The following is a 59,048-nucleotide window of genomic DNA, read 5'->3' as shown; positions in this document are numbered from 1 at the left end:
CTAGGTTGGGCAAAACTAAACATGGCGGTGTTCGCCTTAGCAATCTCACTGGAATAAAGACCTCCTACATTCCTGTCATTATTGAAAGAGGTTGTGATATCTCACATCTCAAAATAGGGCTACTTAATGTTAGATCCCTCACTTCCAAGGCAGTTATAGTCAGTGAACTAATCACTGATCATAATGTTGATGTGATTGGCCTGACTGACACATGGCTTAAGCCTGATGAATTTACTGTGTTAAATGAGGCCTCTAATCCTAGTTACACTAGTGACTATATCCCCTGCACATCCTGCAAAGGCGGAGGTTTTGCTAACATTTACGATACCAAATTTAAATTTACCCCCCAAAAATGACTGTGTTTTCTTCTTCTCACTGAGTTCCCTGAATTCCTATTGGAACTTATAGTCATGGCAGATAATATTCCATTTTTTGGTGACTTTAATATTCACATGGAAAAGTCCACAGACCCACTCCAAAAGATTTTCGGAGCCATCATCGACTCAGTGGGTTTTGTCCAACATGTCTCCGGACCTACTCACTGCCACAGTCATACTCTGGACCTAGTTTTGTCCTGTGGAATAAATATTGTGGATCTTAATGTTTTTCCTCATAATCCTGGACTATCGCACCACTATTTTATTGCGTTTGCAATCGCAACAAATTATCTGCTCAGACCCCAACCAAGGATCATCAAAAGCTGTGCAATAAATTCTAGGACAACCCAAAGATTCCTAGATGCCCTTCCAGACTCCCTTCACCTATCCAAGGACGTCAGATTACAACGATCGGTTAACCACCTAACTGAGGAACTTAATTTAACCTTGCGTAATATTGGAACGGAATTGGCGCTACACCAAACTGGAAGTCTTCCGACTAGCTTGGAAAGACAGTACCGTGCGGTATCGAAGAGCCCTCACTGCTGCTGATCATCCTATTTTTCTGAGGAGAATAAGAACAATCCAAAATGTCTTATTGATACTGTTGAAAAGCTAACTAAAAAGCAGCATTCCCCAAGAGAGGATGGCTTTCACTTCAGCAGTGATACATTCATGAACTTCTTTGATGAAAAGATCATGATCATTAGAAAGCAAATTACAGACTCCTCTTTAAATCTGCGTATTTCTCCAAGGCTCAGTTGTCCTGAGTCTGCATAACACTGCCAGGACCTAGGATCAAGGGAGACACTCAAGTTTTTAAATTCTATATCTCTTGATGAAAATAGTCATGGCCTCTAAACCTTCAAGCTGCATACTGGACCGTATTCCAACTAAACTACTGAAAGAGCTGCTTCCTGTGCTTGACCCTCCTATGTTGAACACAATAAATGACTCCCTATCCACTGCATGTGTACCAAACTCACTAAACGTGGCAGTAATAAAGCCTCTCTTGAAAAAGCAAAACCTTGACCCAGAAAATATAAAAAACTATCAGCCTATATCAAATCTCCCATTCCTCTCAACAAAAAAAGATGTTGTGCAGCAACTCACTGCCTTCCTGAAGACTAACAATGTATACGAAACGCTTCAGTCTGGTTTTAGACCCCATCATAGCCGCGTGAAGGTGGTAAATTACATTTTAATGGTGCCAGACCAAGGCTCTGCATCTGTCTTCGTGCTCCTAGACCTTAGTGCTGCTTTTGATACCATCAATCACCACATTCTGTTGGTGAGATTGGGACCCAAATTGGTCTACACGGACAAGTTATGGCCTGGTTTAGATCTTATCTGTCTGAAAAATATATCAGTTTGTCTCTGCGGATGGTTTGTCCTCTGACAAATAACTGTACATTTCGGTGATCCCCAAGGTTCCGTTTTGGGACCTCTATTGTTTTCACTATAAATTTTACCTCTTGGTGATGTCATTCTTAAACATAATGTTAACTTTCACTGCTATGCTGACAATTCACAGCTGTACATTTTGATGAAACATGGTGAAGCTCCAAAATTGCCCTCGCTGGAAGCCTGAGTTTCAGACATAAGGAAGTGGATGGCAGCAAATGTTTTACTTTTAAACTCGGACAAAACAGAAATGCTAGTTCTAGGTACCAAGAAACAAAGAGATCTTCTGTTGGATCTGACAATTAATCTTGATGGTTGTACAGGTGTCTCAAATAAAAATGTGAAGGACCTTGGCGTTACTCTGGACCCTGATCTCTCTGTTGACGAAAATATCAAGACTGTTTCAAGTACAGCTTTTTTCCAACTACATAACATTGCAAAATTCATAAACTTTCTGTCCAAAAATGATGCAAAAAAATGTATCCATGCTTTTGTCACTTTTAGATTAGACTACCGCAATGTTCTACTTTCCGACTATCTGGATAAAGCACTAAATAAACTTCAGTTAGTGCTCAACACGGCTGCTAGAATCTTGACTAGAACCATTTTTTAAAATCATATTACTCCCATGCTAGCCTCTCTACACTGGCTTCCTGTTTTTTTTTTAAATGTATTTATTATTTCACATTTATTTAACCAGGTAGGCCAGTTGAGAACAAGTTCTCATTTACAACTACGACCTGGCCAAGATAAAGCAAAGCAGTGTGACAAAAACAACAACACAGAGTTACACATAAACAAATGTACAGTCAATAACACAATAGAAAAATCTATGTACAGTGTGTGCAAATGTAGAAGATAAGGGAGGTAAGGCAATAAATAGGCCATAGAGGCGAAATAATTACAATTTAGCATTAACACTGGAGTGATAGATGTGCAGATGATAATGTGCAAGTAGAGATACTGGGGTGCAAAAGAGCAAAAAGATAAATAACAATACGGGGATGAGGTAGTTGGGTGTGGTATTTACAGATTGGCTGTGTACAGGTACAGTGATCGGTAAGCTGCTCTGACAGCTGATGCTTAAAGTTAGAGAGGGAGATATAAGTCTCCAGATTCAGTGATTTTTTAAAATTCGTTCCAGTCATTTGGCAGCAGAGAACTGGAAGGAAAGGCGGTCAAAGGAAGTGTTGGCTTTGGAGATGACCAGTGAAATATACCTGCTGGAGCGCGTGCTACAAGTGGGTGTTGCTATGGTGACCAGTGAGCTGAGATAAGGCGGGGCTTTACCTAGCAAAGACTTATAGATGACTTGGAGCCAGTGGGTTTGGCGACGATATGTAGCGAGGGCCAGCCAACAAGAGCATACAGGTAGCAGTGGTGGGTAGTATATGGGGCTTTGGTGACAAAATAGATGGCACTGCCGTCCTTAAGAGGGGTGCGTCATTTGAGTGGGTTGAGTCACTGACGTGGTCTTCCTGTCTGGGTTGGCGCCCCCCCTTGGGTTGTGCTGTGGCAGAGATCTTTGTGGGCTATACTCGGCCTTGTCTCAGGATGGTAAGTTGGTGGTTGAAGATATCCCTCTAGTGGTGTGGGGGCTGTGTTTGGCAAAGTGGGTGGGGTTATATCCTGCCCGTTTGGCCCTGTCCGGGGGTATCATCGGATGGGGCCACAGTGTCTCCTGACCCCTCCTGTCTCAGCCTCCAGTATATATGCTGCAGTAGTGTCGGGGGGCCAGGGTCAGTCTGTTATATCTGGAGTATTTCTCCTGTCTTAACCGGTGTCCTGTGTGAATTTAAGTATGCTCTCTCTAATTCTCTCTTTCTCTCTGTCTCTCTCTCGGAGGACCTGATCCCTAGGACCATGCCTCAGGACTACCTGGCATGATGACTCCCCAGTCCACCTGGCCGTGCTGCTGCTCCAGTTTCAACTGTTCTGCCTGCGGCTATGGAACCCTGACCTGTTCACCGGACGTGCTACCTGTCCCAGACCTGCTGTTTTCAACTCTCTAGAGACAGCAGGAGCGGTAGAGATTCTCTCAATGATCGGCTATGAAAAGCCAACTGACATTTACTCTTGAGGTGCTGATTTGTTGCACCCTCGACAACTACTGTGATTATTATTATTTGACCATGCTGGTCATTTATGAACATTTGAACATCTTGGCCATGTTCTGTTATAAACTCCACCTGGCACAGCCAGAAGAGGACTGGCCACCCCTCATCACCTGGTTCCTCTCTAGGTTTCTTCCTAGGTTTTGGCCTTTCTAGGGAGTTTTTCCTAGCCACCGTGCTTCTACACCTGCCTTACTTGCTGTTTGGGGTTTTAGGCTGGGTTTCTGTACAGCACTTTGAGATATCAGCTGATGTAAGATGGGCTATATAAATACATTTGATTTGATTTGATTTGGTAGACTACATCCAGTTTGCTGAGTACAGTGTTGAAGACTATTTTGTAAATGACATCGCCGAAGTCAAGGATTGATAGGATGGTCAGTTTTACGAGGGTATGTTTGGCAGCATGAGTGAAGGAGGCTTTGTTGCGAAATAGGAAGCAGATTCTAGATTTAATTTTGGATTGGATATGCTTAATGTGAGTCTTGGAGGAGAGTTTACAGTCTAACCAGACACCTAGGTATTTGTAGTTGTCCACATATTCTAGGTCAGAACCGTCCAGAGTAGTGATGCTAGTCGAACGGGCGGGTACGGGCAGCGATCGGTTGAAGAGCATGCATTTAGTTTTACTAGCATTTAAAAGCAGTTGCAGGCCACTGAAGGAGTGTTGTATGGCATTGAAGCTCATTTGGAGGTTTGTTAATACAGTGTCCAAAGAAGGACCAGATGTATACAGAATGGTGTCGTCTGCATAGAGGTGGATCAGAGAATCACCAGCTGCATGAGCGACATCATTGATACAGAGAAAAGAGGTCTGGACAACAGGCCCTCCAATTTCACACACTGAACTCTATCTGAGAAGTAGTTGGTGAACCAGGCGAGGCAGTCATTTGACAAACCAAGGCTGTTGAGTCTGCCGATAAGAATGTGGTGATTGACATTGTAGAAAGCCTTGGCAAGGTCTATGAAGATGGCTGCACAATACTGTCTTTTATCGATGGCGGTTAGGATATCGTTTTGGACCTTGAACGTGCCTGAGGTGCACCCATGACCAGCTCGGAAACCAGATTGCATCGTGGAGAAGGTACGGTGGGATTCAAAATGGTCGGTAATCTGTTTGTTAACTTGGCTTTCGAAGATTTTAGAAAGGCAGGGCAGGATGGATATAGGTCTATAACAGTTTGGGTCTAGAGTGTCACCCCCTTTGAAGAGGATCACTGCGGTAGCTTTCCAATCTTTGGGGATCTCAGACGATACAAAAGAGATGTTGAATAGGCTAGTAATAGGGTTTGCAACAATTACGGCGGATCATTTTAGAAAGAGAGGGTCCAGATTGTCGAGCCAGCTGATTTGTAAGGATTCAGATTTTGCAGCTCTTTCAGAACATCAGCTGTCTGGATTTGGGTGAAGGAGGAGCAGATCACTATCAGTCACTCAGTGTGTTTGTGTAATATGTGCTTATGTTTGCTCTGTGAGCACTGTCCACCTCTCTCCTGCGCTGCTTTCACAATCTCCTGCTCCCTCTGGTGTCTCTGTCCCACAGCTACAATCTCTGCCACCAGCCTCTGAACCTCAGCCTCCCGCTCCTGACCACAACCGGTCACAAGGGGGAAGCAGTGGCAACACATTTTGTTTCTCTGTTTGAATCCAAACTATTTAATTATGCAAGAATATAATTGTTCGATTCAGTTAATTTAATCCTTCTGGCCTAACCTCTACTGTCCTCTCACGCTGCTTTTTCAGATCTGACACTATCTTACAGAGGATAATTAAAAGCTGAAAAGCAGAGTGTTACCATTTAATTTTATTCCAACCTTTTCAAAACAGCTTAGAATTAGACAATAGATAAAGTACTGTATCTAATTGAGGAGACTATTCCCTCTGAGCTCACACTGCTGCTGTTGTCCCCTCAGTCTCATCTCTCTCTGCAGGACGACATCTTCAGGTGGACTGATGTTACATTATAGTACCACCAGAGGGAGACACAGACTTTAAATATAGTTTTTAAAATAGCGTTTATCATTGAGGCCTATTTACCTTTGAGAAGGACAGCTCCAATACAAGTTCATGTTTGATTGGAACTGGACTTTAGTAAAAGTTCAAGTACTAATGTAAGTACCAACATTCCTAGTATTGGTCACTTTGTTGGCTATTCACACCAGACCAAAGAGCTATCATTTCAATTCAATTCAATTCAAGGGGCTTTATTGGCAAAGGAAACATATGTTAACATTGCCAAAGCAAATGAAGTAGATAATTAACAAAAGTGAAATAAACTATGAAAATGAACAGTAAACAGTAAATATGGGTTGTATTTAAAATGGGTGTTTGTTCTTTGCTGCTTGCCCTTTTCTTGTGGCAACAGGTCACAAATCTTGCTGCTGTGATGGCACACTGTGGTATTTCACCCAGTAGATAAGGGAGTTTTTCAAAATTGGGTTTGTTTTCGAATTCTTTGTGGATCTGTGTAATCTGAGGGAACTATGTGTCTCTAATATGGTCATACATTTGGCAGGAGGTTAGGAAATGCAGCTCAGTTTCCACCATTTTGTGGGCAGTGTGCACACAGCCTGTCTTCTCTTGAGAGCCAGGGCTGCCTACGGCGGCCTTTCTCAATAGCAAGGCTATGCTCACTGAGTCTGTACATAGTCAAAGCTTTCTTTAAGTTTGGGTGAGTCACCGTGGTCAGGTATTCTGCCACTGTGTACTCTCTGTTTAGGGCCAAATAACATTCTAGGTTGCTCTGTTTTTGATAATTCTTTCCAATGTGTCAAGTAATTATATTTTTGTTTTCTTATGTTTTCTTTGGTTGTGTCTAATTGTGTTGCTGTCCTGGGGCTCTGTGGGGTCTGTACATGTTTGTGAACAGAGCCCCAGGACCAGTAAGTGATGGCTTTGTTGTGGAAGGTTTGGGAATCGCTTCCTTTTAAGTGGTTGTATAATTTAATGGCTCTTTTCTAGATTTGGATAATTAAAAGGTGTCGGCCTAATTCTGCTCTGCATGCATTATTTGGTGTTTTACGTTGTACACTGAGGATTTTTTTGCAGAATTCTGCATTTAATGGCTCTGATGCAGAGTCTCAATTTGGTATTTGTCCCATTTTGTGAATTCTTGGTTGGTGAGCGGACCCCAGACCTCACAATCATAAAGGTCAATGGGTTCTATAACTGATTCAAGTATTTTTAGCCAGATCCTTATTGGTATGTCGAATGTTATGTTCCTTTTGATGGCATAGAAGGCCCTTTTTGCCTTGTCTCTCAGATCGTTCACAGCTTTGTGGAAGTTACATGTGGCGCTGATGTTTAGGTCAAGGTATGTATCATTTTTTTGTGCTCTAGGGCAATGGTGTCTAGATATAGTTTGTATTTGTGGTCTGGCGACTGGACCTTTTTTGGAACACCATAATTTTGGTCTTACTGAGATTTACTGTCAGCGCCCAGGTCTGGCAGAATCTGTGCAGAAGATCTAGGTGCTGCTGTAGGCCCTCATTGGTTGGTGACAGAAGAACCAGATCATCAGCAAACAGTAGACATTAGACATCAGATTCTAGTAGGGTGAGGCCGGGGGCTGCAGACTGTTCTAGTGCCCTCGCCAATTCGTTTATATATATGTTGAAGAGGGTGTGGCTTAAGCTGCATCCCTGTCTCACCCCACAGCCCTCTGAAAATAAATTTAACCGCAGACTTGTTGTTTGTGGACATGGATTTTATAATGTCGTATGTTTTTCCCCCAACACCACTTTCCATCAATTTGTATAGCAGGCCCGCATGCCAAATTGTGTTGAAGACTTTTTGAAATCAACAAAGCATGAGAAGACTTTGCCTTTGTTTTGGTTTGTTTGTTTGTCAATTAGGGTGTGCAGGTGAATATGAGGTGTCGTACGATAATTTGGTAAAAAGCCAATTTGACATTTGCTCAGTACATTGTTTTCACTGAGGAAATGTACAAGTGTGCTGTTAATGATAATGCAGAGGATTTGTCCAAGATTGCTGTAGATGCATATGTAACCGATGTGAAATGGCTAGTTAGTTAGCGGTGGTGCGCACTAATAGCGTTTCAATCGGGTAACGTCACTCGCTCTGAGACCTGAGATAGTTCCCCTTGCTCTGCAAGGGCCGCGGCTTTTGTGGAGCAATGGGTAACGATGCTTTGAGGGTGGCTGTTGTCAATGTGTGCAGAGGGTCCCTGGTTCAAGCCCAGGTTGGGGTGAGGAGAGGGACGGAAGCAATTCTGTTACACATTTCCCACGGTAGTTATTTGGGTCAAATTTGTCTCCACTTTTGTGGATTGGGGTGATCAGTCCTTGGTTCCAAATATTGGGGAAGATGCCAGATCTAAGGACGATGTTAAAGAGGTTAAGTATAGCCAATTGGAATTTGTTGTCTGTATATTTTATAATTTCATTGAGGATACCATCAACACCACAGGCATTTATGGGTTGGAGGGTTTTTATTTTGTCCTGTAGTTCATTCAAGGTAATTTGAGAATCCAGTGGATTCTGGTAGTCTTTAATAGTTGGTTCAAAGATTTGTATTTGATCATGTACATGTTTTTGCTGTTTGTTTATTTGTTATAGAGCCAAAAATATTGGAGAAGTGGTTTACCCATACATCTCCATTTTGGATAGATAACGCTTCATGTTGTTGTTTGTTTAGTGTTTTCCAATTTTCCCAGAAGTGTTTAAAGTCTATGGATTCTTCAATTACATTGAGCTGATTTCTGACATGCTGTTCCTTCTTTTCCCATAGTGTATTTCTGTATTGTTTTAGTAATTCACCATAGTGAAGGCGAAGACTCTGGGTCTCTATGTTTTTGGTTGGACAGGTATCTTCATTTCTTTCTTATGTTTTTGCATTTTTCCTGAAACAATTTGTCATTGTTGTTAATTTTCTTCGGTTTTCTGTTTGAATTTTTTTGATTTGATAGGGAAGCTGAGAGGTCAAATATACTGTTTAGATTTTCTAATTCCAAGTTTAAACCTTCACTATTACAGTGGAAAGATTTGTCCAGGAAGTTGTCTAAAAGGGATTGAATTTGTTGTTGCCTAATTGTTTTTTTGGTAGGTTTCCACACTACATTCCTTCCATCTATAGCATTTCTTAATATTACTCAGTTCCTTTAGCTTTGATGCCACATAATTGAGTATTGCTCTGTTCAAGTAGATTGTGATTTTGCTGTGATCTAATAGGGGTGTCAGTGGGCTGACTATGAACGCTCTGAGAGACTCTGGGTTGAGGTCAGTGATAAAGTAGTCTACAGTACTACTGCCAAGAGATGAGCTATAGGTGTACCTACCATAGGAGTCCCCTCGAAGCCTACCATGAACTATTTACAGTTGAAGTCGGAAGTTTACATACACCTTAGCCAAATACATTTAAACTCAGTTTTTCACAATTCCTAATCCTAGTAAAAATGCCCTGTCTTAGGTCAGTTAGGATCACCACTTTATTTGAAGATTGTGAAATGTCAGAATAATAGAGAATGATTTATTTCAACTTTTATTTAATTCATCACATTCCCAGTGGGTCAGAAGTTTACATACACTCAATTAGTATTTGGTAGCATTGCCTTTAAATTCTTTAACTTGGGTCAAACGTTTCAGGTAGCCTTCCACAAGCTTCCCACAATAAGTTGGATGAATTTTGGCCCATTCCTCCTGACAGAGCTGGTGTAACTGAGTCAGGTTTGTAGGCCTCCTTGCTCGCACATGCTTTTTCAGTTCTGCCCACAGATTTTCTATAGGATTGAGGTCAGGCCTTTGTGATGGCCACTCCAATACCCTGACTTTGTTGTCCTTAAGCCATTTTGTTACAACTTTTGAGGTATGCTTGGGGTCATTGTCCATTTGGAAGAATCCATTTGCAACTAAGCTTTAACTTCCTGACTGATGTCTTGAGATGTTGCTTCAATATATCCACATAATCTTCCTACCTCATGATGCTGCCACCCCCGTGCTTCACGGTTAGGATGGTGTTCTTCGGCTTGCAAGCATCCCCCTTTTTTCTCCAAACATAATGATGGTCATTATGCCAAACAGTTCTATTTTTGTTTCATCAGACCAGAGGACATTTTTCCAAAAAGTACGATCTTTGTCCCCATGTGCAGTTGCAAACTGTAGTCTGTCTTTTTTATGGCGGTTTTGGAGCAGTGGCTTCTTCCTTGCTGAGCGGCCTTTCAGGTTATGTCGATATAGGACTCGTTTTACTGTGGATATAGATACTTTTGTACCCGTTTCCTCCAGTACAAAAAAAATGAAATGAAATGTATGCATTAACTACTGTAAGTCGCTCTGGATAAGAGCATCTGCTAAATGACTAAAATGTAAAATGTAAGATCCTTTGCTGTTGTTCTGGGATTGATTTGCACTTTTCGCACCAAAGTACGCTCATCTCTATGAGACAGAACGCGTCTCCTTACTGAGTGGTTTGACGGCTGTGTGGTTCCATGGTGTGTATACTTGCATACTATTATTTGTACAGATGAACGAGGTACATTCAGGCATTTGGAAATTGCTCCCAAGGATGAACAAGACTTGTGGAGGTCTACAATTTTTATTTATTTTGATTTTCCCATGATGTCAAGCAAAGAGGCACTGAGTTTGAAGGGAGGCCTTGAAATACATCCACAGGTACACCTCCTATCAGAAGCTTCTAAAGCCATGACATCATTTTCTGGAATCTTCCAAGCTGTTTAAAGGCACAGTCAACTTAGTGTAACTTCTGACTCACTGGAATTGTGATACAGTGAATTGTAAGTGAAATAATCTGTCTGTAAACAATTGTTGGAAAAAGGTCTTGTGTCATGCACAAAGTAGATGTCCTAACTGACCTGCCAAAACTATAGTTTGTTAACAAGAAATTTGTGGAGTGGTTGAAAAACGAGTTTTAATGACTCCAACCTAAGTGTATGTAAACTTCCGAATTCAACTGTACATGCCATGCCCAGTGTGCGACAGAGCTGCAGGAGTTGTCACCCATTTTTGTTGGTTATGTTGTCATAGTTGTGCCTAGGGGGGCATATGGGGGAGGGAATGCTGTCACCTCCAGGCAGGTGTTTGTCCCCCTTATACTGAGGGTGTCAGTTTCTTGTCCGGTTCTGGCATTTAGGTCGCCACAGACTTGTACATGTCCCTGGGCCTGGAAATGACTGATTTCCCCCTCCAGGATGGAGAAACTGTCTTCATTAAAGTATGGGGATTCTTGTGGGGGGATATAGGTATCACACAAGTGGACACTTTTCTCTGTAAAGATTATTTCCTTTTGAATTTCTAGCCAAATGTAAAATGTTCCTGTTTTGATTAATTTAATACTGTGAGTTAGGTCTGCTCTATAACAAATTAGCATACTCCCTGAGTCCCTTCCCTGTTTCACACCTGGTAGTTTTGTGGATGGGACTACCAGCCCTCTGTACCCTAGAGGGCAACCTGTGGGTCCATCTCCTCTATACCATGTTTCCTGTAGAATGACAATGTCTGTATTTCCAATTTCTTTGGTGAAGTCCAGGTTCCTGCACTTTAGGCCAAAGGGAGATGACCTCAGGCCTTGGATATTCCAGGATGAGATAGTGAAGGCTTTGTCTTCCATAAAGTGTCCAATGTTAACCGCCATCGATAAAAGACAGTACTGTGCAGCCGTCTTCATCGACCTGGCCAAGGCTTTCGACTCTGTCAATCACTGTATTCTTATCGGCAGACACAATAGCCTTGATTTTTCTAATGACTGCCGCGCCTGGTTCACCAACCACTTTGCAGACAGAGTTCAGTGTGTCAAATCGGAGGGCATATTGTCCGGACCTCTGGTAGTCTCTATGGGGGTACCACAGGGTTCAATTCTCGGGCTGACTATTTTCTCTGTATATATCAATGTCGCTCTTGCTGCGGGCGATTCCCAGATCCACCTCAACGCAGACGACACCATTCTGTATACTTCTGGCCCTTCCTTCGACACTGTGCTAACAAACCTCCAAACAAGCTTCAATGCCATACAACACTCCTTCCATGGCCTCCAACTGCTCTTAAACGCTAGTAAAACCAAATGCATGCTTTTCAACCGTTCGCTGCCCGCACCCGCCCGCCCGACTAGCATCACCACCCTGGACGGTTCTGACTTAGAATATGTGGACAACTATAAATACCTAGGTGTCTGGCTAGACTGTAAACTCTCCTTCCAGACTCATATTAAACATCTCCATTCCAAAATCAAATCTAGAATCGGCTTTCTATTTCGCAACAAAGCCTCCTTCACTCACGCCGCCAAACTTACCCTAGTAAAACTGACTATCCTACCGATCCTCGACTTCGGCGATGTCATCTACAAAATAGCTTCCATTACTCTACTCAGCAAACTGGATGCAGTCTATCACAGTGCCATCCGTTTTGTTACCAAATCACCTTATACCACCCACCACTGCGACCTGTAGGCTCTAGTCGGCTGGCCCTCGCTACATATTCGTCGCCAAACCCATTTGCTCCAGGTCATCTATAAGTCTATGCTAGGTAAAGCTCTGCCTTATCTCAGTTCACTGGTCACGATAACAACACCCACCCGTAGCACACGTTCCAGCAGGTATATCTCACTGATAATCCCCAAAGCCAACACCTCATTTTGCCGCCTTTCCTTCAAGTTCTCTGCTGCCAGTGACTGGAACGAATTGCAAAAATCGCTGAAGTTGGAGACTTTTATTTCCCTCACTAACTTTAAACATCAGCTACCTGAGCTGCTAACCGATCGCTGAAGCTGTACATAGTCCATCTGTAAATTGCCCACCCAATCTACCTACCTCATCCCCATACTGTTTTTATTTTATTTACTTTTCTGCTCTTTTGCACACCAGTATTTCTACTTGCGCATCATCATATGCTCATTTATCACTCCAGTGTTAATCTGCTAAATTGAAATGATTCACTCCTATGGCCAATTTATTGCCTACCTCCTCATGCCTTTTGCACACATTGTATATAGACTTTATTTTTTTCTACTGTGTCATTGACTTGTTTATTGTGTTATTGGCTTGTTTATTGTTTACTCCATGTGTAACTCTGTGTTGTTGTCTGTGTCACACTGCTTTGCTTTATCTTGGCCAGGTCGCAGTTGTAAATGACAACTTGTTCTCAACTAGCCTACCTGGTTAAATAAAGGTGAAATAAAAAAATAATAAAAAAATAATAAATGTTGTTGGTCATGTGGTTTGGCCTCAGGCCAATAAGTCAGAGCAGAGCCTGCTGAGCATCTGGTACATGCCATTGGCTTGGGCTAGTGTAAGAGTGGGGCTTGGTCCTGTTTGCCTTCTCACGGTCTAGGCATATGTGTGACTTCCATGTTGACGCCCTCTTTGCGGGAGTGGAGGGGCATAGGTCTGATCTGAGGGGGCCTAAATGAGGTGTGGGCATGGTTGACTTGGGGGGGGGGGGTGTTGATTGATTGGGGTGGGGGTGTGGATGTGGCTGGTGGTGTTGTGGTCTGGATGTAGGTCCTCTCGGCATGGGTCCTCTATGTGTAGGTCCTCTCGGCGTGGGTCCTCTATGTGTAGGTCCTCTATGCGTGGGTCCTCTATGTGTAGGTCCTCTCGGCGTGGGTCCTCTATGTGTAGGTCCTCTCGGCATGGGTCCTCTATGTGTAGGTCCTCTCGACGTGGGTCCTCTATGTCTAGGTCCTCTCGGCGTGGGTCCTCTATGTGTAGGTCCGGGGGCCTACACATAGGCGGGGTGTCTATTGTTTTGTTGCTCCTGTGTGAAGTGTTGGGGCTGCATTTGAGAGCGATATCCTTAAAGCATCCGGGCGAAGGTGGGCACTGCTGCCTTGTATAAGTGGACCTGGTCATAAAGTCTGTTCAAGTCCAGAGTTGAGTGGTGGGCCTGGTAAACATTTGGTTTTGAAGCACAGTCACGGGAAATACTTGCGTTTACCTGCTGTATGGTAGCAGGGTGGAAGCATTTTTGTGGTAGCAAGGTGGAGATAACCACTTGTGTGTTGGAGAAAGTAGAAGAAGCTTTTTCAATCACTTCCTTGAGTGCTGTGCCCACCCTTTCCTGCTGTGCTCTCAGGTCGTTTGTGCCTGTGTGTATTATTATGTGGCTGGGTGACCCTAGTTGGTCCTCAAACAGCAGGTCTAGGGCGCGCTGGGTGTTTGGACACCAAAGTTTAGACACTGTGTTTGGTAAAAAGTTTTTTTCTTGTATATATTTTCTGTTTGAGTCCATAAGGAGCACAATCTGTGTCTTGTGTATGTTGTCAATGGGTGTGGGGGGGTGGTCAGGAGGGCTATCAGGGTGGCTGATTGGGGGGGGGGGTGGGGTGGACTGTTCTGCTGTGCTGTCGAGACTTTTGTCGGGAGCTGAGGTGGGCTGTTCTGCTGGCTTCTTTGCAGGGGTGGCCACCTCTCTAATGGGTTGTTCTCTGTCACACGCCATCCCCCTCTCCCTCTCCTCCAGCACTCTGATCCTTTCCTCCATCCCCCTCTCCCTCTCCTCCAGCAGTCTGATCCTTTCCTCCATCCCCCTCACCCTCTCCTCCAGCAGTCTGATCCTTTCCTCTAGTGCTCTGTTATTCCCCTGCTCCTGCTCTTTCTCCTGCAGATGTTGTCTCACTACAGTCCAGAGTGCAGACATGTCCTCTCCACCTCTAGCTCTCCAGGTCTAGTTAAGGGGGTGTTGTTGTGCTGAACTGTTGTCTGGGTCTGTGCTGACTGGAGTGTAATCACCTGCTGTTCCAGCTCCACCTGCCTTACCTCCAGCTGGGTGAATTTATCCCTCATTTCAATGAGGGAGTAGTACTCTGTGCTGGGAGGTTGACTTTCTGCTTGGGGTTGCTCATCTGTGGGGGTTATGTAATGAAGTTGTCTGGTCTGACCCGCTCGGGGTGGGGGTATCTTTCTCAAGGGAGAGCTATTTCCTTGATTAGGTGAAAGTCCAGCTGAAACTGTTTGTGGTTGCCCTGTACTAATACTATTCCAGACTTATAGAGATTCATATTAGCAGACTCAGAGTCCTCGTTGTCTAGTATCCTGAGTTTCCACCCATCGGTAACAACCCCCCCCCCTCTTAACACAGGGGTAGTGTGTTAATATAGCACTGTGCCATGCCAGGGGATGGTCTGTGTGAAAGATAAAGTTGCTTATGTTCCCATTTTTATAATAGTCAGCAAAAAGTATATTTGTATTATTCTTTACATACAGAGGGTACTGTATTTGAATTACCTCTGAACAGCAGGAGGGTGCTTCCAAGACCTCTCCATTTGGTTGGGGCTCTCCTGCCATTGTTGGGCTCAAGGGCTTTGACACCTCTCGTTTCAAACGTCAGTGCTAATTGAAGTTGTATCTCTTTTTCCTAGCAAGCTTGGTAGCCTTAGCATTCAGTCCTTATAAAGTAAAATATATCATTGTAATGTATGTTTCTTCTGGCTTTTGAAAGTAAAAAATAGCTTCAGACTAAGCATTACTTACTCAGTTCCAGGTTGGATGGTGTTTTCAGGTTTCTGTTTGTTTGACACAGCATTTGCTGTATAGTTTGGGAATAATAATCCTTGGGTGTAGGAAGCATTCCAGGTAATTCCATCCAAAATCAGGTTGTAGGTTTGGAGTTTTGTTTAGAGTAGCATCTTGTATATGTCCCTGCCAAAAAATCCAAGTTTGTCTAACTCTAGATCATTTTTTTAAAACATGCTGAGAAAATGTGGGAGCTCATCTGCTCATGACCCGTCTCTCTCCCTCTATCACTAAAGATAACACAATCCTGATAGGTGGCTACTTTAAAATCCATTTAAATGCTACAGATCATAGATTCAAAAGTTTGAAGGCGAGTTCAACATAGCCTACTATGACCAGGATATCTTAACAGTTAACGTTAGTTAGCTAATGTTAGCTAGCTTAACGTTAGTATACTGGCTAGCTAATAGCTAGCTAAGTTAATTGATGAACTAGCTATGTCCTCCTGCTTCATGTTAAAGTTACCGGTTCCAGAAAGTTGCAATTATCAATAAACTTGTTCAGTCTTACTGCTGTAAACTTCATCTCTAGTTTCAAAATGGGGCAGTTCAGAAAAGAGAGAAACAGTATTTTATTCTCCAATATGTTAAGTTACCTATCAAGTTTATACATCAGTTTTAAGCAATGGTTGGAAATCTTGTCTGTGCATGCCATGGGGTCAGTGTTGCAGGTGAGTGCAATCAGAAGATGTTCACCAAGCGATCGGTATTTGTTGACGCTGTGAAATCAAATGGAGCCTAGTCCAACGCGACAACTCAAAGCATCAGTACTACATCAAATGAATGGAATCAGTACAGTTTAAATGTGAAAGATGTTTATTTATAACATTATAGCTGTAGAGTAAAGATCCATTACCATTTACTGCTCCCCAGAAGGATCATCTGACAATCATTTGATAGTCCCCTTTTTGTAAGCGAACATCATAGTAAGCAGAAAAAATATATAATTTTTGATAAAACACATTTGTGTATTTATGGAAAAACAGACAATGACCTACTCATAGATTGGTCGAGAAGCCACAGTCAATCAGCAGAACACAGATGGTGTATTCCCACTTGTTCACCAAATGTTTCCCCTTTGACCCTATTCCGATCTGTAAATACTTTTCAGTTGTAAGAACCAATAATTGGGATTATTGTAAACAACATTATCAACAATACCACTTAAGTTAACTATCTGTATCTTGTGCTGGCAATTCAAGTCACTTATAGATAATGTTCTTCAAAAATATTAGTAATGTGTTAAGATATTTCATACGGCCAGCTCCTATGAGAGACCATAATCCCTTCTTGTCCTTCTATATCCTTTGTTTTCTCAGTTAAGGTGTTAGCAGACAGGTGTGGCACATCAGTTCAGACCTTGAAGAACAGACCCCTCCCCTGACCTCCCCATCCTTCTTACCAAACCTCAAAATGTCTGTAGCTGTCATGTTGGGAGAAGGAAGGATAAGAGGTGGGACAGGCAGGGGACCCCCCTCATTTTTGAAGGTATAATATTTGGCACCCTACTCTTTGATTTATAGTCACTGAATTCCAATGCCACCTCTGATCTGTGTGCAATAGCATAGTCTCTACACCTCTGAGTTATGGTGTAATATTGCCCAGTAGGTCAGGGGTCAGGTACCCCTCTGGTGTAGGAAGGGGCAGCTTGATTAAGACTGGCTGGGGTGCAGGTGGGGGGCTGGGCTTCAGAATTAGGCTGTTCTGCCTGTCTACTTCCTCCACCATGGTGTAGACAGAGACAGGGGGCAGTGGGGAGATGGGAGAGGCAGGTGGGATGGGGGGCATTTCAGCCTCAAAGTACAGGCTCTGGTACTCCCCAAAGGGCTGTCCCTGCGCAAGCCTACTATCCTCTGTTCGAGCAGGCTGGTTGCCTCTCCCAGTGGGGAGTTTAGCACTCATCTTCTCAGCATCTAACTCTGTGGTGTAACCTCCCCCGTCAGCATTCACCACCAGCAGCTGAAACTCCTTCCTCGGCTTCTCTTTCTCCTTTCCCTCAGCCTTCTTCTCTGCATCCTTCTCAACCTTGCTCTCCTCCTCAGGCATCAGCAGCACTTCGCCAGTGGGTCTCACCTCACTCACCTGGGTATAGAGGTCCTCCCTGCCAGGGACAGCCCAGAGATTCTTCCCTGTGGTGGGGGTCTGGACTGGGGAGCTGGCCTCAGTGCTGGCACCAGAGGGCTCCAGGCTGGTGTTGGAGAGGAGGGGATGGAAGGGGAAGGCCTCTGGTTCAGGCAGATCAGGGTCACAGCAGCTGGCCCGGCCAGAGTCGTCATCTCCGAAGCCAATGGTGAGAGGGGGACAGTCTGAGGAGGGCGAGCGGTCCATCAAGCACTGTGTGTCCAGCTCAGTCAGCCTGTCGTTGGGCTCCTCCATGTCCAGCTCGATGAACTCCACCCAGGGGTCTTCACAGTACAGCTCTGGCCTCAGGTCAGGGTGGCCGCCCAGGATGGAGGTCAGCTCAGCCAACTTACCTTTCTATGGACAACGACAGATAATACCTCAGAGTTAGTTTAAAGGGGAAACATACATTTATTACAACCTCGCTGGCACTTCATATTGTCTCCCCGCTTTTTTTAATTGTGTCAAATTAATACCTTGAAGAGCTCAGGGTCGATTCCTTTGATTTTGGGACCAGGAATTGGAGGCAGGAGAATCATCATCAACCTTGAAGAAAGATAGAGGAATAGTTATTAACAGGCACACATGTTGCATAAGACTTTATATTTATCTGAAGAGGTTGAACATATTATTTTAAGACAGAGTAACAGGCAAAAGTAAATCTTACTTCTGTTGCTGGGAATAGATGACCAGTATTAGGATGACTGCTAACCCCAAGGCAGCAAAGACAAGCAGGACAGGAACTGGAAATCGGGACTCTGAGCACACATATATAGAAGGCAATAAATATGATTCAAAACAGAGACATCATATATGTTATAACATGTTACATTTATATGACAGTATATAAAAACTATACATGTCAGTACCTTTAGTGGGGATGTGTATGACTATGGAGTCGCTGAATTCCCCAAAGTTACGAGATGCCAGTGTCTTGCACCTCACCCTGACCTCGTGATCTGTGTTGGTGCGCAGCCCGTACAGCGATCGCTGCATCCCCTTCTCAAGGTCCACCTGGGGGGTGCAGTCAAAACAGAGGTTTCACACCAGTAAGTTGGTGAATAGCACCCACACAGCAGGCGAGACAAACTTACACCTGCAGGTTTCATCCATATAAGGACCTGAATCAACAAAAGCAGTAGAGCCTTGGTATGTCACTTTGGTAGATTACCCCCAAGATTAGACTCATGTTCCCTTGCATGGAGGGAGATAACATGAAAGAGGGAGAATGAGAGGACAGAGTGGGAAAGAGGCAGTCTGTTCTAAATTACAACGTGGGAGGAGGCATAAGACTTTTGATTATTAGGCACTTATAAAATAATGCCGTAAAACTTGGTCATGTCAAAATTACATGGACAGCAGTCTTAGCAGGTCTGTCCAGATGAAGGTGTATATGAGCACTGAAAACTACATTTAGGAATCTATTCAATCTGTGTCGCTGAAGCGTTGCAGATTGCGTGATAGAAATGGTAAGGTCAAGGTTAGCTGACAATATACACCGTTTACACCGTAAATGCAGTCTCCGCTAACGCGGGAATTTAAACCATGCTGTAATGCTGAACTTCCTCGATACGGATTGAATAGAGCCCTATGTAAAGATTCTGAAATGACAAAATGGTGGGATCTGCAACAGTTTGACCAAACGAGTCAGAGTCCTCATGGAAGGGTAATCAAATCAAAGTTAATTGGTTGCATACACATATTTGCAGGTCTTCTGGCAGGTGCAGTGAAATGCTTGTGTTACTTTATCCATAAGTGCAGTAGAATGTCTCGCAAATGTATCATGCATAATAGCCACCACTAGTCAGCTAACTGCTAGGGTGTAGACTCACCATCCTCCACAGTGTTGAATTGACCTCACGGTACTGCACCTCGTATTGTAGCGTCATCCAGCCCATCGGCACGTCTGCAGAGTGTGGCGGCTCCCAGCTCACCATGATGTCAAAGTGGCTCCCGGTTAGACCCACATTCAGCAGGGTCCAGTTCAGCGCTATTGGAGGGTCTGGTTCCACTGGAAAACATTCGTAGGTTCATCACTTGAAATGCAGAATGGCACATACAAAATTCAATATATATATACACACACACACACACGCACGCACGCACACACACACACACACACACACACACACACACACACACACACACACACACACACACACACACACACACACACACACACACACACACACACACACACACACACACACACACACACACACACACACAACTAGGCAATATACTGTACACACACACACACAAAAGTATGTGAACACCAGCTTGTCGAACATCTCATTCCAAAATCATGGGCATTAATATGGATTTGGTCCCCACTTTACAGCTATAACAGCCTCCACTCTTCTGGGAAGGCTTTCCACTAGATGTTGGAACATTGCTGCAGGGACTTGCTTCTATTCAGCCACAAGAGCATTAGTGAGGTCGGACGATTAGGCCTGGCTCGCAGTCGGCATTCCAATTCATCCGAAAGGTGTTTGATGGGGTTGAGGTCAGGGCTCTGTGCAGGCCAGTAAAGTTCTTTCACACCGATCTTGACAAACCATTCCTGTATGGACCTCGCTTTGTGCACTGGGGCATTAACATGCTAAAACAGGAAAGGGCCTACCCCAAACTGTTGCCACATATTTGGAAGCACAGAATCATCTAGAATGTACTTTTCACAATAACAGCACAGCACTTACGGTTGACTGGGGCAGCTCTAGCAGGGCAGAAATTTGATGAATTGACTTGTTGGAAAAGTGGCATCCTAGGACGGTGCCACGCTGAAAGTCAAGAGTTCTTCAGTAAGGCCAATTTACTGCCAATGTTTGTCTTTGGAGATTGCATGGCTGTGTGCTCGATTTCATACACCTGTCAGCAACGGGTGTGTCTGAAATAGCCTTTTATTTGAAGGGGTGTCCACATACTTTTGTATAAATAGTGTGTACACACACACACACACACACACACACACTCACACTCACACACACACACACACACACACACACACACACACACACACACACACACACACACAAATCATTAAGAACACCTGCACAATGATCCCTCATTGATGTCACTTGTTAAATCTGCTTCAATTAGCGTAGATCAGTAGTCATCAACCTTTTCTGAGTCAAGATCACTTTGAGTCAAAATGCAAGCCAAGATCTTATGATTGACGCCAGAGGGGATGGCTGCCGTTTTACGGGCTCCTAACCAACTGTGCTATTTTGTTTGTTTTTTTGCGTTGTTTGTAACCTATTTTGTACATAATGTTGCTGCTACCGTCTCTTATGACTGAAAATAACTTCTGGACATCAGAACAGCGATTACTCACCTCGAACCGGACAAAGATATTTTCTTTAACGAGTCCGACGCAAAGGATATACTGCTTTCTTGGGAACAGGCCCAAATCCCTGTCATTTGCATGAAGAAAAGACGGCGAAAAAGGTTGGGCTGCCTTCTGAGAATTCGTAGGCGAGTGAGTAAACCTCCACTACCATCCGTTCTATTGGCCAACGTGCAATCATTGGAAAAAAATGGATGATTTACGAGCAAGCCTATCCTACCAAGGGGACATTAATAACTGTAATATCTTATGTTTCACAGAATCGTGGCTGAACGACGACACATAATATAGAGCTGGCGGCATTTTCCATGCATCGGCAGGACAGAGAAGCTACGTCTGGTAAGACGAGGGCCAGGGGTGTCTGTCTATTTGTCAATAACAGCCGTTGCGCAATGTCTACTATTAAAGAAGTCTTGAGGTGTAGCTAGCCTGAGGTAGAGTACCTTATGATAAGCTGTAGACCACACTATGTAACAAGAGTTCTCATCTATATTATTCATAGCCGTCCATTTTCCACCACAAACCGATGCTGGCACTAAGATCGCACTCAACCAGCTCTAAAAGGCCATAAGCAAACAAGAAAGTGCTCATCCAGAAGCGGCTCTCCGGGAACTTTAATGCAGGCAATCTTCAATCGCTTTTCCCTAATTTCTACCAGCATGTCACGAGTGCAACAGGAGGGGGGGGGACACTAGACCACCTTTTCTCTACACACAGAGACGCATACAAAGCTCTCCCTCGCCCTCCATTTGGCAAATCTGACCATAATTCTATCCTCGTGATTCCTGCTTACACGCAAAAAGTAAGTGACTCGCTCAATACAGAAGTGGTCAGATGTCATGGATGCTACGCTACAGGACTGTTTTATTAGCCTGGAATACTGGAATATGTTCCGGGATTCATCCAAGGACATTGAGATGTATACCACCTCAATCATTGGCTTCATCAATAAGTGCATCGACGTTGTCCCCACAGTGACTGTACGTACTGTACATATCCCAACCAGAAGCCATGGATTACAGATAACATCCGCATCAAGCTACAGGTTAGAGCTGCCACTTTCAAGAAGCGGGACACTAATCCAGACGCTTATAAGAAATTCCGCAACGCCCTCAGACGAACCATCAAACATGCAAAGCTTCAATACAGGATTAAGACTGAATCCTACTACACTGGCTCTGACTCTCGTCGGATGTGGCAAGGTTTAAAAACTATTACGGACTACAAAGGGAAACCCAGCCACGCGCTGCCCAGTGAGCCTACCAGACGAGCTAAATGCATTTTATGCTTGCTTCGAAGCAAGCAACACTGAAGCATGCATTAGAGCACCAGCTGTTCAGACGACTGTGATAACGCTCTCGGTAGCCAATGTGAGCAAGACCTTTAAAACAGGTCAACAATCACAAAGCCGTGGGGCCAGACGGATTACCAGGACGTGTACTCAAAGCATGCGTGGACCAACTGGCAAGTGTCTTAACTGACATTTTCAACCTCTCCCTGACCGAGTATAATACCTACATGTTTCAAGCAGACCACCATGGTCCCTGTGCCCAAGGAAGCGAGGTAACCTGCCTAAATTACCGCCATGGAACACTCACGTCGGTAGCCATGAAGTGCTTGAAAGGCTGGTCTTGGCTCACATCAACAGCATCATCCCGGATACCCTAGACCCACTCCAATTCGCATACTGCCGCAACAGATCCACAGATGACGCAATCTCAATCGCACTCCACACTGCCCTTTCCCACCTGGACAAAAGGAACACCCATGTGAGAATGCTGTTCATTGACTACAGCTCAGTGTTCAACACCATCATGCCCACAAAGCTCATCATTAATGACCCTGGGACTGAACACCTCCCTCTGCAACTGGATCCTGGACTTCTTGACGGGCTGCCACCAGGTGGTAAGAGTGGTTAACACGTCTGCCACACTGATCCTCAACACTGGGGCCCCTCAGGGGTGCGTGCTTAGTCCCCTCCTGTACTCCCTGTTCACCCATGACGATTGGCCCAACACCATCATTAAGTTGCTGAAGACAACAATGGTAGGCCTGATTACCAACAAGAATGAGACAGCCTATAGGGAGGAGGTCAGACCTGGCAGTATACCAGGACAACAACCTCTCCCTCAATGTGAGCAAGACAAAGGAGCTGATCGTGGACTATGGGAAAAGGTGGGCCAAACAGGCCCCCATTAACATCGACGGGGCTGTAGTAGAGCGATTCTAGAGTTTCTTGGTGTCCACATCACCAACAAACTATCATGGTCCAGACACATCAAGACAGTCGTGAAATGGGCACGACAACACTTTTTCCCCTCAGGAGACTGAAAAGATTTGGAATGGGTCCCCAGATCCTCAAAAAAATTCTACAGCTGCACCATTGAAAGTGTCCTGACCGGTTGCATCACTGCCTGGTATGGCAACTGCTCGGCATCCGTAAGGCACTACAGAGGGCAGTGTGTACGGCCCAGTACATCACTGGGGCCAAGCTTCCTGCCATCTAGGACCTATATACTAGGCGGTGTCAGAGGAAGGCCCAAAAAAGTAATAAAGACTCCTGTCACCCAAGTCATAGACTGTTCTCTCTACCGCACAGCAAGCGGTACCGGAGCGCCAAGTCTAGGACCAAACGGCTCCTTAACAGCTTCTACCCCCAAGCCATAAGACTGCTGAACAATTAATCAAAATGGCCACCCGGACTATTTACATTGACACCCACCACCATTTGTTTTTACACTGCTGCTACTTACAGTTTATTATCTATGCATAGTCACTTTACCCATACCTAACCTGTACCCTGCACATTGACTCAGTACCGGTACACACTGTATATAGCCTCGTTATTGTTATTTTACTGTGTTACTTTTTAGTTTATTTGGTAATTATTTTCTTAACTCTTTCTTGAACTGCATTGTTGGTTAAGGGCTTGTAAGTAAGCATTTCATGGTAAGGTCTACACCTGTTTTATTCGGCGCATGTAACAAATAAAGTTTGATTTGATCTACTGCTTAGATTTTTTAAACATGACTTAAATTCATTTAGCCTATGCAACATTAACCAATTAAAAACAGTAACTAGCGGTACTTTAGAAACTAAATACATTACAACGGAACGATTTGATTAGTGTAACGTTAGCTAGCTACATAGTTGTCTTTGTATCAAAGATAAAGGTAAACGCAGCCACTGCTAGCTAGCCAACTCTACCAGCTAGCAGTACTGTATCATTTTTAGTCAATAAGATTTTTGCAACGTAAGCTTTCGAGTTGTGTAGTCCACTTGTGTAGCTAGCAGGACTGACTTTGTTAGCTAGCCAACATTTAATTACTTCTGCATTATGAAAGGAACTAGACACGGACACGAATGATCCATTGGTAGTTTGTTGTAACCAAGTATTGGTGCTAACCATGTGTTATTGGATGCTAGTTAGCTACGGCGTCATAGGACACGGTGCACTGGGTGGGTTTCATGGAAGAATACTGTACCAAGTTATCTAGCTGAATAAACTAAGTTTGAGCCTATTCCTGGAAACATTGAACCACTGTAGTTTACATCAATTATCATTTCTAAGTGGAAGTTGGAATAGTTATATTTGAGTGTTTCAGCGAATGGTTAGTGAGGGAGGCCCTGCTCTCTCGCTTCCCCAGTTGTTTAGTTAATTTTCTTTCCAATCTCCTTTGCATTAGCGTAGCCTCTCCTGTAGCCTGTCAACTATGTGTCTGTCTATCCCTGTTCTCTCCTCTCTGCACAGGCCACACAAACGCTTCACACCGCATGGCCGCTGCCACTCTAACCTGGTGGTCCCAGCGCGCACAACCCACGTGGAGTTCCAGGTCTCCGGCAGCCTCTGGAACTGCCGGTCTGCGGCCAACAAGGCAGAGTTCATCTCAGCCTATGCTACCCTCCAGTCCCTCGACTTCTTGGCACTGACGGAAACATGGATTACCACAGAAAACACTGCTACTCCTACTGCTCTCTCCTCGTCTGACCACGTGTTCTCGCATACCCCGAGAGCAAGTGGACATTCTCTCTTTCTCCCCTGACCCATCTGTCTATCTCCTCCTTTGAATTCCATGCTGTCACAATCACTAGCCCATTCAATCTTAACATCCTTATCATTTATCGCCCTCCAGGTTCCCTTGGAGAGTTCATCAATGAGCTTGACGCCTTGATAAGTTCCTTTCCTGAGGATGGCTCACCCCTCAAAATTCTGGGTGACTTTAACATCCCTATGTCTACCTTTGACTCATTTCTCTCTTCCTCCTTCTTTCCACTCCTCTCCTCTTTTGGCCTCACCCTCTCACCGTCCCCCCCTACTCACAAGGCAGGCAATACGCTTGACCTCATCTTTACTAGATGCTGTTCTTCTACCAATCTCACTGCAACTCCCCTCCAAGTCTCCGACCACTACCTTGTATCCTTTTCCCTCTCGCTCTCCTCCAACACTATTCACTCTGCCCCTACTCAGATGGTATTGCGCCGTCGCAACCTTCGCTCTCTCTCTCCTGCTACTCTCTCCTCTTCCATCCTATTATCTCTTCCCTCTGCTCAATCCTTCTCCAACCAATCTCCTGATTCTGCCTCCTCAACCCTCCTCTCCTCCCTTTCTGCATCCTTTGACCCTCTATGTCCCCTATCCTCCCGGCCGGCTCGGTCCTCCCCTCCTGCCCCGTGGCTTGACGACTCATTGCAAGCTCACAAAACAGGGCTCCGGGCAGCCGAGAGGAAATGGAGGAAAACCAGCCTCCCTGCGGACCTGGCATCTTTTCACTCCCTCCTCTCCACATTTTCTTCCTCTGTTTCTGCTGCTAAAGCCACTTTCTACCACTCTAAATTCCAAGCATCTGCCTCTAACCCTAGGAAGCTCTTTGCCACCTAGGAATCCTCCCCCCCTCCTCCTCCCTCTCTGCGGACGACTTTCAACCATTTTGAAAAGAAGGTTGACGACATCCGATCCTCGTTTGTTAAGTCAAACGACACCGCTGGTCCTGCTCACATTGCCCTACCCTATGCTTTGACCTCTTTCTCCCCTCTCTCTCCAGATGAAATCTTGCGACTTGTGATGGCCGGCCGCCCAACAACCTGCCCGCTTGACCCTATCCCCTCCTCTCTTCTCCAGACCATTTCCGGAGACCTTCTCCCTTACCTCACCTCGCTCATCAACTCATCCTTGACCGCTGGCTACGTCCCTTCCGTCTTCAAGAGAGCGAGAGTTGCACCCCTTCTCAAAAAACCTACACTCGATCCCCGATGTCAACAACTACAGACCAGTATCCCTTCTTTCTTTCCTCTCCAAAACTCTTGAGCGTGCCGTCCTTGGCCAGCTCTCTTGCTATCTCTCTCAGAACGACCTTCTTGATCCAAATCAGTCAAGTTTCAAGACTGATCATTCAACTGAGACTGCTCTTCTCTGTGTCACGGAGGCTCTCCACACTGCTAAAGATAACTCTCTCTCCTCTGCTCTCATCCTTCTAGACCTATCTGCTGCCTTTGATACTGTGAACCATCAGATCCTCCTCTCCACCCTCTCCGAGTTGGGCATCTCCGGCGCGGCTCACTCTTGGATTGCGTCCTACCTGTCAGGTCGCTCCTACCAGGTGGCATGGCGAGAATCCGTCTCCGCACCATGTGCTCTCACCACTGGTGTCCCCCAGGGCTCAGATCTAGGCCCTCTCCTATTCTCGCTATACACCAAGTCACTTGGCTCTGTCATATCCTCACATGGTCTCTCCTATCATTGCTACGCAGACGACACACAATTCATCTTCTCCTTTCCCCCTTCTGATAACCAGGTGGCGAATCAGATCTCTGCATGTCTGGCAGACATATCAGTGTGGATGACAGATCACCACCTCAAGCTGAACCTCAGCAAGACGGAGATGCTCTTCCTCCCGGGGAAGGACTGCCCGTTCCATGATCTCGCCATCACGGTTGACAACTCCATTGTGTCCTCCTCCCAGAGTGCTAAGAGCCTTGGCGTGACCCTGGACAACACCCTGTTGTTCTCCGCTAACATCAAGGCGGTGACCCGATCCTGTAGGTTCATGCTCTACAACATTCGCAGAGTACAACCCTGCCTCACACAGGAAGCGGCGCAGGTCCTAATCCAGGCACTTGTCATCTCCCGTCTGGATTACTGCAACTCGCTGTTGGCGGGGCTCCCTGCCTGTGCCATCAAACCCCTACAACTCATCCAGAATGCCGCAGCCCGTCTGGTGTTCAACCTTCCCAAGTTCTCTCACGTCACCCCGCTCCTCCGCACACTCCACTGGCTTCCAGTTGAAGCTCGCATCTGCTACAAGACCATGGTGCTTGCCTACGGAGCTGTGAGGGGAACGGCACCTCCGTACCTTCAGGCTCTGATCAGTCCCTACACCCAAAGAAGGGCACTGCGTTCATCCACCTCTGGCCTGCTCGCCTCCCTACCTCTGCGGAAGCACAGTTCCCGCTCAGCCAAGTCAAAACTGTTCACTGCTCTGGCACCCCAATGGTGGAACAAGCTCCCTCACGACGCCAGGACAGCGGAGTCAATCACCACCTTCCGGAGACACCTGAAACTCCACCTCTTTAAGGAATACCTGGGATAGGATTAAGTAATCCTTCTAACCCCCCCCCCCCAAAAAAAAGATATCGATGTACTATTGTAAAGTGGTTGTTCCACTGGATATCATAAGGTGAATGCACCAATTTGTAAGTCGCTCTGGATAAGAGCGTCTGTTAAATGACGTAAATGTAAATGTAATCTAGCAATGAGGTTTGTGCAGTAGGCATTCTCACTGCATATTGGCTATGTGTGAATTTCCCTGCCAATGTTGTTCTCAGACTTTTGAAATGATATAAAACGGTACCAGATCACTAGTAATAGATAAGTTGTACCTCAGAAATAATACAAAAATGAGTGAGCATAATAATTCGCTTTTTGTTTTATTGGACTGATGGCCTGCATCTGATGGTCAGTCTAAGGGAGGGAAGGAGTGGGAGCAGCGGTGAGTCTGCCTCTCACCCAACTCACCGTCCCTCCGCTCTGTGTCCCTCCACTGAGAAAAGGGGACAGTCTTCCACCTGATGGCTGAATTCAAGTTGCACTGCATTATTTCTGCCTCATGCACCAATTAATGTTGTTACTCCTATGACCAGAGAAAGTGAGATTTATCGATATTAAAAGCCGCTAACAACTTCAACGCAAGCTTATCGGAACACTTTGCTATACTCCTTCATTGCAGCTCCAGTGCATAAGTGGAAAGAGAACGTGCATTTTATGGCTTTTAAAAATGTTGAACAAAGTATTGTTGACAGTACTGAATAACAACTTGGCGCTCCGACTAGTCGACTCGTTAAAAAAACAGCAGCTCTTAATTCGTTGTCTCTCTCCAGTCATAGTTTTAAACATTTTGAAATCTCAGTAGGTACATGTGATTTGCTCTCTGGGCCTGCTGGTTAGGCGGAGTTCTACCTTCAGACATATGAAATGGTTAAACAAGGAAAGACTTTGCCTTCCCGGGGCTAGGGCTGCTGAATCAAGTGCACCTACCGTCAACAGCGCCAAAAAATAAATAGGAACGCAAGGCTTTATCATTGTTGTTTTTTTTACAGAAATGTTTGGTGATCAACTAAGAATGCCTTGGAGATCGACTAGGCGATCGCGATGGACCAGTTGGTGACCACGGGTGTAGATTTTATACATGCATGTACTGTGCAAAAGTTTTAGGTAGGTGTAAGAATGCTATCAAAAAAAAGACATGTTAATAGTTTATTTATCAATTAACAAAATGCAAAGTGAGTGAACAGAAGAAATCTACATCAAATCAATATTTGGTGTGACCACCATACCTTCTAAACAGCATCAATTCTTCTAGGTACGCTTGCGCACAGTTTTTGAAGGAACTCAGCAGGTAGGTTGGCCCAAACATCTTGGAGAACTAACCACAGTTCTTCTGTGGATTTAGACAGCCTCCAATGGTTCTCTTTCTTCATGTAATCCCAGACAGACTCAATGTTGAGGTCAGGGCTCTGTGAGGGCCATACCATCACTTCCAAGACTCCTTGTTCTTCTTTACGCTGAAGATAGTTCTTAATGACTTTTGCTGTATGTTTGGGGTCGTTGTAATGCTGCAGAATACATTTGGGGCCAATCAGATGCCTCCCTGATGTTATTGCATGATGGATAAGTATCTGCCTGTACTTCTCAGCATTGAGGAAACCATTAATTCTAACCAAATCCCCAACTTCATCTGCAGAAACGCAGCCCCAAACTTGCAAGGAACCTCCACCATGCTTCACTGTTGCCTGCAGACACTCTTGCGTGTACCACTCTCCAGCCCTTCGGCAAACAAACTGCCTTCTGCTACAGCCAAATATTTCACGTTTACTCCTCAGTCCAGAGCACATGCTGCCATTTTTCTACACCCAGTTCCTGTGTTTTTGTGCATAGTTGAGTTTCTTGGCCTTGTGTTTCCACGTTGGAGGTATGGCTTTTTGGCCGCAAGTCTTCCATGAAGGCCACTTCTGACCAGAGTTCTCCGGACAGTAGATGTGTGTACCAGGGTCCCACTGTTTTCTGCCAATTCTGAGCTAATGGTACTGCTGGACATCTTCTGATTGCAAAGGGAAGTAAGCATCATGTGTCTTTCATCTGCTGCAGTAAGTTTCCTTGGTCGACCACTGCGTCTACGGTCCTTGTTTCCTTGTGCTTCTTCAAAAGCGCTTGGACAGCACATCTGGAAACCCCTGTCTGTCTTGAAATTTCTGCCTGGGAGAGACCTTGCTGATGCAGTATAACTACCTTGTATCTTGTTGCTGTGCTCAGTATTGCCATGGTGTATGACTTGACAGTAAACTGTCTTCAGCAACCTCACCTTGTGAGCTGAGTTTGGCTGTTCCTCACCCAGTTTTATTCCTCCTACACAGCTGTTTCTGTTTCAGTTAATGATTGTGTTTCAACCTACGTATTGAATTGATGATCATTAGCACCTGTTTGGTATAATTGTTTAATCAGACACCTGACTATATGCCTACAAAATCCCCGACTTTGTGCAAATGTACCTAGAAGAATTGATGCTGTTTTGAAGGCAAAGGGTGGTCACACCAAATATGGATTTGATTTAGACTTTTCTTCTGTTCAATCACTTTGCATTTAGTTAGTTAATTGATAATATAATCTATTAACATGTCTAATTTTGAAAGTATTCTTACTTTACAGCATTTTTTCACACCTGCCTAAAACTTTTGCACACATATACACACACTACCGTTCAAAAAGTTTTAGAACACCTACTAATTCAAGGGTTTTAATTTATTTTTACAGTTTTCGACATTGTAGAATAATAGTGAAGACAAACTATGAAATAACATATATGGAATAATGTAGTAACCAAAAAAGTGTTAAACAAATTAAAAAATATTTTATATTTGAGACTCTTCAAATAGCCACCCAAATAGCCTTGATGACAGCTTTGCACACGCTTGGCATTCTCTCAACCAACTTCATGAGGTAGTCACCTGGAATGCATTTCAATTAACAGGTATGCATTCTTAATAGTTAAATTGTGGAATTTCTTACCTTCTCAATGTGTTTGAGCCAATCAGTTGTGTTGTGACTAGGTAGGGGGGTATACAGAAGACAGCCCTATTTGGTAAAAAACCAAGTCCATATTTTGGCAAGAACACCTCAAATAAGCAAAGAAAAACGACAGTCCGACATGAAGGTCAGTCATTTCGGACCATCAAGCGCTATGATGAAACTGGCTCTCATGAGGACCGCCACAGGAATGGAAGACCCAGAGTTACCTCTGCTGCAGAGGATAAGTTCATTAGAGTCACCAACCTCAGAAATTGCAGCCCAAATAAATGCTTCAGAGTTCAAGTAACAGACACATCTCAACATCAACAGGCTTTCATGGTCGAATTGCGGCAAAGAAACCACTACTAAAGGTCACCAATAAGAAGAAACACGAGCAAACACTTGGGCCAAGAAACACGAGCAATGGACATTAGACCGGTGGAAATCCGTCCTAATTTGAGATTCTGGGTGCCAACCGCTGTGTCTTTGAGATGCGGTGTGGGTGAACCGATGATCTCCGCATGTGTGGTTCCCACTGTAAAGCATGGAGGAGGAGGTGTTATGGTGTGGGGTGCTTTTCTGGTGACACTGCCTGCGATTTATTTAGAATTCAAGGCACAGTTAACCAGCATAGCTACCACAGCATTTTGCAGCGATACGCCATCCCACCTGGTTGCGCTTAGTGGGACTATCATTTGTTTTTCAACAGGACAATGACCCAACACCCCTCCAGGCTGTGTAAGGGCTATTTTACCAAGAAGGAGAGTGATAAGTGCTCCACAATCCGACTCCGACCAAATTGAGAGGTTTGGGATGAGTCGGACCGCAGAGTGAAGGAAAAGCAGCCAACAAGTGCTCAGCATATGTGGGAACTCCTTAAAGACCGTTGGAAAAGCATTCCAGGTGAAGCTGGTTGAGAGAATGCCAAGAGTGTGCAAAGCTGTCACCAAGGCAAAGGGTGGCTATTTGAAGAATCTGGTTACTACAAAAACAAACTTTTTGATTAACTTTTTTGGTTACTACATGATTCCAAATGTGTTATTTCATGGTTTTGATGTCTCCACTATTATTCTACAATGTAAAAATAAAGCAAAACCCTTGAACGAGTAGGTGTTCTGAAATTTCTGACCGGTAGAGAGTGTGTGTATATGTCTGTGTATATATATATATATATATATATATATATATATATATATATATATATATATATATACACAGTACCAGTCAAAAGTTTTAAAACACCTACTCATTCAAGGGTTTTTCTTTAATAAGTGATATATAAAAATCAGTATTTCAAAATGTATTTTTTTTATTCAGGCTGTAACGCAACAAAATGTGGAAAAAGTCTAGGGGTGTGAATACTTTCTGAAAGCACTGTATAGGTAACTATGGTTTAGGAGGTCAGAGGCCAGGCTCACCGATGTCTTCCACAGTGAAGATGACCTCGTCATAGAGATCATCCTGATCTCCAGAGCGGAGTTGGACACTGTAGGTCATCCAGACCTTCGTGTAGCTTTCATTGAAGAAGCACTCGTCTATCCTGTCAGCCATGTAGTTAGGACACTCACTCCACTCTTTGGGAGATATGCTGCAGGCATGGGGAGACAACATGGGGGGTTTAATACTGTGCTGATTGCAAGAAAGACTAACGTCATGCACCTGACATGTAGGCAAGAGGGAGAGACTCACATACTGCTAATAACTACAAATGATTTATCAAGAAAAATTATTTGGCTCATCAGTGAACAAACTCTTCTTTCTCTCACTTCTTGTTATTGATGTAGTAGAACATCCGCAGGTCCCTGGGTTCTGTGAGGTTCTGGAATGTTCCGACATTCCATCTGCAGCGGAACGTGTTCATGTCATGGGAGACACAGCCAGTGATCTGGGGGCGGATCTGGGGCAGGGCTGAGAGGGAGAGCGTGAGAAAGAGAGAGAGGTGAGCACACACAGTCTATAAGGCTTGCAAACAGTCAAAACTAACTTAAACATTAACTTCGCGCCCATTTTCAATTATCCTAAAATGACACACACCCAGTCAAGTTGAACTACGCCCGTTGCTGTATATCGAGACCATTTACGGGGCTGAGCTGCTCTTCATGTGTAAGACAAACAGAGCTTAACATTACTCATCTGAGCGGCATAGCCACAGGGCGGACAGCTGCGTTTTCCTGGAAGTATCCGTAGACCTTCAAATTGTCAGCCAGACTATACTGCCCACAGAACTTTCGGGTAAATCCTCTCCATTACCGGTTCTCAGAACTACATAGTACAAGGTGTGAAACCTCCACTCACAGTAATGGACACTACTGTTCAGATATCTTCTGTTTCTGCAGGAAATGACAGCGGACAATTAAATTGCTCAATTGGAATGATTTTCTCAGAAGCCAATTACTACCTCTACACATGAAAACGCTGTAATATTGCTTATCTTGTTACCTTCTGCTCATTGAGATAATAAAAGGAACCAATAAATAAGCTGTAGGAATGGTAAATGAAGGTAAACACTCTTGTCTGTTCACAGCCCTGAGGAGGGACTTAAGTACCATCTCCCATAATGACACTGGGAAGAGCTGTCAGTCTGCCACATCAACACCGATGAGTGGGACAACACAACAGCTGATTGAAGGGCCCTGGTGCCTAGGGAGATGGCAGCTTCAACGGTGTATTGCTCTTCTGAGGAGTGATGCATACCACTGGCTTGGTTAGCAGCTCAACAAGGGGGGAAGGGGGCGCAAAGGATAAAAATAACATGTTTACCAGATTCTTTCCTACCAGGAACTCCCTTAGAATTAAGAGGAAAAATCTATCCAACACCTGGCAACGCTCAAGGGTTTCATACTAGGTACATTTCCTGTGACTGATTAGGATTCAGGGACTAGTTTGTGTGTGCGGGCGTGCGTGCATCTGTGTGTGCTATGCAGAAATTGAGACTCTACATCCAGTCTCCATTTTGACTTACCCAATATTTTCTGAATGTAAATGTGCACGTGTAAATATATATGTGAGTACTTGTGAATGTTCTTGAATGTGTACGTGAGTGAGTGCTGTTTGATTAGTGTTCTCCAAGTTCAGGTCGCTATTTTTCACAGAAGCAAAGGTGCGCAGCAGATATCACTGGCTCCAACAAAACGTTGAAGCTCTAAGTTCAAAACACACTTTCCAAGAAAACATACACTTTTGAGTTCCAGTTATTCTAGTATTTCCAGTCGCTGGAAGGTGAACTCTTTTCCATTACAACCCGTTTACCCTGACATCCCTGAGGTGCAGAGTACATTTAATTGCCTTTAATAACGATACAAAACGTACTAATTTCTCATAAAATCTCTCAAATTAGGACTGAAATGCAAAAACATTCATCATGACTAATCAAAGGAAAGAGAGCGTTGTGTTTGATAGGCTGCTGTCAAATAGGAGGTATGGAGGGAGGAAATGTCTATTTTAATCAAGGGGCTTCTAAATGCACATGTCCCTTTAAATGTAATTCCCTGTAGAGTACACATGCAAGGAGTGCTAGAACTGAATGCTTTAGAGGCAAATTCCCTATTATCTCTCTACAATGTCACTGACATATCCCATATACACATTCACAACTATACAGATGAAAGGGATGGTGCTATTGCCTTAAACTCTACAAATGAAAAACCCTTCCGGGTCTGTTTTTTTCTCCTTCAATCGCTCAAAACCACTTTTTGTTTATCTCTGGTTGGGCTGGGCTGTTTTTTTTTTTTTTTTACAGGTAGCTCATCCTCCACTTTAGGAACATGCCGACTTAACGCAGAAGCTAGAATGACATAGTTATCTGAGAAAATGTGTGTTACTTTCGTCCCGGTTCTCCCCTTCACATCAGGGGGTATCATCATACTGTAACTGCCTGGCACACAGTTAAACAACTCTCAGAGGACTAGATCACAGATATACAGTATGAATGATTTAATTACACACTCTGGTTTAAATGTTAAATAACTGCTATATTCAATTATTTATGTGTGAAAACTCAATATGTTTTAAGATAATGCAATGGCACTGTGTTTAGTGTATTACACAGACTAATACAATCTGTTAGAACATGTTCTTTAAATAAGCATGCACGTATGGGAACATGGTGTTGCACAGGGCACGCTGCACATTGAGTGCTTTCCAGAAACTGGATTCACAGGAATTCTGAAGGGGGGGCCGTGTGGGAGCAGTGAGTAGTGCACTGTGGGAAACGGTTTAGATATTCAGAGGCCCCCTTCATTCAAGAGTCTTGAATTAACAAAGATGGAGTGCAGGAAGTATTATTCCTAGGTGGTTCAGGCCTTTATGATGAAGTCACACTTTCATAAGTGTTCCTTCATGTTACGTAACATTATACACTTTATATTAGAGCTCTTTAGCGATGACTGATTGAGTAGAGGCTTTCCCTCTACCGTGAGTCTGTTTTGTCTCAGATTTGTATAGGCTTTGACAGTGTTGCTTCGACAAAGTTCCTCTGTTTCCAGTAAGTGTTACTTCACTCTGTCAGAATAGTTGAAAGAATTTAAGATCTCAAACAAAAATATAATTGACACTTTTTTCTGAGAATCAGCAGTACTCCAGCCTAAGAGGTTATTGTCTGAGAGAAATGGGTGGGAGGTGCAGGAGGTGGGGACACAAACAGAAAGAAAAACTTTTTAAGCCAAGGTTTTACCTCTCAGTGCTTTAAAGCTGTTCAATTGAAGGAGAATACCTTGGTTGCAGCTACTGCTTTAAAGTGCCCACATAAGTACAATATATAACAGATGTCCTTCACTCAAGCTTTCCTCTACCATAAATGGGAAAATGGCACATTGCACATGTAATTCACTTTTATTTCTTGAACAAAACAGAACAGGTAAATGCTTGCTGTATATTTATTTTAGATGCACATTTATTTTTGGACATTATCATAATTTACTCTCTCACGTTAGGACTGAAACGTCCAAACATTCATCATGACTTTAATCAAAGGGAAAGAGAGGGTTGTGTTTGTACAGCTGCTGGGTAATAGTAGGGACGGAGATAGGAAATGGCTGTTTTAATGTGGAGGGGGAGCGCGCCCCTGACAGCCAAGGCAGCTGATTGATGAAGCTTGAACATGTAACTCTCTCTAAATAACCACTGGCCTCCATGTTCTTCGGGAGGCCATTTATTAAATACATCACGCCAAATGAGGAGAAACAACATTGAGAGGTTGTTAAGGTTCCAAATATTTCACTTTCTTAACCCATCTAGTGACTAAATGACAGCATAGGTTTCGATTATCATGCTAGCTAGTCTTGGGTGTTAGCCTGGGAGGAGTTACAGGAGAAAGGGGTGGGACGAAAGTAACAATGTTAACTGATGAACCTGGAATAAAACGTTTAAGCACAGTTCATATTGCTTTTATAATGTTAGCAAGATATCAACAAGTGACTGAATGTTTGAACATTATATGACATTAGAATTATGCCTTAATAAATTCACTTGATGGATCCGCTTCTCACATACGCTTTAAATCAACAAGTTAGTGGTTAAAAATATATACATATATTTATGATTATGTGGGTCAATTACCTTGTGTCAAGCCATGGAAATGTGATAAGCATGATGAGTTTGCCATTTGTGAAAAAAATAAAAATGTTTTATTCTATCAAGACACGAGGAGTGCACATGACAAGGACCACTGGAGCACACCTGATTGTTAGGGCTATGCATGAATAGTCATTTAAATGGTGAAACACATCTCTTTCTACATTCCCATTAAAGTGAGATTAGGAAATTATGGTTAATACAGCTATTATGTGATTCATTTTAGTCTGATTAATATTGTACGTCAAAATATTGTGATTGCGCAACATTGATGTTGACGCAAGGTTCATTTTCATACACTTCTAACCTTTAACATTAATTATTCAAATCGACACATGAAATGATCTCTGATACTACATATGTTGAAAGTAATGAGCAGCACAAACCAGAAACATGGGGATAAGACAGATATTGTGCACTTTCCACAAGCTGTCACTTCCACCCCAAGGCTGTGTTACTCTCGCCCCGCCGGCAGTTACAAAAGTAACATTGCGGTAGTTCTGGTCTTGGTCTATATAATTTCAACAAATTTACCCTAGAGACGCAATTACAGTTGATATGGTAGAGGACATATTTACTGTAAGTTGTTTGTCATAAAATATGGTGTCTCTAGCTTTATCGATCTCTAAGTAATTAGGTTCTCCCCTATGTATATAATACCACAAAGTGTACATACAAGACTGTCCTTACTACGAATTATACATGCATAGGAAGTACTTGACTTCTAGGAATCTGATAAGTTTGTATTGATCGTCCAGTGAAAGGAAAGCCCCTCTGGTTTGGTCTGGTTCATCATTTATCAAAGGTACCTTGTTCAGAAGTTGGCGACTCCTGCGATACAACCGTTAGGATGACGAGAAGGCAGATGAAGAGAATGTGGGAGGTTGCCATGCTGTTCATCCCTAGAAAAACATGAAAGAAGAGTTAGTCATTTGACTGTGTTAACCCCACTGAACATCACTCTAAAGCTGGCCCGCTGCCATTAAGTAGGGTGTGCTTACAAACTGAAACATACAGTATAAGTCCAGAGTCTGGTACTGTGATCCCCACCATTGGCTGTGTATTGTATATGTATTCATAGTAGCTTATCTATTCTTCTAGGTCTCAGCATATCTTTTGCTGCATTTGAGCCCATTGTCACGTCTAAATATTATGTTACATTCTTGAAGTTTGAACTCTGAGCTTCCATGAAACAGACTGCTCTCCCACTATACACAGAGTATACAAAGCATTAAGAACACCTGCTCTTTCAATGACATAGACTGACCAGGTGAATCCAGGTGAAAGCTATGATCCCTTATTAATGTCACTTGTTCAATCCACTTCAATCAGTGTAGATGAAGGGGAGGAGACAGGCTAAATAAGGATTTTTAAGATTTGAGACATGGATTGTGTATGTATGCCATTCAGAAGGTGAATGGGCAAGAAAATACTTAAGTGTCTTTGAACAGGGTATGGTAGTAGATAGATGGGTTTTTCCACAGTCAACAGTTTCCTGTGTGTATCAAGAATGGTCCGCCACCCAAAGGACATCCATCCAACTTGACAGAACTGTGGGAAGCATTGGAGTCAACATGGGCGAGCATCCCTGTCGAACGCTTTCGTCATCTTGTAGTGTCCATGCCCGTCGAAATGAGGCTGTTCTGAAGGCAAAAGTTGTTCCTACGGTTTGGAAAACTCAGTGTATATAGTAACTGGATACTCCAAGGGAGATCCGAAAAAGAAAAGAAGTTCACATTTTTCCTGTGTATTCCGCCTGATAGTAAATGTTAATATAAACAGAGGACTATATCATGCCGAAGAAGTTATACAAACTACACAATAATTCATACAAAATTATACAAACTAGGTCGTTTTTTTCTTCATGATATCCAATTGGTAGGTACGATCTTGTCTCATCGCTGCAACTCAGCAGGGCTCGGGAGAGGCTAAGGTCGAGTCATGCGTCCTCTGAAACATGACCCGCCAAGCCGCGCTGCTTCTTAACCCCTGCTCGCTTAACCCGGAAGCCAGACGCATCAATGTGTAGGAGGAAAAACCATTCAACTGATGACTGAAGTTAGGAGTTGCTAGAGCACGTTGAGCCAAGAAAAGCCCCCTGGCCAAACCGGACGACACTGGGCCAATGGTACGCCGCCCTATGGGACTCCCGGCCAGCTGTGACACAGCCTGGGATTGAACCCCAGTCTGTAGTGACGCCTCAGCACTTCGATGCAGTGCCTTACCCCGCTGCCCTACGCGGGAAGCCACAAGATGGTGCCGACAGAGATGGTCGCATCGCTTCGAGTCCTTAGGAAACTATGCAGTATTTTGTTTCTTTATGTATTATTTCTTACATTGTTACCCCAGGAAATCTTAAGTCTTATTACATACAGCCGGAAAGAACTATTGGATATAAGAGCGATGTCAATTTACCAACATTACGACCAGGAATACGACTTTCCTGAAGCAGATCCTCTGTTTGGACCACCACCCAGGACAACGGATCTAATCCCAGAAGCCGACCCAAAACAACGGTGCCGCTGAAGGGGCAGATGGGGCAGCCTCCTGGTCAGGCTCCGTAGACGTGCACATTGCCCACCGCTCCCGAGTATACTACTCGCCAATGTCCAGTCTCTTGACAACAAGGTAGATGAAATTCGAGCAAGTGTTCCCTTCCAGAGAGACACCAGAGATTGTAACGTCCTCTGTTTCACGGAAACATGGCTCTCTCTGGATATGTTGTCGGAATCGGTTCAGCCACCGGGCTTCTCCATGCATCGCGCTGACAGAGAAACACCTCTCTGGGAAGAGGAAGGGCGGGGTGTATGCTTTATGACAACGACTCATGATCTAATCATAACATACAGGAACTCAAGTCCTTCTGCTCACCCGACCTAGAATTTCTTACAATCAAATGTTGGCCATATTACCTCCCAAGAGAATTCTCATCAGTTATCATCACAGCTGTGTACATTCCCCCTCAAGCAGACACCACGACGGCCCTCAAGGAACTTCACTGGACTCTATGTAAACTGGAGACCATATATCTTGAGGCTGCATTTATTATAGCTGGGGATTTTAACAAAGTAAATTTGAGAACAAGGCTACCTAAATTCTACCAGCATACTGATTGTAGTACTTGCCGGGGTAATACACTCGATCACTTCAACTAACTTCCGCGATGCATACAAAGCCCTCCCCGCCCTCCCTTCGGCAAATCCGACCATGACGCCATCTTACTCCTACCGTCTTATAGGCATAAACTCAAACAGGATGTACGAGTGACTAGAACCACTCAATGCTGGTCTGACCAATCTGAATCCACGCTTCAAGATTGTTTTGATCAGGCGGACTTTGATATGTTCTGGTCAGCCTCAGAGAACAACATCGATCTATACACTGACTCGGTGAGTGAGTTTATTAGGAAGTGCATTGGAGATGTTGTACCCACTGTGACTATTAAAACCTACCCTAACCAGAAACCGTGGAAAGGTGGCGGCCTTCTCGCTAAACTGAAAGCGCGAACCATCGCATTTAACCATGGAAAGAGGTCTGGGACTATGGCTGAATATAAACAGTGTAGTTATTCCCTCCACAAGGCAATTAAACAAGCGAAATGCCGGTACAGGAACAAAGTGGAGTCACAATTCAACAGCTCAGACACAAGACGTATGTGGCAGGGTCTACAGGAAATCACAGACTACAAAAAGAAAACCAGCCACGTCACGGACACCGACGTCACGCTTCCAGACAAACTAAATGCCTTCTTTGCCCGCTAACAAGGACTGCCCCCCCCCCCCTCCTTCGCCGTGGCCGACGTGAGTAAAACATTTTAAACGTGTTAACCCTCGCAAGACTGATGGCCCAGACGGCAATCCTAGCCGTGTCCTCAGAGCATGCGCAGACCAGCTGGCTGGTGTGTTTACGGACATATTCAATCGCTCCCTATCCCAGTCTGCTGTCCCCACATGCTTCAAGATGGCCATCATTGTTCCTGAACCCAAGAAGGCAAAGATAACTGAACTAAATGACTACCGCCCCGTAGCACTCACTTCTGTCATCATGAAGTGCTTTGAGAGACTAGTCAAGGATCATATCACCTCCACCTTACCGGCCACCCTAGACCCACTTCAGTTTGCATACCGCCCCAACAGGTCCACAGGCGAGGCAATTGCCATCACACTGCACACTGCCCTATCCCATCTGGACAAGAGGAATACCTATGTAAGAATGCTATTCATTGACTACAGCTCAGCATTCAACACCATAGTACCCTTCAAGCTCATCATCAAACTGGAGGTCCTGTGTCTCAACCCCGCCCTGTGCAATTGGGTACTGGACTTTGAAGGGCCACCCCCAGGTGGTGAAGGTAGGAAACAACATCTCCACTTCGCTGACCCTCAACACTGGGGCACCACAAGGGTGCGTGCTCAGCCCCCTCCTGTACTCCCTGTTCACACACGACTGTGTGGCCATGCACGCCTCCAACTCAATCATCAAGTTTGCAGACGACACAACAGTAGTGGGCTTGATTACCAACAACGACGAGACAGCCTACAGGGATTAGGTGAGGGCACTCGGAGTGTGGTGTCTGGAAAACAACCTCTCACTCAACGTCAACAAAACAAAGGAGAAGATCGTGGACTTCAGAAAACAGCAGAGGGAGCACCCCCCTATCCACATCGAAGGGACAGTAGTGGAGAAGGTGGAAAGTTTTAAGTTCCTCGGCGTACACATCACAGACAAACTGAAATGGTCCACCCACACAGACAGGGTGGTGAAGAAGGCACAACAGCGCCCTCCAAACTACCTGCCCTCCATGACACCTACAGCACCCGATGTCACAGGAAGGCCAAAATGTTAATCAAGGACAACAACCACCCGAGCCACTGCCTGTTCACACCGCTACCATGCAGAAGTCGAGGTCAGTACAGGTGCATCAAAGCTGGGACCGAGAGACTGAAAAACAGCTTCTATCTCAAGACCATCAGACTGCTAAACAGCCATCACTAACTCAGAGAGGCTGTTGCCTACATTGAGACCCAATCACTGACCACATTAATCAATGGATCACTAGTCACTTTAAACCAAGGCTCTCCAACTCTGTTCCTGGAGAGCTACCCTCCTGTAGGTTTTCGCTCCAACCCCAGTTGTAACTAACCTGATTCAGCTTATCAACCAGGTAATTATTAGTAATCAGGTGTGCTTAATTAGGGTTAAAGTGAAAACCTACAGGACTGTAGCTCTCCAGGATCAGGGTTGGAGAGCCTTGCTTTAAACAATGCCACTTTAAATAATGCCAATTTAATAATGTTTACATATCTTACATTACTCATATCATATGTATATACTATTTTATACCATCTATTGCACCTTGCCTATGCCACTCGGCCATCGCTCATCCATATATTTGTATGTACATATTCTCATTCACCCCTTTAGATTTGTGTGTATTAGGTAGTTGTTGGAGAATTGGTAGATTACTTGTTAGATATTACTGAAGCACAAGCATTTCGCTACACTCGTATTCAAATCTGCTAACCATGTGCATGTGACCACTAAAATGGTATTTGATAAACTATAGCTGTGTTTGAATACACATACTAAATGCTCTAACCATACTATTTGTGATGTAAATTGAGTGTGTAGTATGCTTATTGGTCATAGTATGGATATAGTTTGCCAAAAGTTCCCGGATGTCGTCCTATATTCACCAAAATACGAAGTATACAAGCAGTGGGCACGATTTCTGTGCTTTTAGGGCCCATAATGCAATGGCCGTGGCTTCACAACATTTTCTGATTTTAAGAAAATGACGGAAAATATGCAGCTAAAAACGACGTGAGTGGATACAAATTGCTTTAACTATAAAAATGTATTTTATGACAAATGTTAAGAAAACGTTGAGCAATGTAATAAAGTAATTACTTTTAAAATAAATTAAGTTACACTTTATGTTAATTTGTTAGCTACGCCACAGTAGCCACCCTTACGAACAGCATAGCATAGTATTACAGCAGTTGCTTGTATGTACCGTTAACGTTAGTTGGCTACTAACACATCAAACTTTCCAGTAGATTAACTATATGCTATCCAACTAACTACTCAACTTTTATTGACTTGATTATTCACGTCATTCTTAGTGGTATAGGTGTTGTGCATTCTCAATGGACATTGTCGTCGTATGATGTCGTAAGATGTCTAGCTAGTATTTGTTATGCTAACAACCTAGCAAGAAGTTGCATAGCAACGGCATAAACTTCCGGTAGACAGGTGAAGCACTAGTACACTCAACTGAAAGGATACTGTTTGTTTATAGTATACTAAAATTAACTAGTTGTATGTAGTATGTTAGTATATTGGTATTCGGACACAGTTTAGGTCTTTTAAATGTACCCTTCGCTAAGCCCAGCCCCCCTTGGTTACTGTTGCAACCTCCGATAACATTTTCCCGGAATGCCCAATTCCCCATTCAACCACTGGAGAAATCCCTTCACAATGATCTCAAAAACGGTGTGTCTAATACACATTTAAATTAAACACAACTACACCTGGCTGATCAAGAAACTATTGGGTATCTATTGGGAACCTGGTTAAAATCTGTAACATTAGTGTAGCTAGCTGAATGGCTCTGAAGTCAATGTGAGCGTGTTGTCAAAGCAAAACTGTTTTATAGCCCTCACTGGCTTTCATGGGATTTAAACATGAACTTGTCGGAGGTGTCGAACTCGACGACAGTTGCAATCCATTGGAGTGCTGCGGTTGGTTGCAGAAACATTTAGGCGCCGGGTTTAGCGAAGGGGCAATTGCACACGCCTATCTGATGTCACGGACAACGTGAGACTCAGTAGTGTGAGCGCTGTCCACAATTCCTGGTTTTCCTGGGGGGTATTGAGGTTGACCGTTCGGTCGCGTTACGAAACATGACAAAGTCAACAGTCCACTGCTGAACATGACATTCAAGATCTGCAGCCAACAACTCTGGGCTGGGTTGTGTCCAGCACTTGTTTGTGAAATCAAACCCTCCTACATCCTGGCCCGATTCAAGTTATTTTCCCCGCTCTATGGAAAATATAGGCGTTCTTCTTAAACAACAATCCTCTCATTTTTCTTCAATCACTATTACTGTATACCAACCAAAACATATCAGTCTTTAAAAAACTGCCGCAGAGTGGAAGATGTTAATCTTAAACGACAAACATATTTGTATGTGTTTGTTTTCACTGAAAGATGATCTGGGAAAACACGGTTCGATCGAGGGGAGAGGATATGGGAGGGGCGTGGGGAAGGAAAGGAGAATGGGGCACTATAACGCCACAATAACACAATGGTCTAAATAGCGTACATATTTTAGGTGTGGTGTACGAAGACACTTCTTGTTGTTGTCTTCCTGTTTTTATACTAACAGTAGAAACTCAAGAAGTAATTTGTTAATATTGTAAATGCCTATCCATAAAAATACAAAAAATGTTTTAGTAATTTAGCATTCACTCTTATCCAGAGGGCCACACAGTAGTGAATATATACATTTTTTGTACTTCTTCCCATATTGGTCCCACCTGGGAATCAAACCCACAACCCTGACGTTGAACTACATCATCACGCTCAGACTTTTAATCGCAACAAGTAAGTTTGGTAGAAACCCCTAATACATACTACACACAATTACTTGTCATGTGAACTAATGATAAATATAACTCCCTTCATGTGACTATAAGCAGAGAACTTAAATTTGGATGCGTTTATTTTCTGTATTCATCAACAGACAGTGTGAGCCATTGCATGCTGTCCCCTCTCTCCTCAATCTAGAATCCCACAGGAGACAGAATGGGTACACAATAAACACCAGTACAAATCATTAGTAATAATACCAATGACTGTTTTAATTTCTTTTTAACTGTCTGGCAAAGGGCCCAATGGACAATTACACTAAAGAGGGTGGCAGACAATAACATCTGTTCAAAAGTGGATAAGACCTTTTATTAGAAATGTAATTATGTCAATCAGAGTGCATTTGGTGATTTAAATGTACACATTCATATTGTATTGATATTTTAGTATGTTTGAAATGGCATATCTTATTCCTTAATACATACACATGAGGTAAATGATCATTTAGACTGATTGTTGATATCTTACTTCTTCAACAAACATTACATTCTTAGTTTTATATGAGGACAGTCATGTGTTTCAGTCTGCATCTGAGGAGTTCAAGCTACTGCATGCAAAGCTGAATCAGAGGGTTATCATTTATCAATGGATATAAATGAAGACAGTGTAATTGGTGAATACTGTTGTGGAAAAGTCCTGATACTCATTATTTACTTTGGCAGTGTCAACTGTTCTTGTGAGGCCGCCATATGTGTTATTTTATTTCGTTTGGTGTAGGCTACAATTATGAATACAAAACGTGACTTGTCATTGCTTCGCCTATGTACTTTTTTGCACACATTTTACATGTAGGTCTACATGATTTAGACTTTGGAATAATTGAATTGACCAATTCATAGGCTAATTACATTGAGAGATTGTTTTGAAATTTAGCCATTTGGCTTTAAATGAACAGAACGTGCACATATGCAGTAGAGATTGTATATAGCCTACCGTGAAGAACAAGATACTATAATCGTAACAGTAGGATTTGCCTAGTAGACAAGGGTTTCCCAAACTCTGTCCTGGGGCCCTCCGGGTGCACGTTATGTTTTTTTGCCCTGTAACTACACAGCTGATTCAAATGATCAAAGCTTGAAGATGAGTTGGTTATTTGAATCAGCTGTGTAGTTCTATGGCAGATATGGTTGAGAAATCCCTGTACTAGCCCAGTTAGCAATGAGCAATTGGGAGGCCGGTGTCTACTCACCGTATAAGCAAGTTGTAAATCGCTGCTGGTTTCTTCAAGACTTGATCAAGCGGAACACTCGTCTCAGCCACGGACTGCAATCTGCTAGACCACCAATAAAAACGGTCACGCCTTGGTAGAAAAAATCCCCAAACTCAACATTTAAACGTTACCATATTCAAAAAATGACATATTGTAGCAAGACGCATAGCTTTCTCTATCTCGTACACTCTTCCCCTTTATTCAATTCTGTCAATCTGTGGCTGCGCGATCTGCGTTACTGCTGCCATTAAGGGGATTCGATTAATCTGGCCGGGTAAGCGTATGAGGCACCGGGTGAAAGTAAATTGCATTCGTTCGTGAGTCGGGTGTCCAGTTCAAAGCATACGGCGAAATCGGTTAAAAACAAAAGGGATGTGGGCCTAAAACATAAGTGACATAGGCCTAATTAATCACGTGCAGTAATGAGTAGGATTCTGTGTTTTCACATGCAAAAGTGAATGCTTTTGATAAAAACATCCCCCAATGAAAACTAGTTTTAAAATTCAAACAGAGACGTATGTTTCTGGACGATGCACCATGCTGCCTTGTTGACAACACAACCGAGTTGTGCAGAATAGGCTAGTGTTCGATTGGAGAAGGGGGTGCCTCCCTCACCATGTTTTCCGGTTCAAATCACGAGCCCAGGACCAGATTAAGAAATTTTCAAAAGGCAAACTGACAACCATATAAATATATGTATATCAATGGCAGCCATTGCTAGTGTACCTGTTAGTTTAACAGTCAAATTGCCAGGTAAAGAGGTTACAAAACCCTTCTATGGATTATATGTCTATGGCCACAACAAACTGTTCTATATTTGGCCCACATGCTGCCCAAATTGTGGCCCTGCCGACTGTAGGAATACAGTATCTGCTTGTGTTATACCACAGCTGTTTTTTTTTTTAGAAGCTATTGATAATCTGTGGGAAAAAATATGCTCTCTGGTGTATTTTGAACATTGTGAGCAGGCTCCTGTGGTTGCAGTAAAAAAAAATATATTTTTACTTTAGCTGTATTTTTTTCTGACTACGGCCCCCTACAAGATCCTGCATTAATCCGGTCCATAAACTGGTGCCCCGCGGATCAGCATAATCGAATCTACCACTCTGTGGCATGGTGAAAGCGCCACGTGCTGGTAAATATTTAACATAACAGGCAAGACCACAAATAATTTCGGAGAAGTTGTTTACGCATTTTACGCACACAAATTACATACCCTACAGTTCAGTCGTGAATAGAAACCTTTGTCATAATTTACACCCGGTGACAATTGTCCTCAATTATTTAACGGAACCGCCTTTCGAGATTGTGCAAGTTGTTTTTCTTTTTCATCTGTGAGTAGCTTGACCTCTTCATGTCCACTCTCACAGACGCACATGTGGTGGCTATGGGGCATGTAAGACCCATCCATTGATTTAGGACCCCATTTCCATGTATTCTTTCCTCGCAGTATGGATTGAAGAGTTCAATGAAGAGGAATACTCACTTTCACCTATTCAACGTTAGGTTATAAGGAAGGGATGAGTCCATATTTTTGAACCCCCAGTGTCACCTACTAGAGTGGGCATAGCCTGCACACAGAAGTGCACTCACAACTGCAAGACAAACATTTAGCAGGAAGTGTATACCATGTGTATTTTGTTCATACAACTTGAAATGTATTCCATGTTATTGAAAGTAACATATGGTTTTGACTTTTTTCCCTTCACAAAACAAATCATAGCAGCTGTGGTAAATCTATGTCTAGGCTACTCAAATTACAGTAGATGGAATACATTCTCCTCTCATGCCACTCAGCCCTAGGAGAGGTTCTATTATCTAAAAGATATGGTCTGAAGATGTATTCCTTCACAAATCTGCCCCACTGTTCAGCGTCATTATCTCGCTGGCTCTATAGAGAGAGTGTTTGGCATGTGAGCCTGACTCAACTCATTCTCTGAAGTCTGTCAAGTGAGACTACCTAACCTCCATGCACATGCTCTCATAAATAGACAGTCTTTCTCTCTCTCTCTAACAAAGTTTGGAATTGAAAGCTTGAAATACTTCTCAAGATGTGGTCTTCCATGTTGATCCTGTGATTATGCTACCTGGTCTCATGCCTTTTTAGGTTTTCACTTGAATGTGGGGGAAACAGGGACTTGCCCTTTCACCGAGGTGCTTTGAAAGCCTACATTTAAATATTTAGGTCAATATGGTACTAATAAGCAGTATCACTTTTAATTGGTCAATTTCTCTGTCACTCCAGGGATGCCCCCACCCCTCCTGGCCTGATTGTTGACTGGGCCCAGGGGGAATGACCTGTACTGCAAACCTCCACCACTCAGTTTTCTGAAAGACTGACAGACAGATTCCGAAAATGGCGTCCTTCAGAATTCTGTCAAAATCAGAGCAATTTCATAGAAATATATCTTCAGTGAGAAGACAAAAAGGAATTCTGTCTATGCAGTATGGCAAGGTATGAACAACTTTATAATTTTACCACAACAAATTGTGTTGTGTATAATAAACCTGAACATTAGGTAATATGTTGTTTATTAATCCAGTATATCAAGCTAGTATTGTATTGCTCCATATACAATGTAACGAGTGTGTGCTAAATTGTGACTATTGATAGTGTTTAATGGTATGGAACTGTTAGGAACCTCACAAGGGTAGCTGTTCTAAACCTTGAGTGTTTTATTCTTCTCTCTGAAGTACATACAGTGCATATGGAAAGTTTTCAGACCCCTTCCCCTTTTCCACATTTTGTTACCTTACAGCCTTATTCTAAAATTGATAAAATATTTGTTTCCCCCTCATCAATCTACACACAATACCCCATAATGACAAAGTGAAAACAGGTTTTTAGAAATTGTTGCACATTTATTAAATATAAAAAAACAGAAATAGCAAAGGGTCTGAAACAGCAAAGGGTCTGAATACTTATTTACATAAGTATTCAAACCCTTTGCTATTGTATGAGACTTGAAATTGAGCTCAGGTGCATCCTGTTTCCATTGATCATCCTTGAGATCTTTCTACAACATGATTGGAGTCCACCTGTGGTAAATTCAATTGATTGGACATGATTTGATTTTTTTCCAGCTAGCGACTGGAACGAGCTGCAACAAACACTCAAACTGGACAGTTATCTCAATCTCTACGTTCAAAGGCTCAATCATTGTCATAAGCGTCGTAGTGAGTGGACCAAAACGCAGGGGGTATATGTATGCTCATCTTCTTTTATTGAAGAAAACAAAAACACTTATACGAAACAAATGACGAAAAACAGTCCTGTCAGGTGCAACATACACAAAACAGGAAACAACTACCCACAAAACCCATGGAAAAACACCCCTACTAAATAGGACCAATTAGAGGCAACTAGGAACAGCTGCCTCCAATTGAAGGTCAACCCAAGAAACTTGAACATAGAAATAGACACACTAGAACAAACATAGAAATATACTAACATAGAATATAAACCAAAACACATAAAACAAACACCCCCTGCCATGCCCTGACCAAACTACAATAACAAATAACCCCCTTTACTGGTCAGGACGTGACAATCATTGACACTCTTACTGACAGTTGTGGCTGCTTTGTGTGATGTATTGTCTCTACCTTATTGCCCTTTGTGCTGTTGTCTGTGTCCAATAATGTTTTTACCATGTTTTGTGCTGCTACCATGTTGTGTTGCTACCATGTTGTTATGTTGTGTTGCTACCATGCTGTGTCATCATGTGTTGCTGCCTTGCTATGTTGTTGTCTTAGTTCTCTCTTCATGTAGTGTTGTGTTGTCTCGTTGTGATGTGTGTTTTGTCCTATATTTATATTGTATTTATTTTAAATTTTTAATCCCAGGCCCCAGTCCCCGCAGGAGGCCTTTTGCCTTTTGGTAGGCCTTCATTGTAAATAAGAATGTGTTATTAACTGACTTTTCTAGTTAAATAAAGGTTAAATATTAAATAAAAAAATACAATTGGAAAGGCACACACCTGTCTATATAAGGTCCCACAGCTGACAGTGCATGTCAGTGCAAAAACCAAGCCATGAGGTCGAAGGAATTGTCCGTAGAGCTCAGAGACAGGATTGTGTCAAGGCACAGAAGGGTACCAAAACATTTATGCAGCATTGAAGGTCCACAAGAACACAGTGGCCTCCATCATTCTTAATGGGGGGGGGGGGGGGGATTTAACTAACTCTATTGATTCACTGGTAAAATCCAGGTTTACTGTGATGTCCTTGTCCAAATTGTCATGTGGTTATTTCAGTGTGTTCCTCACCCTCGGGTGTGTGGCTGTTATTTCTCCACCTCCTGCCCCAGGGATGCCCGTTTCTTTACCGACCCCACAGAGGCAGTGAAAGACATCCCAGATGGCTCCACTCTACTGGTGGGAGGTAGCATACTGTACCTGCTCTCAGGCCTTTTTCATCACATAGTTATGCTTTAGTCAAATGTCAAGTTCAAACGTTTTGCGTTTCAAACCTCATGCATATCTTCTGCTTCTGGGAAAACAATCTGTCATATTTGTCTAAGCGCTAATCATTAACGTTCCATGTTTGCGCTTGTACATTAGTTTGGGTAATGTATAGGATAATTCAGAGTTTAATGTATTCTTCTGAATGTTTTCCAGGGTTTGGTTTATGTGGAATACCCGAGAATCTGATTGGGAGTTTATTGAAGACTGGAGTGAAAGGTATCACAGCAGTCAGCAACAACGCTGGGTAATTAGGCTACTACAAAATGAGTGTGTGTGCGAGTGCCTTTGAGTATAGTTGTTTTTGTGCATGTGTTGTATGTATCTAAGCATGATAGAAATGTATTTGTGTTATTCTAGTGTGGATAAATCTGTGGATAAATCTGTGTGTGTGCAGCGTGGATCATTTTGGTCTTGGTCTGCTGCTGAGGACCAAGCAGATCAAGCGAATGATTTCCTCCTACGTTGGGGAGAATGCAGAGTTTGAGAGGCAGTACCTTTCAGGGGAACTGGAGGTGGAGCTAACGCCTCAGGTTAGACTCTAATGACTGTGTGTCACTCTAAAGTAATTTCTCCATCTGGTTTGTAATGAAAAATGGATTTGCCTGTCATGCTCGCTATAACAAGTTTGTTATAACATGTTTGTATCTTGTTATAGTCTATGTGTTAGATCGTGTTATGATTTTCTTATACCATACATCTACTGAAGGGTACCCTGGCAGAGAGGGTACGTGCCGGCGGTGCTGGGGTCCCTGCCTTCTTCACGCCCACTGGGTATGGCACACTGATCCAGGAGGGAGGCTCACCCATCAAATACAACACAGACGGCAGTGTGGCCATCGCTAGCAAGAAGAGAGAGGTATGCAAAACGCACAGAGATATTCATATTGAACCTTTATTTACCCAGAATAGTGTCACTGACTTGACATGTTTTTTTTCCAAGAAAGACCCGGTAATATTACAGAGATAGAGGCGGACACTATGGGGTCAGCTCAGCTTTTACTCCTGACCCTGACACATGTGATGTCATTATCCCACAGGTGAGGGAGTTCAATGGCATCCACTATGTCATGGAGAGAGCCATCACAGGGGACTTTGCTCTGATCAAGGCCTGGAAAGCTGATCGAGCCGGTAACATTGTGTTCAGGTGGGGTTGGCTGATTTTTCGTCAACAATCATAAGAACGTGTTTTATTCAAACTCCACAAGAGGTCAGCATTTTCTAGCATGATGTTGCGCCACTGCTAGTGCTAACATTCAAAATCAATTACAACGGACAACGACTGTCACTGTGAATGATTATATAGGTAATGCTCTGACTCTACTTAGCATATCAGCATACAATAAACAGTTCATGATACTGTCTATGTCTTTCTATAGAAAAACAGCACGGAACTTCAACCAGCCCATGTGTAAAGCAGCTAAAGTCACCGTAGTGGAGGTTAGCATGTCAATGAACCAGTTTCAATTAACAGTTTCTTCAACTATCATGTGTGACCTAAGAGTTTACTGAACCTTACCCTAGACTTTTAAACCCTAACTGGGTCTTCGGTTACTGCTGTCTTAGGTAGAAGAGATTGTAGATGTGGGGACCTTTGCTCCTGAAGATATCCATGTCCCCAGCATCTATGTTGACAGGATTGTGAAGGGGGCAGTCTATGAGAAGAGGATAGAGGTAAGCCTGATTGTCTGTGTCTGTCAGTCTGTTGGTGGCAGGTAATGTGCGATCAGTTGTTTTCTCTGTGCTATTGAATGGCAATAATCTCTGTTCACTGTGCAGAAGAGAACGGTCCAGAAAGATTCTATGGAGACACCCAAACCCAAGAGGAAGGCAGACCTGCTCCGAGAGAGGATCATCAGGAGGGCAGCACTGGAGTTCCAGGATGGGATGTATGGTATCCTTTACACAGGATCAGGGCCAGAGGGAACAGTGTGGATTGATATTGATACATGTGAGGTATATATAGGGCTATGGCGGTCACAAAATTTCCTCAGCCGGTGATTGTCAAGCAAATAACTGTCCGGTCTCAATTAACAAACACATGTAGCATCTCCTGGCTTGCACACAGCCTACAAGCCACTGATGCAGACCTTTGGAACATCTACATTTGGAAAAAGTCTAATAAATCCATGTAATATAGCCTACACCTTCACAATAAATCCATTATTTATTTTAGATAGTTCTAAAGAAACATGATATGAAGAAAATGTAGTCTATTTCAGAAGAACAGAATAGTATACTCTGAGTTGTCCTTATGTTAGATCCTGATCTGGCTATGCCAAATTGCAGTGGGCTACACTAGTTCATTAGGCAGACAAGATTTGCTTAGAATTCCATGGCATTATTTTATAGTATGAAGAATACAATTGAACATAGCTGAATTAAATTGAAAGGATATCTTCTCCAAACGATTTCCAGGGAGTGTGCACATGCGGCTATTCTGTGTTGAGCGGTAAACAAAGAAATAGGTACTCTATATGCTTAATTTTGAAAGACATGAGCTCATGACCTCTGCTCAGTTTTTTTGCGCAGGCTGTTCACATTTCAGTCTCTCATTCACAATTTGACGATGCCTTGAATTTCGCGGCGGCATCCCCTTTGTGGCCATAATGCATCCTAAAAAAATCCATGCCTTTTGTGGCCAGTGGCCGTTGTGCCCTTCTCCCTGAGTGCTGCACGCTCCGAAGCACCTCTCACTCACATGGCTCTCCATCACGTGATCGGGTCTTTCATACAGGCTACAAGTGAAGACAGACACATCGGGGACGCAACTGTGCGCGTCCTTATCCAATTCTGAGATTCATATTGGAATAACTGTCCACATTTACTTTTCGTCAGACAACAAAATGAGAAAGGCCTAACTAACAGCAAAAGCACTAGCCTATGTCAATCGACTATCCCCCATAGTACAAAAGTTGACCTATTCTGTGTGAGAAATAAATATTCCAAACATAGTCTGGAACAGTAAAATGCGATAGATCCAAAATGAATTCAACCACTAGCATCAAAAACGTTTTTTTTTTTATACAATGTGGTGGACCCAACAGATCAGAACATGTGGCAGAAAATGTTGATAAACTATTACGGTATTTCTTCACATTATAAGCACAGCAATGCGCACACGGCAGTAGGCTATATGCACGAATGTTCCATTAGCGGGAAAACACCATTATCAAAATAAAATGTATTGGTCACATACACGTGTTTAGCAGATGTTATTGCGGGTGTAGTGAAATGCTTGTACTTTTAGCTCCGACTGTGCAGTAATATCTAACAGTTTCACAACATATACCCAAAATACACGTAAATCTAAGTAAGGAATGGATTAAGCATATATACATATGTCAGAGGGGCATTAGACTAAGATACAGTGGCATAGTATAGAAACCTGTATATACACAGGAGATGCAATATTGAGGAGATGCAATATTTACACACAATTAAAGTGACTAAGATACCGTAGAATTGTACAGAGTACAGTTTATACATATGAGATGAGTAATGCAAGATACGGAGACATTAAAGTTGCTAGTGTTTCATTTCCTTAAAGTGGCCAGTGATTCCTAATCTATGTTTATAGGCAGCAGCCTCTGATGTGCTGGAGATGGCTGTTTAACAGTCTGTGGTGTAGTATAGAATACAATACAGTATATACATATGAAGTGGGTGATGCAATATGTATTTTTTTTTTTAAGTGACTAAGATACCGTAGAATAATGTGGAGTGCAGTTTATACATATAAGCTGAGTAATGCTAGATACGGAAACATTAAAGTGGCTAGTGATCCAATTCTAAAAGTGGCCAGTGATTCCTAATATCTATGTCTACAGGCAGCCGCCTCTGATGTGCTAGTGATGGCTGTTTAACAGTCTGATGGCCTTGAGATAGAAGCTGTCTTTCAGTCTCTCGGTCCCAGCTTTGATGCACCTGTACTGACCTCGCCTTCTGGTGATAGTGGGGTGAGCAGGCAGTGGCTCGGGTGGTTGATGTCCTTGATGATCTTTTTGGCCTTCCTATGGCATCGGGTGCTGTAGGTGTCCTGGAGGGCGGGAAGTTTGCCCCTGGTAATGCATTGGGCAGACCGCACCACCAGCTGGAGAGCTTTGCAGTTGTGGGCGGTGCAGTTGCCTTACCAGGTGCTGATACAGCCCGACAGGATACTCTCAATTGTGCATCTGTAAAAGTTTGTGAGGGTTTTAGGTGTTAAGCCACATTTCTTTAGCCTCCTGACGTTGAAGAGGCGCTATTGCGCCTTCACCCAGAGGCGCTGTTGCGCCTTCTTCACCACACTGTCTGTGTGGGTGGACCTTTTCAGTTTGTCAGTGATGTGTACGCTTTCCACCTTCTCCACTGCAGTCCCATCGATGTGGATTGGGGGGTGCTCCCGCTGATCATCTCCTTAGTTTTGTTGATGTTGAGTGAGAGGTTTCCGCAAATGCGATTACGCATATAATGCTTTTATTATACTAAAAGTGCATTTTTTAAGGTCAATTCTTCCCCAAACTTGAAACTCACGCGGTCCTTATGTATGACACCACTTGTAAGCAGATTAAATGTGCTTAAAATTAAAAAGCATTGTTTCTTGCCTTATGCTGGGCATCATTCACAAGTGAAAATATATAATTCACAAGTGATAGGCTAATATTGTCACCCACCAGACTATTCTTGATTTGAATCTTTACATATACTAAATAATATGTGTGAGATTTGTGGACCATTATCATGCACCTGTCTCGAAACAGAGGTGGGGGGGGAAATAAATGTAATCTATGAACTTAAACAGCGAATTTAGGACACTTTTCCCGTGGTTCATTTTCATGCCAGCCAGGTAGCCTATACTCCTGTTGTAAAGATAAACAATGTGCTTAATATAAGGAAAGTTGAGAAATAAATATAGAAGGCCTAGCCTATAGAAAGCTGAGAGGCCATCACTCTGTTTTCTCATGCAATTGCATAGCCTATAGAAATGTTGGCTAATCATGAAGTGTTTGATTAGATTTTCAATACATTTGCATTGATGTCAGAGTGATTAGAGGGACAATAGAGTGCTGAGTACCAGGCAGTTATCAAGTTTGGTAGGCTACTAATGACCATCAGCAGCATCAGAGCTTGGAGAAGCCTAATTACCATGACTAAACGTGGAATTTGACTGCTTTCATGACTCATGACTGCCGGTGTGGCGGTAATACGGTCACCAAACAGCCCTAGGTATATACAATATGCAGACGTGGTGGATGTGATTGGTTATTAATAGGTCCCTTGACTACAGCCTCTTCAGCAAACCTTGGTATTGGGATCCCCATGCTGGCCAGCAACTTCATCAGCTCTGACATCACTGTGCACCTACAGAGTGAGAATGGACTTCTGGGCCTGGTGAGCCATACTAAACTGTTAGATTTACAGATACAAATAGAAAGTGCATTCAGGAAAGCAGGCACCCTCTCTTTGACATATCCCTGTGTGTGTGTGTGTCTGTGTCATTGTGTCGTTTTGTCTATGCATTATAAAAAGGGTCCTTATCCCACCGAAAGTGAGGTAGACCCAGACCTTATCAATGCAGGTGCGTACAGCAAGCCCATACGTCAACACTACACCTACAAAGTTGTAGAAGGTCTTTGGTTGGACATGCTATCCTCAAATCAAAGCCTTCTTGGAACATCTTTCCTGACCTTTACCCTCCTACCCAGTCTCTGTTTGTGTTATTTAGGTAAAGAGGTTGTAACTGTGGTTCCTGGAGCCGCGTTTTTCTCCAGTGATGAATCATTTGCTATGATCAGGGGGTGAGTGCTCAAACCACCTACTGTACTCCCCGATCTTTAGCTCCGCTAACCTTAGTATCACTTTTTCCTTTGGAGTAGCTGAAGGTAACATGAACCACCTCTCTACTTTCAGTGGCCACATTGACCTGACCATGTTGGGGGCCATGCAGGTGTCTAAGTATGGGGACCTGGCCAACTGGATGATCCCGGTACGATCATGTCTCTTTCACCCTGGCCGATCGTAGGAATACGTGTATATAATGTGTTTCAACATGTGTATGCTCTCTTCATTGACTTCCAAAGGGAAAGATGGTGAAAGGAATGGGAGGGGCTATGGACCTAGTGGCAAGTGCAGGAACCAAAGTGGTGGTGACCATGGAGCATTCTGCTAAGGTACACAATGACACTACCTCTGGTACTTCATACATATGGTTTTAGACCTTACTACTGTACCTAATACAGTATAGGAGTGTACCCTATACTTAACCCTATAGTAAACCTTTTCTCCTTACAAACTTAAGGGGGACAAACACAAAATCCTGGAGAATTGTACTCTCCCACTGACAGGGAAGCAGTGTGTGGATAGGATCATCACTGAAAAGGTGAGCTTTTTAAATAAAGTTAGGCTTGTCAGCTGCAGGCAGTGTCAATCTCCTCTCCCTGTATGCACAGTCGCTTACACTCCCCCCCCCCCAATCGCCCAGGCAGTTTTTGATGTTGACGAGGCCAGCGGCCTCACTCTCATAGAGATCTGGGAGGGGCTGACTACTGATGACATCAGAGCGTGCACTGGCACCGACTTTGCTGTGAGTTTGTCAAACCCATCATCGACAGATGAATCATGGGATAACTACTGACTCATTAAATAAACACAGAATGTTCTGTGCTTCCATTATAATGAATGACTCACCTCTGATCACTGTTTGTGTTTCTTGATAGGTGTCCCCAAATCTAAAACCAATGCAGCAGATCTGAACCCAGTGACTCCAAACCTTTCTGCAGTGCACAGAAGCCTTCTTTTAACATTCCACATGACCATAGTGCTACAAATGCATGTACACAACGCAACACTAGGAGAGAGGTATAAATAGACCTGCGGACTTGAAGGTATTGACAGTTAAGAGTCAGTCGGCTACAACGTGCCTGTGACTTAGAATCAGCTTGCTGAAGTCTAGGCCTACAATGCAATGACTGGTCATTCAAAACTGTATATGGTATGATCCATGGCAGATTGTTTTACTCTTTTAAAATGGCATAACTAACTCTAGTTGAATAAATGTGTTCTTGAGTGACTCTGTAAAATTATGAAACTCAAGTGCTAAAATGTTGTTTTTTTTGGTTCAGGATAGGATGATACAGCAGCAGATGGCACAGCGATGTATTTATTGTCTGCATGATATACAGTAGATACACTTGAGAGTAACTGGGGTAGTCAAACTCATACAATGTGTCTCTCCTAACTTGGGTAAATTCAGCATTGTGACCTTTGCACTAATGGTGCAGAGCAGAGAGGCTCAACCAGGAAAAACAATTGTTACGCAACCTGTTCCATACTCAGAAACAAAGTCCCAGTGCTGTTTGAACAAAACCACTTAAATTTCATGATTTTACATGCAGTGTTACACAATACCATCATAAAAACAATGACACCACCTAAAGCGAAAGACTAGGGTGGACCAAGTTAAGTACAGGATTGTTGCTGCCACCATTGGTCAGAATGCAATGACGAGATTTGCAGTCTCAATTAGCCATTTAATTTCACACACAGCAAAAGGCAAACTGGGGGGGGGGATTTGCTCCTGGATTGTAAGGCCAGTAGGTAGGGTGTGATGGTCTAGGAGGAAGAGAGAAAATACATGTCAGGGGCAAATCAACATAAAAGTGCATGAACCAAGTAGTGCCAGGTGAATAAACAGGAAGGAAATATGTAATTAACTCAGAGCCGACTATCCTTTTGGGGGCTCCAAACGATATTTGGTTGCCCCCTTGCAGCAAAACATTAGTTTTAGTGCCCCCCCCTCTTAAAAGTGGGGATAATGCGTTTTAAAAATGAATTTCCTGCAATTCTACACCTTTTTGCCATGGGGCAGAGAAACTTTGCAATTTTATAACAAATGTTATGCTTTTTCTAGACATGATTTATGCCACGTCAATAGAATATCTGAGTGAGAATGATTTTGTTAGTCAATAGGGAAAGTCAGGGCCCCTGGACACGTGCCCTGTGTGCCCAGTCGGACATGATTACTTCAAGTTTAGATCAAAATTAAGTGACTGCCAGTAACAAGAGTATAACTGCTGATGCACAACCAAATTGCAAAATTGAGGAGTGGGGCATATAAGCAGACAATGAAAGCTCTTACAATATTCGATGATTACATTTCACTAAATCAGGCTATAAACTACATGTGCACCACCAAGTCAGAACAGTAGGCGAAAATAGACCAAATTATCAGGGTGAGACATTGGCTACTAACATCTACACAACATACACTTTGTATTACTTTCTTAGCTACAGTATACATATCTCCCTGGTAAATGTAATCATTTATACAGCAGCATACAATACATTTTTGCACTCACCTGGTTGTGCTGTGCTCACAGGAAGGTGGCGCAGTGGTCCTTCGTGGGCAAATTGTCATCAAAGTCTGGCATTCTCTGGATTTATGGTGCTTTCAAAACAACTGGTAACTCTGAAAAAACAAGGTCGAATCATGATGTCATTAATCTTCAGGTCATAGCTCTAGATAGAGGCTGGATTTACAATTCCGAGTTGGATGACCATTCAAAACGTATTTTCCCAGTCCGGGCTCGTTTATTCCCAACTTCCCAGTAGTCTCGAACTCACTGATGTCAAGTTCTCGCAGTTCCGAGTTAAATTGTTTTGAGTGTGGCACAAATAATGCTTCATTGACAGCATGGCCAATGTTAAATGTTTACCATTTTAACAGCCCCTTAATCCCAGATTTGGGACCATACAGCCACTCTACTGAATAGCAGCCTAGTGATTGCAGCCTAGTGAATTTGCGATTTCCAACTTGTGTAATGTTTGTCCAATGGCTGATGAGCACTGATACATTTTAGCTTTAATTTCTCTTCATATGACAAGGATTAAAAAGGATTTGCCAGTAGATAGTCGACTTGATTCATGACTGATAGCTAAGATTTTGAAAGTAGGATGTTGACATGATCAGTCCAAGCAAAGCTACTGTACATATGTGATTTGATGTAATTTTATCTGTGGCCAATGACCTTGAGCCTTCTTGGATTGGCACTTCTAATGTAACTATGGCAGCACCCAAAGGGGCTAGAATTTTCTAGCACCTGGACTTAATCTCCCTGATTACTTCCCCTCTATATAGCAACTCCAGATGTCGTGGGGGTCGGTTCCAGTACCTGTTGGACTGGGAGGGGTATGGTCCGGTGTTGGGTTCCAGTGGACGACATTCTTGAGCCCAACATCATCCGAGATTTCCATCTGGACCGGCACGTTTCTCATCCGTCGTTGTTCTGCTGCTGGAGCCGGGGGGACTGTCACGTCCATTCCCGATCCCCCTCTTTGGCACTCGACATCGCCGGTTTACTAACCGCCGGTCCTGCCAACCCATCCTTATGCACATCTGCACCTTATTAGGCACACCTGGACTTCACCTCCATGATTACTTCCTCTTTATATAGCACTCTATTGTTATCTCCATCCAGGCAAATATTGTTTTCTTCCGTGCTTAGACACTATTCTAGTTTTGTATAGTTCAATGTTCTTAGTCATTAAACTCTAACTGCACTTGCTTCCTGACTCCCTGCATTTACGTAAAAAAAATGAACAGATTAACACAATTTGAAAGTGCCGAAGCCTTCAGAAAGCCTAATAATATATATTTAGCAATAGCACTTACATATAAACATTCTAATATAACAAAGCACTTACTGATTGTTTCACACACAAAAAGGAAGGAAAGAAACTATGCCATCAAAGAATTTGCTGTGTTCAGG

General features: G+C 43.3%; 2 protein-coding genes across 3 annotated transcripts; one reads left to right on the top strand and one right to left on the bottom strand.

Moving 5' to 3' along the window:
• Nucleotides 1-16,174: 16,174 nt before the first annotated feature.
• Nucleotides 16,175-45,123, bottom strand: LOC115204032 (growth hormone receptor). The gene is made up of 9 exons (XM_029769265.1): nt 44,816-45,123; nt 36,783-36,875; nt 32,169-32,310; nt 31,821-31,990; nt 19,330-19,508; nt 18,367-18,511; nt 18,165-18,255; nt 17,974-18,043; nt 16,175-17,854 (listed from the first exon to the last, which is right to left on the bottom strand). Exons 2-9 carry the CDS (start codon nt 36,871-36,873, stop codon nt 16,961-16,963), a joined length of 1,782 nt encoding a protein of 593 aa, XP_029625125.1. The 5' UTR covers nt 36,874-36,875; nt 44,816-45,123; the 3' UTR covers nt 16,175-16,960.
• Nucleotides 45,124-47,140: 2,017 nt separating this feature from the next.
• On the top strand, nt 47,141-58,844 carry LOC115204033 (succinyl-CoA:3-ketoacid coenzyme A transferase 1, mitochondrial). 2 transcript variants are annotated; one of them, XR_003880294.1, is made up of 18 exons: nt 47,141-47,291; nt 49,093-49,219; nt 49,456-49,546; nt 49,697-49,832; nt 50,009-50,158; nt 50,340-50,446; nt 50,679-50,739; nt 50,866-50,973; nt 51,079-51,193; nt 54,578-54,672; nt 54,811-54,859; nt 55,007-55,079; nt 55,192-55,267; nt 55,362-55,451; nt 55,580-55,660; nt 55,763-55,864; nt 55,998-56,165; nt 58,418-58,844. XR_003880294.1 is itself a non-coding variant. In XM_029769266.1 (17 exons), the coding sequence occupies exons 1-17, from the start codon at nt 47,193-47,195 to the stop codon at nt 56,031-56,033; spliced, it is 1,596 nt and encodes a 531-aa protein (XP_029625126.1). In that variant the 5' UTR covers nt 47,141-47,192; the 3' UTR covers nt 56,034-56,382. The 2 variants fall into 2 exon arrangements, 1 of the variants encoding a protein (XP_029625126.1); XM_029769266.1 differs by lacking the exon at nt 58,418-58,844 and having other exon boundaries at nt 55,998-56,382.
• Nucleotides 58,845-59,048: the final 204 nt, after the last annotated feature.

Source organism: Salmo trutta, chromosome 12, assembly GCF_901001165.1.
Source record: "Salmo trutta chromosome 12, fSalTru1.1, whole genome shotgun sequence".
NCBI classification, from domain to species: domain Eukaryota; kingdom Metazoa; phylum Chordata; class Actinopteri; order Salmoniformes; family Salmonidae; genus Salmo; species Salmo trutta.
Note: the sequence above shows the minus strand (reverse complement) of the source record. Positions and strands in the feature narration are given on the sequence as shown.

Excerpts from the sequence above, each read along its gene's own strand:
- LOC115204032 (XM_029769265.1), bottom strand. The coding sequence starts at position 36,873 with ATGAACAGCATGGCAACCTCCCACATTCTCTTCATCTGCCTTCTCGTC. Across the intron at positions 19,509-31,820 it reads CTTCACTGTGGAAGACATCG|TGGAACCAGACCCTCCAATA; the intron begins GTGAGCCTGGCC and ends AATGTTTTCCAG. Across the intron at positions 18,256-18,366 it reads CATACACATCCCCACTAAAG|AGTCCCGATTTCCAGTTCCT; the intron begins GTACTGACATGT and ends ATGTGTGCTCAG.
- LOC115204033 (XM_029769266.1), top strand. The coding sequence starts at position 47,193 with ATGGCGTCCTTCAGAATTCTGTCAAAATCAGAGCAATTTCATAGAAAT. Across the intron at positions 49,833-50,008 it reads AGGTGGAGCTAACGCCTCAG|GGTACCCTGGCAGAGAGGGT; the intron begins GTTAGACTCTAA and ends CATCTACTGAAG. Across the intron at positions 50,740-50,865 it reads CTAAAGTCACCGTAGTGGAG|GTAGAAGAGATTGTAGATGT; the intron begins GTTAGCATGTCA and ends CTGCTGTCTTAG.